The sequence below is a fragment of the Hevea brasiliensis genome, chromosome 17 (genome assembly GCF_030052815.1).
Source record: "Hevea brasiliensis isolate MT/VB/25A 57/8 chromosome 17, ASM3005281v1, whole genome shotgun sequence".
In the NCBI taxonomy this organism is placed as follows: domain Eukaryota; kingdom Viridiplantae; phylum Streptophyta; class Magnoliopsida; order Malpighiales; family Euphorbiaceae; genus Hevea; species Hevea brasiliensis.
The window spans coordinates 20,512,364-20,584,452 of record NC_079509.1 but is presented as its reverse complement, the minus strand read 5'-3'; the positions used below and the strand labels follow the sequence as shown (position 1 = coordinate 20,584,452).

General features: G+C 35.5%; 2 protein-coding genes and 1 long non-coding RNA gene across 4 annotated transcripts; all 3 read left to right on the top strand.

Annotated features, from left to right (window-relative positions):
- Nucleotides 1-34,261: 34,261 nt before the first annotated feature.
- Nucleotides 34,262-36,437, top strand: LOC131175447 (uncharacterized). 2 transcript variants are annotated; one of them, XR_009145657.1, is made up of 3 exons: nt 34,262-34,661; nt 35,852-36,000; nt 36,231-36,437. It is a non-coding gene; the product is annotated as an uncharacterized LOC131175447 (long non-coding RNA). The 2 variants fall into 2 exon arrangements; XR_009145656.1 differs by lacking the exon at nt 36,231-36,437 and having other exon boundaries at nt 35,852-36,101.
- Nucleotides 36,438-39,559: 3,122 nt separating this feature from the next.
- Nucleotides 39,560-46,848, top strand: LOC131175380 (putative clathrin assembly protein At5g35200). The gene is made up of 16 exons (XM_058139480.1): nt 39,560-39,806; nt 40,460-40,584; nt 40,682-40,751; nt 40,895-40,992; nt 42,782-42,923; nt 43,016-43,116; nt 43,763-43,846; nt 44,013-44,063; nt 44,171-44,236; nt 44,327-44,392; nt 44,509-44,589; nt 44,682-44,759; nt 45,191-45,340; nt 45,449-45,524; nt 45,807-45,919; nt 46,077-46,848. Exons 2-16 carry the CDS (start codon nt 40,486-40,488, stop codon nt 46,440-46,442), a joined length of 1,641 nt encoding a protein of 546 aa, XP_057995463.1. The 5' UTR covers nt 39,560-39,806; nt 40,460-40,485; the 3' UTR covers nt 46,443-46,848.
- A 2,742-nt stretch (nt 46,849-49,590) lies between these two features.
- Nucleotides 49,591-53,344, top strand: LOC131175437 (uncharacterized). Its single transcript, XM_058139770.1, has 4 exons — nt 49,591-50,258; nt 50,934-51,118; nt 52,555-52,632; nt 52,667-53,344. Exons 1-4 carry the CDS (start codon nt 49,739-49,741, stop codon nt 53,075-53,077), a joined length of 1,194 nt encoding a protein of 397 aa, XP_057995753.1. The 5' UTR covers nt 49,591-49,738; the 3' UTR covers nt 53,078-53,344.
- Nucleotides 53,345-72,089: the final 18,745 nt, after the last annotated feature.

Genomic DNA, 72,089 nt, shown 5'->3' with positions numbered 1-72,089 from the left:
GTTACATAGTCAATTATAAAATTAATTAATATAAAATTAAATATATAAACCCTTACCTCTTATCTATGTTACATGCCATATAGTCAATTATTAAATTGATCAATTTATAATTAACTATATAAATCTTCACATATAATCTGTGATATGCCACATAGTCAATTATTAAATTGATTAATGTAAAATTAACTATAATAAGTCTTAACCTATGATTTATGTGACATGTCATACTATCCGGAGCACCCATATGGGGAATACCTGAAGAACCCTCTGCTCTGTTTTTCTTTGCTCTTCCGCTGTCATTCACAGCATAGCTAATCTTAATCTGTCTGGCTCGATCAACTACCACATCAAAAGACTAATCCGACATCATGGCCAGGTTTGCATACCTCCTGTCAAGCCCCTTTAGGAATCTCTTCACCTTCATAGTTTTTGTAGCTATTGCTGTAGGGGCATACCGGCTCAATTCCAGAAATTCTGTAGCATATTCATCTACAGACCTATCATTCTGTCTTAAGGCCTCAAAGGCCCATTGCTTTTGATCTCTGAAACTTTTTGGTACAAACCGGTTGATGAACAGTTCCACAAACTGAGTCCACGACAAACCCTCCATCCGAGGTAATATGTAGCCATTCATCCATTGTCTAGGCATAGGCCCCATGACATGCTGTATACACTCTATAAGTCTTCTATCAGTCAACTGCAACTCTGTTCCTGCCTGTCTGCAGGAATCCAAAAATTGATATGCATCGTCTGATACATCATAAGTATCAGGCACCAACTTCTTGAAATTGATGATCTGTTTGTAAGGTTCCCCTCTTGGTGCAGTGGACTGCTGCTGCTGTGGAGGGTGGACCATATACCGCGCCATCATATTGATGGTTCTCTGCAACCCGGCTAGAGTAGCTGCCATTGGGTCCATGGGACCCTGTGCCATAAAAGACTGATCCTGAACTGGTGGCAGCTGCTCTTTTACTTGAGCAGCTCTAGGCCTCCTACCCCGCCTCCTCGGGGCAGGCGCCTCATCTTATGCTGACACCTCGTCAGGCACATCTGGTTCTGGTGCAGTGGCAGCTCTCCTACTTCTACGCATTTTCCTGAAATTCAACAGCATTAGCCCACAATATTCAAAACAACATGTTACACAGCTCTATAGACTCATATTTATACATAATTATATGAAGCAGAAACTAGAAGCAAAGATGACAATGCAAGACGAATATGGACCCTATTTTCCGCATGTGACTCTTAGTAGACTCTTCCCAACACTTTAGACAAACAATCCCTAAGAATCTGAAGCCTAAGCTCTGATACCACATTTGTCACGACCCAACCTATGGGTCGGACCGGCACTAAGACCTGGGCCAGCCTAAAATGGACCTTTCAACGGACAGAGTCCAGCCATAAAATGGACCTTTCAACGGGGAGTTTTTGACTCACCCGACCTGTAAACACAATATATAATCAATTGGGGAGCTCAGCTCACCCTCCACATACTCAAATGTCATAAAAATAAATGGGAGCTTAGCTCCCTCATCTAACCCATCAAACATGCATAAAATAATAAGTTTACAGGTCCAAAATAAAAATTTATATGCGAAAATTCTAAAAGTTAACAGGTTTATACAAATATTAATTAACGACCTGCGAGGGAGAAAAGCAGGTTATCCTCAAAAATATCCTCCTGTGGCCTGAAAAAATATTGAATAGGAGTGAGCGTCGACTCAGAGAGTAAAATATCAATTTTAACCATAATCTCTATAACTATCTAAAACCAATGCACCCTGTAAAGTGAAATGCAACATCAGCAATATTTTCACATCATAACAGCAAAAAGGTAATTTGGAGCACTCACACTCCCAGTAATATCAATCATAAAATATGGGAGCTGATCCCCTATACAGCTCTCTTAAATCCAACCTGTGCTAGCGAAGAACTCAAGCCGGACTTTCGCTTAATAAACCAAATTGGGGTCCCAGCTAAGATCTCAAGCCATGTCTACCCGTCCTATCCATAGTCAACACCACATCACACGCACGCCAACGCATGCACACTGCTCCAAATTACCACAACAACATCCATGGCACTTTAACAGTTATGAATGCAACATAAAACGGGCCTAAAGTTTAACTACATAGATACATACATATAAGTGATGCATGGGCATGCTTAAACATATAATAATATCGAAATTACAATTAAAATTAATATTTTACTCACAGACTTGACAGTCCTTTGTGGCCGGGCGAAGGAAGAAGAAGTTCGGCTCACCTGATAATTACATTACAATTATTTAATGCAATTGACTCAATACAAACCAAGAAAAGACCAAATACGTCCTAAGTCGTGCCGAAAATCCGGCAGAGTCTCCCCTATACCTAAGACCTACCCAACTTGCAAAAGGGCTCAAAATGCACTTCTATATTCACCAACCATATATCCACAACTCAATCACATCACACAGCCCCTCTTGGGCCCATCCAAATAGTCATCAATCACAATATGTAAATTTATAATTTAGTCCTTATAATTGATTATTTTTGCAAAAATTGCCCAAATAAGCTTTAAAAATTCAAAAACTTTACCCCGCGGTCCTTTGCAATATTACTAGGCTGTTGCAAAAAGAATCATAATTTTCTGAGCTACCACGAATATTTTTACGGATTTTTAATCTCATTTAAGCACTAGAAAATTACGAAAAAGTAAGGTTTGGGTTTACCTATGCCGATTCTGACTTTGGCGACACGCTCAGGACATCTGACAATGGTGGGGTAGCCAAAACCTCGATCCAATTCGGAGACTTTTCCGATAATCGGTCTGTCTGGCTGAAAATTCACAGACCCGGACAACTGTCGAATTTCCACAAATTGAAGATACCTACACGAAGCTCACAACATGGGGGTTAGTACATAAATTTTACGAAATTTTCTAAGCTCATTTAATGCTCCGAAAAACACTAAGAAGTTCCGTGGGACCCATCGAAAAATGGTGTCGGAAAAATTTGAAATTTATATCGCCGCGAAGCTCTCGACGAGTGGAGCGCTCTGGTGCTCTCGGTTTTCTCATGGGGTTCACGGTTTGCGAGAAATTTAGCCCAAAAGTCAAAATGGGCTAAAACTTCCCAGATAAAAATTGGACAAACTGCTCAATGGATTTCGGTGTTCTTGGTGTCTATGGAAAGCTCTCGATGAGTAGATGGATTTAGACATAAGACCAGGTCCGATTGGTGGCTGGATCGGCCGGATTTTAGTCGGGAAGACGAAGCGACGCGTTTACGCATTCGCGTCGCCTCCTGCGCCTTTTGCCGGCGTTCCAGGCGGCGACGGCCGGCGAGGGGAGGTGGCTGGGGAGGCGCTCCGACGGGCTGGGGTGCCTGGGGAGGCGGCGACGCGGCAAGGGGAGGAGGGAGGAGAGAGAAAATGGGAGAGAAAGAGAGAGGGGTCGGGACGCGCTCGGGGAGGAAGAAAAAGGAAAAGCCAGTCCGATTCGATCGGTTCGATTCATAATACAAAATTTTGAATTTTTACTCTGCCTCGGAACCAAAAACGAGGTCCAAAAATTCTGAAAAAATTTCAGAAAACTCAGAAAAATTTGTAGACTCCAAATATATTTTTAGTTTTTCCACGTGGTCTTTAAATTAATTTTTAAAAATTATCAAAGTTTATATTTTCAGAAAATCGAAACTGATTTCTAAAATCCGAAAAATTTCAAATAATTTCCTAAAATTCAAATAAAATAAAATATCAATATTTACCCAAAAATAATATATTTAAAAATTAGGGGTGTTACAAACTATCTCACAGATATACAACTCTGCTAGCTTCTCTAGTGAGTAGTTAGTTCTGACTGGCAGAAAATGTGCTGATTTAGTCAATCTATCTACTATCACCCATACTGCACCATGCTTCTTCTAGGTGAGAGGTAGACCACTAATGAAATCCATAATGACCCAATATCATTTCCATTTAGGTATGCTTATAGGCTGTAACAAACCTGATGGGACTTAGTATCCTGCCTTGATTTGCTGACATGTCAAGCATCTAGTTACTTAGTCAGCTATGTCCTTCTTCATACCAGGCCCACCAGTAGTGAGGCTTCAAATCATGGTACATTTTTGTACTTCCTAGATGCATAGCATAAACACTATGATGTGCTTCTTTTAGAATACTGGTATTTAATTCCTCATTATCTGGTATACACATTCATCCTTTATAGTACAAACACCCATCTACTTTCACCTCATATTCTGTCTCCTTCCCTTCTGTGATTCTACCCATAATAGTCATTAGCTTCTCATCTATCTTCTGCCCATCTTGTATCTGCTATAGCAGGTTTGGCTTTACTTGCAACTCAGCTAAAATAGCTTTATTATGAGCTAAAGACAAATGGGCATTCAAGGATCTCAATGCTGCAATGGACTTTCTGCTCAAAGCATCAGCAACCACATTTGTCTTCCCAGGATGGTAATCAATTACACAATCATAGTCTTTCAGGAACACAATCCATCGCCTCTGTCTAAGGTTGAGCTCCTTCTGGGTTGGCAAGTATTTCAGACTTTTATGGTCTGTGTATATGTAGCACTTTTCACCATACAAGTACTGCCTCCCTATCTTCAGTGCAAATATGATCATTGCTAGTTCAAGATTATGGGTGGGGTAGTTCTTTTCATATGGCCTTAGCTATCTGGAAGCATAGGCGACCACCTTTTCCTCTTGCATCAACACACACCTTAGCCCATTATGAGAAGCATCACTGTAGACCACAAAGTCTTTTCCTGACACTGGCTGTATTAACACTGGTGCCTTATCAACATAGCCTTCAACTTTTCAAAACTGGCTTAACACTTGTCATTCTAGTCAAATTTTACATTCTTATGTAGCAACTTGGTTAGTGGGGCAGCTATCAGAGAAAACTCCTTCACAAACCTTCTATAATACCCAACTAGCCCCAAGAAACTTTTGACTTTAGTTGCATTTCTGGGAGGCTTCCATTCTATCACTGCTTCTATCTTCTTGGGATCCACTCTAACCCTATTTGCTGATACAATGTGTCCAAGAAAAGCATTCTCATTCAACCAGAATTCACACTTGGACAACTTAGCATACAACTTCTTCTCTCTCAAGGTTTGCAAACTAATCCTAAAATGCTCATCATGTTCTTCCCTATTCTTGGAATACACCAGTATATCATCAATAAAGACCACTACAAACCGATTTAAGTATGGATGAAAGATACAGTTCATAAGGTCCATGAAAGCTACTGGTGTATTTATCAAACCAAATGGCATTACCATAAATTCATAATGCCCATACTGGGTCCTGAATGCAGTCTTAGGCACATCTGCATCCTTTACCCTCAGCTGATGATACCCTGATCTGGGATCAATCTTGGAAAATACGTCTACTCCCTTCAACTAATCAAATAAATCATCAATTATAGGCAATGGTTACTTGTTCTTCACAATTGCTTTATTTAACTGCTGGTAATCAATGTGTAACCTCAAAGGCCCATCCTTCTTTTTCACAAAAAGTATCGGAGCTCCCCATGGTGACATACTAGGGCGTATAAACCCCTTATCCAGTAACTCCTGCAACTGGATTTTCAACTCCTTCAATTCAGTGGGTGCCATCTTATAAGGAGCAATTGAGATTGGTGTTGTGCCTGGCATTACTTCAATAGCAAATTCTATTTCCCTTTTTGGTGGCAAACCAGGTAATTCTTCAAGGAAGACATCAGGGAAATCACTTACAGTAGGTATGTCACACAGGTCAAGCTTAGCCTGCCTAGTATCAACCACATGTGCCAAATAGTCTTCACAGCCTTTTCTCATCAACTTCCTTGTAGTAGTGGCTGAGATGACATTAGATAGAAAATTTGTCCTTTCCCCCACAATTGTTATCTTGTCATTATTAGAAGTTTTCAGTGTAATCATCTTCAGTTTACAATCAACTATTGCTTTATGATGTGATAGCCAATCCATTCCAAGGATGACATCAAACTCGTGGAAGGGCAGTTCAATTAGGTCTGCCGAGAACTCATACCCCTGAATCCTCAATGGGCAACCTTTGCACACTCTATTTACCATCACACTATGACCTAGTGGGTTAGTGACTAAAATATCTTGGTCACTTTCCTCTACTTGATACCCCTTTCCACTTGTAACTCAATACAAATGTATGAATGTGTGGATCCTGGATCCACCAATGCATGCACAGGTATGTCATAGAGAGAGAACATACCCATGATGACATCTGAAGCATCCTGCTCCTCCTGAGCCCTCATGGCATATGCCCTGGCTGGTGCCCTTGCCTCTGGCCTTTTAGTTGACTCTGAAGCAGGCCTCTGTGAAGTACTAGCTGCCTCAGATTTACCTGGCCTTCTACCCCTTTGAGCTGCAGGGGCAGGTCTGTCTGCTGGTGCTAGAGCAATGTAGCAGTTCTCCTTGGGCAATCTCTAATTTGGTGCTCAGTAGACCCACACCAAAAGTATCCCCTAGTCACTCTCCAACACTTGCCTCTATGCCACTTATGACAGTGTGGACACACTGAAGAGATTGTTGGGGGTGGTTCCCTATACACTGTCCCTGGAGAGCTGCCTACTGATGGTGTGGACTAGCCCCTCCTAGGTGTGAACTGAGATCTGGGCTTCTGGGACTGGCCCTGACCTTGTGTCTGACTCTGGCCCTGAGATTGAGGACCTTTGAACTTCTTACTAGGTGTAAAGGAAGAACTGGTCTGACCCAGACCTCTCTTCTGCTGTCTATCTCTCATGCTCTGTTCACTTACTCTGACCCTCTCCACTTTCAGTGCAGCTTCAACTAACTGAGCAAAGTTCGTGATCCGCAAGACAGTGATGAGTAGCTTGATATTGTCATTCAACCCTTCTTCAAACCTTCTGCACCTTTCAGCTTCTTTTGGAACTATTTCTCTTCCATATCTGCTTAACCTCACAAATTCCCATTCATATTCTAATACTGATAGTTGTCTCTATCTCAGACTGATGAATTCCCTTCTTCTTTCTTTCAGATACACATTACTTATGTACTTCTTTGTAAACTCTATAAGGAAGAATTCCCATGTTATCTGGTCTGGTTGCACCTCCCTGGATACTGTGTCCCACCACTAATAGGCTTCATCCTGAAGTTGTAACACCCTCCCCGTAGCAACTCCGTACATTCTCATCGTTGGTGGCGGTGTCGGTCGGACAGCTAGAAACGTCGGAAAAATATTTAAACTAAAGTCGGGAATCATAATTAACTCAAATATTAATAAGAAAAATTTAGTAAAAATTTTTGAAATAAAATACAACCAAGTTAAGCAGTAGGTGCCCTAGCGATGGGTAATCGGAGGAAGTTGCGGTTCTATAACGAGGAGCCCTAGACTCGGGGGAAAAATTATAAAATAATTTTTGGGACTCCAGAGAAGGGTTATTGAGGTTCCCATGGCATTAGAATGCCAAGAAAATACCTAGAAAAAATTTTCAATCGGTACAGACAATTTTGACCCGTTAAGCTAAACGGAGGGCATTTTGGTCATTTCGCCTTCAGAGACGATTTTTGGCCGACTTGTCCAGTTAAATAAATAATTATTATGATCTAAAATGTGAATAAATATTACTAAAAATTGAATTGAAAATGAGTATAAAAGAAAAGAAAAAAAAATGAATTAAATGGGAATTTATGACATCACATGATGTCATTAGTGTACCTTCACCCAATTATATGGTGACACATGGCTATAACCCATTTAAAATCAATAAAATAGGCAGAAAATGAGAGAAAAATGCAGCTTTCTTCTTCTTCCCAATTTCCATACGTGAACCTTTCTTCCTCCATTAAAATTCATTTCATTTTCTCTCTTCCAAACCTTGAATTCTCACCACTAAACCTTAAATTCTCTTCATTAAAACTTGTCCACTCATCTTGGGAAGGTGTTTGGCAGCTTAGAAAGTGAAGGAAAGGGAAGTTTAAGCTTGGAAAATTCTGCCCTACAAGAGGTTAGTGCTTACTTAAGCTAATATTCCTTTACTTCCATGTTAAGGACTTGAATTTAGTATGAAATTGTAAGTTAAATGGACTAAAACTCATGTGTATGTGTACCATAAATTTTGGCAGCCCTAAGGAAGGAACAATGATGGAGTGTTTTTGATGGTTTTAATGGACTTAAAATGAATTAGAGATTATGTTTAAGGTGCATATACACATATGTGATGAATGAAAGTGTGTATCTAAGGTGTATGTGTGAATCATAATGGGAAACTAGGGTTTGGGAGTGAAAAATTGGACTTGGCTTATGAAATGATTAATGGACATACTAATGGTCAATTAGTGACCATTTAAGGCAAGTTAATCATAATTTGAAGTAAGCTAATGCATGGTAAACTAAAATGGGAAGGCTGCCTAGAGACAGCAGAATTAAGGCTGTGAGTCCAGCCTGTTTGGACTGCCATATCTTTGGCTGTGTAGGTCCAATTGGTGTTTGGCCAATTGGACATGAAACTAGACTTATAATGACACATTTTTGCTGAAGAAACCATGCCCAAAAGACCAAAGCAAGTGGACCAAAAGTTGGCCCCAATCCGGATACCCTACAACAGCACCTGCAGAAATGACCAAATGAATAGTAACTGTTCATTTGACCATAACTCACTGTAGATATGGTCAATTGACCTGAAATTTTTACAGCAACAAGTTAAGACATAGAAAAACAACTTTCATGAAGAAACCTACCCCAAATTATGACCAGAACCTAACCCAAATGGCAGTCATATTTACTGTTCAAACCTGCAACTCTGCAGATTTTGATTTGAGCAGTAATGTTTGGATGGCTATAACTCTCTCTAGAAAACTCGGATTTAGGCGATTCTTGAACCGATGGAAACCTAAGGCATAGTAGAACATTTCATATGAAGAAATTTAGACCAAATTATGAACTTAACTTGGTCAAATTACTGACCAAAATTGGACCAAAATCTGCCAAAACCCAAAAGTGCAGCATGAGCGATTGCACGTGAGCGATAAACTTATTTTGGCCATAACTTGAGCTAAAAAACTCCAAATGGAGTGATTCAAAAAAAGAAATTCAACTAGACAAAATAAGGAACATTTTCTATGAAGGAAGTTTTATCAAATTCCAACAGTAGATTGACCAATAGAACAGTGCAACTTCGGAGCACCAAAACCGAAAATTGGCAATTTTGCCAAAATGACCTAAGCTTTGAGAAAGTGACCAAAACCAACAAGTTTTAAATGTAAAATGTGGTACATTGGGAGTGTTAAAACCAATGCACCTATGATCTATGCAAAAGTCAACTTTTTGTTGACTATTGAAGTGAATAGTGACATAAAAACTTGAAATTCAATAATTGAAGAATTCAAAAGTATCAAATGCCCTAGTAGGCCTAATGTGATTGGTTTGGATAGGTTGGCATGCCAATAGGGTTACGATAGCGATCTGCGTATGATGTATGGCTTCATTGCCATTCTCGTGATGTGATAGCCTATGGCTATTCTGATTATGATGTTTTACTTTGCTTTATACCTTATTGATTATATGGCTTATTAGACATTCTGTTTTCAAACAGGGAGACACATTGTGACCGATGGTGTGACGGCCGAGGTACACAGTACCCGGTGCTAGTTTACCCGTTTATCCATCCGGTCAATTTGTATAGGTTACTTGGGCATGGAAAAGTATAAGCGTAATTGAACTGATTGTTAAAGAAAATACGAAAATTAAATATCAGAAATGATTACGATAGAATACAAAGAAACTCAAGATCATGAAGAAAATAAATAAACAAAATGCATGAAGAAGTTAATATCATAAAACGTAATTAGCCATCGACTAAACATTAAGTTGGTAATTATTCAGTTCTTGTGAACACAATGGCTAAGAAATTATGATTTTTATTTGCATATTATTTCTTTCTATTTTATTATTTGCACCACTAAGCTTTATGCTTAGCGCGTCGCTTTTGCAACGCGTGAGTGCGAAGATCTTGATCAAGAGCCGTAGACCACACAGTTGGGTAAGTCCATCCTGCAGATTACGCATAGTGTCCGTGTCACCTCACAAACTCTGATTGCATTGGTAGGACACTAGGTGTCATTTTGGTATTTTGTAATTGATCTTATTTTCTCATGTGTAAATGAACTTATGAAATGTAATTTGATGCTCATGTAAATAATGAGAATTGTGTTTGTAAATGAAAAAGTGAATGTTTATCTGTGATATATATATGATTATCACATGAAATGAATGATTGAGAAATGAATGTGAACTGAAAAATATTGAGATTTTGATAAATGGAGTTGAGGTGAATGAATAAGAATATAGGAAGTGTTTTTCACAGGTTCCGAAGAACGGTTTTCTCCATTTTTAGCCGGTACTCTGCCGGATTTTCTTTAAAAATTTTCGGAACCTCAAATAAATTACAATTTCAATAAATGAATTATATTTCACAAATTATTTTCAAAACTATGATAAAAATGAATTAAGATAAAATAGAGTGCTCCGGCACACTAAGTGGCATAACTTACTCGGCTACACTGTAGTCGGGTAAGGGGTGTCACATTTAGTGGTATCAGAGCACGGTTTAGGCGTTTCTGGGCCTAGATTGAGTCCATACCATGCATTGCATTTGTAAGAGTCGAGGTGACACTAATGCAGATCTGTTTATCTTTCTTATTTTGAATAGGATATGGACCCTTCATCTCAGAGAGCAGTCGAGGAGGAAGTGAAGAGTCATGCTCCACCGGCCGGTGAGGCGGGGCATGAGAGAATGCCCGCCACTCAAGCGAGCACCTTTCGGCCTCCACAGTCCATGTTTGACAAATGGCGATTTCTTTAGACAAATGGCGGGGTAATGCAGACACCACCACCACCACCACGGCTCCACGCAGAAATCACACGGAAAGACTAAGAAAGTTTGGGGCGGTGGATTTCTATGGCAAGAGAGAAGATGACTCTGTTGCGGTAGAATTGGTTGAGCAGGCAGGCGAGTACTAAAACAACTCCACCGCACTCCAGAGCAAAACACGGAAGCGCCATATCTTTGTTGCAAGATGATGCCTATGAGTGGTGGGACACGGTGTCTAGTGAAGTGCGACGGAAATTTGTAACTTGGGACTTCTTTCTTTCAATTTAAGAAGAAATATGTGGATCTTGTATACCTAGAAGAGAGAAGAAGAGAGTTTATTAACTTTGAGGCGAGAGACGGTTGTCGGTGGCTGAATATGAGAAGGAATTCGTAAGATTGAGCCGCTATGGAAGGGAGATAGTCCCTAATGAAGCGTGCAAGAGATTTGAAGAGGGACTAAATGACAACATCAAGATCCAGCTCACCGCCTTGGGAATCCTGAATTTACCAAGTTAGTGGAAGCGCAATAAAGGTTGAAAAGGTAAGAATCGGTGAGCATACCGGAAGGGAGAGACAACGTAAGAGGGGCCTGGGGCAGTCAAGTATACCAACCGATAGTAAGAAGTTTAAGGGTTATTGTTTAAAAGATCAGACACAGGGCCACAGAGGCCCGATTGGAATATCTATAGCTAGTTCCCGGGCACAATAACAAGGGGATCAACCCCAAAGCCCGAATGTATGCATTGTGGTAGAAGACATAGAGGAGTGTCATTTGTTAGCGGAGAGTGTTTCAAATGTGGGGCTACGGATCATTTCATAAGAGATTGCCCTCAGAGGAGTGGTTCAATAGCTCCGGTACAAGTTGATAGACCTTCCCCTATAGTTCAAAGGGGTAAAAGATTGGGTAGAGCAGAAACGGCTGAAATTACACAGAAGATTGTTTCTGAGACAGTTGAAAAGCCCGAAGTCAGGGTGGCACCACAAGTATATGCTATGGAAGCTCAGGAAGAGCCAAACCTGCATAATCGATGAGGCGATACAAGGAAGTGAAGAAACAAGGAGGTAGCAACTCCTCGATTACTTAAGTCAGGTAAATTTCGAGGACGAAATTTAAATTAGAGGGGAAGAGTTGTAACACCCTCCCCGTAGCAACTCCGTACATTCTACTGTTCCGGTGACCGGTGTCGGTCCGGACAGCTAGAACGTCCGGAAAAATATTTAAACTAAAGTCGGGAATCATAATTAACTCAAATATTAATAAGAAAAATTTAGTAAAAATTTTTGAAATAAAATACAACCAAGTTAAACGAGCCGGTGCCCTAGCGATGGGTAACTAGAGGAAGTTGCGGTTCGCATAACGAGGAGCCCTAGACTCGGGGGAAAAATTATAAAATAATTTTTGGGACTCCAGAGAAGGGTTATTGAGGTTCCCATGGCATTAGAATGCCAAGAAAATACCTAGAAAAATTTTTCAATCGGTACAGACAATTTTGACCCGTTAAGCCAAACGGAGGGCATTTTGGTCATTTCGCCTTCAGAGATGATTTTTGGCCGACTTGTCCAGTTAAGTAAATTATTATTATGATCTAAAATGTGAATAAATATTACTAAAAATTGAATTGAAAATGAGTAGAAAAGAAAAGAAAAAAAAATGAATTAAATGGGAATTTATGACATCACATGATGTCATTAGTGTACCTTCACCCAATTATATGGTGACACATGGCTATAACCCATTTAAAATCAATAAAATAGGCAGAAAATGAGAGAAAAATGCAGCTTTCTTCTTCTTCCCAATTTCCATACGTGAACCTTTCTTCCTCCATTAAAATTCATTTCATTTTCTCTCTTCCAAACCTTGAATTCTCACAACTAAACCTTAAATTCTCTTCATTAAAACTTGTCCACTCATCTTGGGAAGGTGTTTGGCAGCCTAGAAAGTGAAGGAAAGGGAAGTTTAAGCTTGGAAAATTCTGCCCTACAAGAGGTTAGTGCTTACTTATGCTAATATTCCTTTACTTCCATGTTAAGGACTTGAATTTAGTATGAAATTATAAGTTAAATGGACTAAAACTCATGTGTATGTGTACCACAAATTTTGGCAGCCCTAAGGAAGGAACAATGATGGAGTGTTTTTGATGGTTTTAATGGACTTAAAATGAATTAGAGATTATGTTTAAGGTGCATATACACATATGTGATGAATGAAAGTGTGTATCTAAGGTGTATGTGTGAATCATAATGGGAAACTAGGGTTTGGGAGTGAAAAATTGGACTTGGCTTATGAAATGATTAATGGACATACTAATGGTCAATTAGTGACCATTTAAGGCAAGTTAATCATAATTTGAAGTAAGCTAATGCATGGTAAACTAAAATGGGAAGGCTGCCTAGAGACAGCAGAATTAAGGCTGTGAGTCCAGCCTGTTTGGACTGCCATATCTTTGACTGTGTAGGTCCAATTGGTGTTTGGCCAATTGGACATGAAACTAGACTTATAATGACACATTTTTGCTGAAGAAACCATGCCCAAAAGACCAAAGCAAGTGGACCAAAAGTTGGCCCCAATCCGGATACCCTGCAACAGCACCTGCAGAAATGACCAAATGAATAGTAACTGTTCATTTGACCATAACTCACTGTAGATATGGTCAATTGACCTGAAATTTTTACAGCAACAATTTAAGACATAGAAAAACAACTTTCATGAAGAAACCTACCCCAAATTATGACCAGAACCTAACCCAAATGGCAGTCACGATCCTTTGTTCAAACCTGCAACTCTGCAAATTTTGATTTGAGCAGTAATGTTTGGATGGCTATAACTCTCTCTAGAAAACTCGGATTTAGGCGATTCTTGAACTGATGGAAACCTAAGGCATAGTAGAACATTTCATATGAAGAAAGTTAGACCAAATTATGAACTTAACTTGGTCAAATTACTGACCAAAGTTGGACCAAAATCTGCCAAAACCCAAAAGTGCAGCATGAACAGTGCACGTGAACAGTAAAATTATTTTGGCCATAACTTGAGCTACAAAACTCCAAATGGAGTGATTCAAAAAAAGAAATTCAACTAGACAAAATAAGGAACATTTTCTATGAAGGAAGTTTTGTCAAATTCCAATAGTAGATCGACCAATAGAACAGTGCAACTTCGGAGCACCAAAACCGAAAATTGGCAATTTTGCCAAAATGACCTAAGCTTTGAGAAAGTGACCAAAACCAACAAGTTTTAAATGTAAAATGTGGTACATTGGGAGTGTTAAAACCAATGCACCTATGATCTATGCAAAAGTCAACTTTTTGTTGACTATTGAAGTGAATAGTGACATAAAAACTTGAAATTCAATAATTGAAGAATTCAAAAGTATCAAATGCCCTAGTAGGCCTAATGTGATTGGTTTGGATAGGTTGGCATGCCAATAGGGTTACGATAGCGATCTGCGTATGATGTATGGCTTCATTGCCATTCTGTGATGTGATAGCCTATGGCTATACTGATTATGATGTTTTACTTGGCTTTATGCCTTATTGCTTATATGGCTTATTAGCCATTCTGTTTGCACACCGGGAGACACATTGTGACCGATGGTGTGACGGCTCGAGGTACCTGGTACCCAGTGCTAGTTTACCTGTTTATCCAGTCCGGTCAATTTGCATAAGTTACTTGGGCATGGAAAAGTATAACTGTAATTGAACTGATTGTTAAAGAAAATATGAAAATTAAATATCAGAAATGATTACGATAGAATACAAAGAAACTCAAGATCATGAAGAAAATAAATAAACAAAATGCATGAAGAAGTTAATATCATAAAACGTAATTAGCCCTCGACTAAACATTAAGTTGGTAATTATTCAGTTCTTATGAACACAATGGCTAAGAAATTATGATTTTTATTTGCATATTATTTCTTTCTATTTTATTATTTGCACCACTAAGCTTTATGCTTAGCGCGTCGCTTTTGCAACGCGTAGTGCGAAGATACCGATCGAGAGCCGTAGACCACAGATTGGGTAAGTCCATCCTGCGATCGCATAGTGTCCGTGTCACCTCACGACTCTGATTGCATTGGTAGGACACTAGGTGTCATTTTGGTATTTTGTAATTGATCTTATTTTCTCATGTGTAAATGAACTTATGAAATGTAATTTGATGCTCATGTAAATAATGAGAATTGTGTTTGTAAATGAAAAAGTGAATGTTTATCTGTGATATATATATGATTATCACATGAAATGAATGATTGAGAAATGAATGTGAACTGAAAAATATTGAGATTTTGATAAATGGAGTTGAGGTGAATGAATAAGAATATAGGAAGTGTTTTTCACAGGTTCCGAAGAACGGTTTTCTCCATTTTTAGTCGGTACTCTGCCGGATTTTCTTTAAAAATTTTCGGAACCTCAAATAAATTACAATTTCAATAAATGAATTATATTTCACAAATTATTTTCAAAACTATGATAAAAATGAATTAAGATAAAATAGAGTGCTCCGGCACACTGAGTGGCATAACTTGCTCGGCTACACTGTAGTCGGGTAAGGGGTGTCACAGAAGTAGGGACATAACACCCTCTAAGTTCTGCTCTGGGGTACAATGGAGTTGTCTCAGTACTCTTTCCGTTCTTTCTAACCAATTTTCAGCTGCCATGGGATCATCTTCTTTCTTACCCAGGAAATCCACAGCCCCATACTTTCTGAGTTTCTCTAAATGGGACTTCTGTGGTGTTGGTTGTGGTGGCAGGATTGTTGGGATTGCCCCCGTCATTTGTCTGAAAAGGCTATCATTTGCTCAAATGGCGCTTGTTGGGGTTGTGCAAGTCTCTCAGGTATTGGTGGAGCAGGAGCTCCTCTGCCTCCAGCTTCAACCATGGTTGGAGCATGACTCTCCACCTCTTTCTCTACTGCTCTTTGTGAGGTCGGATTCATATCCTAACCAAAATAACCAAAAACAAACAGATCTGTATTAGTGTCACCTCAACTCTTACAAATGCAATGCATGGTATGTATTCTATCCAAACCCAGAAACGCCTAAATCATGCTCTGATACCACTAAATGTGACACCCCTTTCCCATTTATAGTGTAGTCGAGCGAGGCAAGTCACACTCAGTGCCGGAGTGTCTTAACTTGTCTTATAACATTTCCTAATACTCACATTTATTTTTTTTTTAATTATCAATTTGGGTATAATTAATTTGTCGGAGAAACAGACGGAGTTTCCCCTAATTTATTAGTAATTTTGACGATTTTCACCTGTTAGAAATCTCAACATTAAAATTTCAATAATGTAAATTTTTTCTCATTTTTTCTCTCAAGCGGGATAAACTACATAGCCCTATAACTTTCATGAAGAAAACAAATCCAAATTTTGACCATAACCTATCCAAAAACTCACCTGCAATCAACACACAAAAACTGCTAATATCTAGAAAATGTCCAGAATTCTGGGTAACACCAAATCCGGCCAGCCTCATTCAAATAGTCATATCTTGGGCTACAAAACTCTAAATTGAGTGATTCAAAAAGGGAATTAAAGTTAAAACAATAAGGAACAACTTCTATGAAGAAAACTTTGCCAAATTCTAACAGCAACATGACCAATGGAGCAGTACAAAATAGGACACCAAATTTGAAAATTTTGAAATTGTGCCTAGGAAACCTAAAAATCTAAGGAGCAACTAAAACCAATAAAATTGGTAACCAAAATGTGGGATGTTGGTGAAATTGAAATCCCTATACCTATTAAGTATAAGAAAGTCAACAAATTGATTGGAATAGAATCGTGAATAGTAACTTCGAAATGAAGATTTTCAAGAACATTAGTTTAAGCATATTGAGGCTAGAATTAAGTATATATAGATTAATTATTGGATTTATTGTGAAATAAGATACTGAAACACTATAAATTGCGTGTTTCAGCTAAAAAAGACCTGGATAAGGATAGGGCAAACTAAGTCAAGGCCTAAAGGCGACTCACATCAGGTTTGTATCCATTAAATATATTACAAGGGATTTTAAAACAATTTTCTTACTTTTTGAAAGTGGTGAGCTTTTATAGCAAGTATTAAAAATATTTACTTAAAGTTAAAAGATTAGTTAAAATTTTTGTCCATTTTTATTTTTACACAAATTTTGAAAAATTTTCGGCAGAGTGCTGTCTATATTTGGGAAAAATAGTTCTTCAAAACCTGTGAAAAACACTTCCAAATAATTCATTTCAACCCAATTGCAACCACCAAAACTCAAATCATCACAAATCCAACCAATCTCCATAATTTATGACAATTGCAAAACATTTAAGTAAATCCATTCTCATTGCATTGACAATATTTGATTTCATTTACAATATAGTTCACAGAAATAACAAGATAAAAGATAATATTTTTACATATGACTGTACAACTGCTACGAACACAGTGGAAAAGAGAAAATCACAAAAAAGAATTATTAAGCCAGTCAAATAATTAGGTCAGAGATTCGAAAGAAATATTGAATTATTTACAAACCGGGTCAAACCGGGGAGGGGCAATTTGGTCAATTGACCCCTGGAGTTGACTCCTGACCTAACTATCAAATAAAATCAGAGAAAAGAAAATTTCAGAGTCGGGAATTTAGTTAAAGAACTAATGAAAAAATAAATTAAAAAAAAAGGGAAAAAGAAAAAGTGAAAAGTGATGACATCATGCATGATGCAATAAATATTATAATTAAAAAATTAATTTTGGATAATTGTGTTCTGCCTAAAGGTTAAAAGCATAAAAGAAAAAGAAAAAAAAAACAACAAAAAGTCCTTCTTCTTCCACTTTGCTGTGACTCCTCTCTCCCTTTTCAAAACCACCATGAAAGCTCACTTTTGAGCTTGAAGAACACCAAATCCCACCATAAAAAACTTTCCTACCATAACTAAATTTTGTTTGGGCAACTAGAAAAGAAGGTTCAAGGAGGAAGAACGAAGAAAAAATTGAGGGAAGTGAAGATTGAAATTTTGTACTAAGGTTCATAATCCAAACTTGAAACTTTTAGTTTAATTCTTGTATTTTTAGAAACTAGAAATATACTTAAAATGAAATGAAAACAAGTGTTGGGGGACTAGGGTGATTTCGGCCAGCTAGGATTTGATTGGAGAATGTATGAGTTTGATTGAATTAAAAGTGTATCTAAGCTTGATTGAGTTGAGGAAGTATGTTTATATGTGTTGAATTAGTTAAATGTAACAAATATGTGAATTAGGGTTTGGACCTAGGGTTTTGGAGGACAAAAATTGGAGAATTAGTCAAATGGTGTGTTTGACCTTGTTTGAGCTGAAAAATGGTCATTTGTAACCAAGTCTGGTATGTTGGAAGTGTTGGAATTGAATGAAAATTCGGATTGGATGTGGTCAGTTTTTTGGCAGAATGACCAAGGTCCCTTTCAGGGATCAAAACTGAAAATTTACCAACCCAATTGGTGTGAGGCCAATTGAGAATGAAACTAGACACAAAATGACACATTTTTCATTCAGGAATTATGCCCAAAAAGTGACTAAAACCTAGTGAACAAATTGACCAAATCCGGACTTAGGTATTCTGCCCTGTACAAAAATGACCAAATGAACAGTATTTGTTCATTTGGCCATAACTTGGGCTAGGCAAGTCTAAATGACCTGAAATTTTACCAGTAGAAAGCTTAGATATAGACCTAAAACTTTCATGAAGAACACAAACCCAAATTATGCCCTTAACCAAGTCATTTAGCCACCCAAAATTGGTGACCTAAAACTGCCAGAACCAGTTTTGGTGCCCAGAAATCTGGGTTAGGCTAATCCGACAGCCATGATTCAAATGGCTATAACTTGAGCTACAAAACTCCAATTGGAGTGATTCAAAAAGGAAAATAAAGTTAAGACAATAGGGAACATTTTCTATGAAGAAAACTTAGCCAAATTCTAACAGCAACATGATCAGGAATAGTACAACATAAGACACTAAAACTGAAAATTTACAAATTTGCCTAAAAGACTTAAAATTTGAGTAAACAACTAAAACCAACAAATTAGGTAACCAAAATGTGGTATGTGGGTGAAATTGTAATTCCCATACCTATTAAGCTTTAGAAAGTCAACAAATTGACTTAAATAGTATAGTGAATAGTAACCCCAAAACACAAATTTTAAAGAATGTTAATTTTAGCATATTAAAGCTAGGTAAAATTAAATTTGAATTTATTTTTGGATTTATGATAAGTTATGATACTGAAACACTATGAAACTGTGTGTTTCAGTTGAAAAGAATACCGGGAAAGAACCCGAGGGATCGAGTCAAGGCCAAGAGGCAACTCATATAAGATTTGTGTACAATATCAATATTCTTTAAAATTCATTTACAAAGTGCATGAAATGTGTATTATGCTTTTGACTTAAATTATTGAAAGTTTACTTGTATATATTTGAAATGGCATTAAATGTTTAGTAAATTGTTAAGATAATTTTGAAACCACAATGTCATGACCATATATTTGAATACCTCACTAGCATGACTAGTGGGGGAAATTAGTTTCAAATTTTGATTCCTTATCTAGCTGAAGTGTTGAGGTGTGGGATAGTAGAAGAAGAAAAAGAATGGGTTCCCATATAATTGAGCTAGCTAGCCTTGTGATGTGACTTCTCCTTAGCCTCTAGCTATTGAGATGATATTTGTTTCGAATGGCATGATATAACTGTATGTTTTTATGAAATTTGTTTTGAGACTTTCAAAATGAAATTGTTTAGATTAAATGCATATAAATCATGTTTTGTATTTATTTCTCATATTCAGTTTAATTTTTGAATAAGTATGATTTAAATTTTGCATAAATGTTATTTTAGTATGTTGTGCACCACTGAGTCATAGTACTATTGCTGTCGTAGATATAGAGACTAGTGGAGCAGCAGAGTGAGCTGCTAAGGATTGTGGAATCACCTTCCCTAAAATTCCATTGGGTATATTTTATACCCTGATTGTAAAAATTATTTTGATGTATGTAAATGTAGAAAATGGTCATGAGCAGTTGTATAAAACTTGTAATAAATTTTAGTTTGGATTTTTCATAATGTAAATTTTTGTAATGATGTATATAAATCGCTTTATCTTTAATGAAATATGAATGGAAGTATTTTGTTTTAATTGATGAAATTACTTAGTAGTATTTTTTATGATGTTGAATTTTAGAATTTGAGAAATGATGTTGAAATTGGTTGGGATGGATGTTGAATTGATGAAGTTGATGAGATAAATCATTGGAAGTGCTTTTTACAGGTATTTGAAGAACTGTTTTCTCAAAATACAGATGGCACTCTGCTGAAATTTTTATAAAATTTACGAAAAAATAAAATGAGACAAAAATCTTAACTAGTTTTCAAACTCTAATTAAATGTTTTAATACCTATTAGAAAATTCTCACCACTTATAAAAAGTAAGAAAATTGTTTTAAAATCCCTTGTTTGATACTTATTTTAATAAAATAGTTCTTCAAATACCTGAAAAAACACTTCCAATAATTTGTTTCATCAATTTAACAACTACCACAACAAACTTCAATATCATTTCTCAAACTCCAAAATTCAAATCAATAATTCACAACTCAATATTTCCATTCATTTTTCATTAAAGTAAAAATAAATTACATTTATCAACCACTTTACATTAGCAAATCCAAAATGTTATTATTACAACTTTATACAACTGCTCATGACTAGTTTTGACATATAAATACAGTTACATACACAAATATAAATATTACATTCAGGGTATAAATTTATACCCGACAAAACTTCAGGAAAGGTGGCTCCAAGATCCTCAGCAGCTCACTCTGCTGCTCCTCTAGTTTCTATATCTGCGACAGTAATAACAGCGATCGCTGAGTACTAGGACTCAGTGGTGCACAACATACTAAAATAACATTTATGTGTAATTCAAATCAAATTTATTCAAATACAGTACTAAAAATGAAAGACAGATGCAAAACATGATTTATAAACTTTTAGTCCAAACAATTTCATTTAGGAAGTCTCAAAACAATTTCATAAAAACACACAGTTATATCATGCCATTCGAAACATATTCATCTCAATAGCCAGAGGCTTATAAGAAACCACAAGGCTAGCTAGCTCAAACTATGGGTACCCATTCAATTTCTTCCTCTACTGGCACACACCTCAACACTTCAGCTAGAGAGGGAACCAAAATTCGAAACTATTTCTTTCCACTAGTCATGCTAGTGAGGTATTCAAATATATGGTCATGACACTGTAGTTTCAAAACTATCTTAACAATTTACTAAATATTTATTGCCATTTCAAACACATACAAGTAAACTTTCAACAACTTAAGTCAAAAGTATAATAAACATTTTGCAATAAAAGTAATTCATTTCATGCACTTTGCAAATGAATTTTAAAGAATATTAATGTTGTGCACAAAGCTTATATGAGTCGCCTCTGAACCTTGACTCGATGCCTCAGGTTCTTTCTCGGTATTCTTTTCATAAGTCCAAAAATGAATTCAAATCTACTTATACCAAGCTTTAATATGCCAAACTTGACGTTCTTTAAAATTTGTATTTCGGGGTTACTATTCACGATACTATTCAAGTCAATTTGTTGACTTTCTAATGCTTAATAGGTATGGAAATTCTAATTTCACCCACATACCACATTTTAGTTACCTAATTTGTTGGTTTTGGTTGTTTTCTCAAACTTCAAGTCCCTTAGGCACAAATTTCAAATTTTTAGTTTTGGTGTTTAGTTTTGCACTATTCCATTGGTCATGTTGCTGTGATAATTTGGCTAAATTTTCTTCATAGAAATTGTTTCTTATTGTCTTAACTTTATTTTTCTTTTTGAATCACTCTATTTAGAGTTTTGTAGCCTAAGTTATAGCTATTTGAACATGGCTAGCCGGATTTGGTGTTACCTAGAATTCTGGGCAAATTCTGGATTTTGGCAATTTTCATGATTGACTACAGGTGGATTTTCAAACAGGTTATTATCAAAATTTAGGTTTATTTTCTTCATGAAAGTTGTATGCCTATATCTCAGCTTTCTACTGGTAAAAATTCAGGTCATTTGGACCTTCCTAGACCAAGTTATGGTCATTTACGTAACTACTATTCATTTGGTCATTTTTGTACAGGTCAGTGTGCCCAATCCGGATTTAACCTAATTGTTCACTAAGTTATAGTCACTTTTTGGGCATGATTCCTGAATGAAAAATGTGTCATTTTGTGTCTAGTTTCATTTCCAGTTAGCCTCACACTAATTGGGTTAGTAAATTTTCAGTTTTGGTCCCTGAAAGGGACCTAGGTCATGCTACCTGCAGATTGACCCTCACTAATCCAAATTTAAACTTGTTTCCAACAATTCATACATACCACAAACGGTCACAATTGACCATTTCTCAACTCAAATAAGGTTAATAACATCATGTGGCTAATTCTCAAATTTTTCTTCAATTTTTCACATGTTCAAAACCCTAGCTACACACAAAGTTCAATCTAATGCAATTTAAAGTGTGTATTCATGTTCTACACACCTAATTCACCTCAAATAACCATTCAAAACCATCAAACTCATTCATATCAAACCCTAACCCTAGTTGGATGAATTTTCTATTTGGTCCCTCAACAATTATTTTTGTTTGATTTCCCTCAAATCTAAATTAATTCAAGTAGATATGCATGAATATAAAGAGAAATCAAAGAATGGATAACTAACCTCTTTGTGTGGCTTTTCTCTCTTCCCAAATTCCACTTCTTTCCTCTCTTTTTTTGTTGTCAATAGATGAATCAAGGTTCAAGGATAAGATTTACTTAAGAAACCTTAGGGAAATTATGGTTAGATTAGGGTTTGTGAAGCTTGAGTCAAGCTTCCATGGAGATTTCAAGAAAGAAAAATGAGAGAGAGAGGGCCAAGGGAGAGGGACGGCACATTGTGGAGAAGAAGACACAAAAATGATTTTTGTTTTAATTTAATTTCTTTTTTTTTTAATTGGTCACTTAAGTAGATGATTATCCCATTTTTCAAATTTAAAATTATAGTTTTTTTTTGTCATGCATTATGTCATGCATGATGATGTCACTTTATTATTTTTATTTTCTTTTTCCTTTATTTTTTTTATTTCTTTAATTTAATTCCTAATTCTGAAATTTTCTTTTCTCTGATTTTATTGGACAGTTAGGTCAGGTGTCAACTTTATGGATAAACTGACCAAATTGCCCCTCGCTGGTTCGATCCGGTTAGCAAGTAATTCAATATTTCTTCTGGATCCCTGACCTAATTATTTGACCTGCTTAACAATTCTTTTTCGTGATTTTCTCTTTTCCACTGTGTTCACAATAGTCCTAAGGACTGCGGTATCACATTTTACGGTTTGAAATGTGAGTTTAGATTGACCTCGCAATCGTTCCCGAGAAGGTCACCCATCGCTGTGACTCCCAACTCATTTAACTTTTTGTGTTCTGTTTTTCTTATTTATACTTAACTATTTGGCAATTACTAATTATTTGCGTTCAGGGCTTATCTAGGTGTTTTAGATATGGTTATAATCTCTTTAGTTGTTCGGACTAACACCGGTCACTGGAACAGTAAAATATACCAGGTTATGCAAATAGGGGTGTTACAATTCTCTTCTCCTTAAAATAAATTTCGTCTCGATATTTTTACCTGGTAATCAATCTCTGAACAATTATGGGTGTTGTTTCCTCATGTCCTCCTCTCGTTCCCAAGTAGCCTCTTAGCCCGAATGATGGTTCCACAGCACTTTCACTAACGGTATTTGCTTGTTCCGTAGCTACTTCACCTTATAAGCCAGAATCTTTATGGGTTCTTCCTCATATGTGAGGTCTGGATTCACCTCAATCTCTTCTACTAGTAGTACATGAGATGGGTCTAATCTATACCTCCTCAACATAGACACATGGAAGACGTTATGTATCTTTCCCAACTCTGGAGGTAGTGCCAAACGATATGCTAAAGGACCCACTCTTTCCTGAGCCTCATATGGCCCAATGAAACGACGACTCAGTTTCCCCTTTTTGCCGAATCTCGTAATTCTCTTCTAAGGGGAAACCTTGAGGAATACTTTGTCACCCACTGCATACTCAATATCCCTTCTCTTCAGATCAATATAGGACTTCTGACGGTCTGATGCAGTCTTAAGTTGATCTCTAATCAATCTGATTTTCTCTTTAGTTTGCTGAACAATTTCTGGCCCAATCATCTTTCTTTCACCTTCCTCATCCCAACACAATGGGGTTCTACACTTCCTGCCATACAAAGCTTCATATGGAGGCATTCCAATACTTGATTAGTAGCTATTGTTATAAGCAAACTCAATCAAAGGCAAGTGTGTGTCCCAACTGCCCTTAAACTCAATCACACAAGCCCGTAGTATGTCCTCCAATATCTGTATTACTCTCTCAGACTGGTCATCTGTCTGTGGGTGGAATGCCGTGCTAAAGTTCAATCTAGTTCCTAGGGCTCCCTGAAGACTACCCTAGAATCTAGAAGTGAACCTAGGATCTCTGTCAGATATGATGGATACTGGCACTCCATGCAGTCTTACTATCTCATCTATGTACAACTTGGCTAATCTTTCCAAGCTATAATCCATCCGGACAGGCAGAAAATGAGCAGACTTGGTTAGTCTGTCAACTATAACCCATACTGCATCATGACTCTTTTGTGTCCTCGGAAGTCCCATCACAAAATCCATAGTTATTCTCTCCCATTTCCATTCCGGTATAGGTAATGGATGTAACAAACCAGCTGGTACTTGATGCTCTGCCTTTACTTGCTAACAAGTTAGGCATTTAAAAACAAATTCTGCTACATTTCTCTTCATACCCATCCACCAGTAATGTTCTTTTAGCCTTCTATACATTTTTGTACCACCAGGGTACATAGCAAAAGGTGAATCATGTGCTTCCTTCAAAATGATCTGCCTCAAATCAACATCATTAGGAATGCACATTCTGCCCTAGTGAAGCAGTAAGCCGTCATCTCTCACTGAGAACTCAAGTTTCTTGCCCTGTCTGACTTCTTCTAACAGCTTCTGATATTTCTGATCATTCTGTTCAGCCATTCTAATCTAATCAATCAACACTGGCTGTACATGCCATGCAACTACTGTCTGCCTGTCATCATTAATTTCTAAGCTGGCATATAATACTCTCAACTCATGTACCATAGATAAAGGAGTAACCCGTAGACTTGCCATAGTTTTGCGACTTAAGGTGTCAGCCACCACATTAGCTTTCCCTGGCTGATAGTCTATCAGACAATCATAGTCTTTTATCAACTCTAACCATCTCCTCTGTCTCAAATTCAACTCCTTCTGAGTTCCTAGATACTTTAAACTCTTATGATCTGTGTAGATGTAGCACTTCTCCCCATACAAAAAAGTATCTCCAGATCTTAAGAGCGAACACAATAGCTGCTAGCTCCAGGTCATGTGTCGGATAGTTCCTCTCATGCGGTTTCAGCTGGCGTGATGCATGGGCAATGACATTCCTCTCTTGCATCAATACACAGCCTAACCCATTGTGAGAAGCATCACTGTAAACTGTGTATTCTTTACCCGGAGTAGGTAAAGTCAGGACTGGAGCCTCAGTCAAACATTTCTTCAATTCATCAAAACTCTATTGGTATTTATCCGTCCACTGAAATTTCACATCTTTTCGAAGTAGCTTAGTCAATGGAGATGCCAACATGGAGAACCCTTTCACAAATCGGTGGTAGTATCTAGCTAAACCCAAAAAACTGCGAATCTCCGTGATATTTATGGGTGGTCTCCAATTAAGGACAGCTTCTATCTTACTTGGATCTACCTTGATTCCCTCTACCGATACTACGTGTCCCAAGAAGGATATTTCGTTCATCCAAAACTCACACTTTGATAATTTGGCGTATAGGTGTTTCTCCCTCAAAGTCTGTAGTACAATCTGCAGATGTTTATCATGCTCTTTTGCACTCCTCGAATAAACCAATATATCATCTATGAATACCACAACAAACTGGTCGAGGTATGGTCTGAAGATAGTGTTCATCAGATTTATAAAAGCAACTGGAGCATTAGTTAACCCGAATGGCATGACCAAGAACTCATAATGGCCATAGCAGGTTCTAAAGGCAGTTTTAGGAATACTCTGCTCTTGTACTTTCAGCTGATAATAACCTGATCTCAGGTTAATTTTGGAGAACACAGCTGCACCTCTCAACTGATCAAACAAGTCATTAATGTGGGGCAATGGGTATCTATTTTTTATTGTCACCTTATTCAACTGCCAGTAGTCAATACATAAGCGGAGAGTGCCATCCTTCTTCTTAACAAATAACACTGGCACTCTCCAAGGTGACACACTAGGGCGGATAAAGCCCTTGTCAAGCTAGTCTTGCAACTGCACTTTCAATTCTTTTTAATTCTGCTGGTGCCATTCTATATGGTGTTATAGAGATTGGGTCCACACCAGGCATAACATCAATCTCAAACTGCACTTATCTTTCTGGAGGTAATCTTAGCAATTCATCAGGAATCACATTCGAAAAGTCACATACTGTAGGGATGTCCATCAGTGCTGGGCTCCCCACTTGGGTGTCTATCACATGTGCCAAGTATGCTTCACATCCCTTTATGATCATCCTTCTGGCTAGTGCAGCCGAAATGATGTTTGATGGCAGTAACTACCACTCCCCATGTATTACCACATCACCGTATAGAGGGAGATCAAAAGTGACTGTCTTCAGTTTACAGTCAATCATGGCGTGATGCCTGGTTAACCAATCCATGCCCAAAATGATATCATAATCTTTGAAGGGCATTTCAATCAAATTTGACAGGAAAGTGTGTCCTTGGATCACTAAAGGACAATCTCTATAGATTTTATTGACCCGAACGTCTTGTCCTAACAGACTAGTTAGTAGCATTCAAAATCCATTTTGGCACACGGAACAGCAAGAGAACTAACTATGCTAGCACTAACATGCAAATGAGTAGAGCCCGGATCAAACAGTACAAATACATCTTGATCAGAGATAGAGAATGTACTAGCTACAACATCAGAAGTCTCAGCCTCTTCCCACTGTCTCATCATGTAAACCCTAGCTGGAGCACTCCCTTGTGCTAATTGGCTAACAGTACCCTGACTGCCAGAAGTATTGCCTTTACCTCTGCTAACTGGTTGTGAACCTCTAGTAGCAAGACTCTGAATGGATCCTTCTGCAGTAGTAGCAGCTGGACCAAATCTAGGGGCACTGGTACAGTCCTTAGCAATATGGCCTTTGCCTCCACAGTTAAAGCAAGCTCCTGTTGCTCAATAACATTCTCCCCCATGAATCTTGCCACAAGTCTCACAGGGGCAAGGAGGATGTGAACCCCTGGTCGACTGCTGACCAGATCTAGGAGGTCTCTGTCCAGAGAATTTGCCCCTTCCAAACCTTTCACCTCTACCTCTACTTGGTCCCCCAAATTTCTTCTTCTTTCCAGATGTAACATTGGGACTTTGCTCTACTAATTTTTCTCCATTATCTTTCTCTGATTTTTCAGTCTTCTCAGATTTTTCTTTCGCTGGGGTTGCTTCTAATTCAATCATTTCCAACTCAAATGCCTGAGAGATGAGCTTAGAGAAGTTACTGTGTCTGAATCCCACTACTTGCATCCTCAAACTGGGCTTCAAACCGGTCTCAAATCTCTTGCACCTTTCCTTGCTGGTAAACAGGAGAATCCCAGCATAGTGGCTTAAGCGGGAGAACTCCCTCTCATTCTCTGCCACTGATCTGTTACTTTGCTTCAGACTCAGAAATTCTTGTAGTTTCTGATCCACATATGTATCTGGGACATATTTCTATCTAAACTCTTTGATAAAGTTGTCCCAGGTAAATACTGGCGATTCAGCCAAGCTATGGGGGATGGTTTTCCACTAGTCATACGCATCCCCTTGCAACAAGGACACTGAGTATTCAAATTTTAGTTCATCTGGGCAGTGCAGCTTCTTAAACACTCTATCCATTCTTTCCAACCATTGCTCTGCCTCTAAAGGGTCCACTGTACCCTTAAACTCTGTAGCCCTATACTTAAGTAGCTTGTCATACTACCTGGCTGGAGGCTGTGGTTGCACCACAGGTGTCTGAAGTGGAGCTTAGGTAGGCATGCTTCCAGCCATTTGTTGGAATATCGCAGCCATGCTAGGCGAATTGTGCAGGAAACTGTGGCATTTGTGGGGTTGGTGCCACTGACCCACTGATATTTTGGAGAGTTGGGGCTTCCCCTTGGGCCTCAGCCTCTATTAACTGCTCGACAGAGTGATCCCTTTCTTCGATTTCAGTCTGGAGTTAGGATATCTCCTGAACAAATAACATAAGGAAATTTCCCTCTGTTAGTTCATATTTATGATGCAATGCACTGTATGTAACAAATAAGGACATTGAACAGTTGTACTTATCAAAGAAAAGACACAAATTTACAAGTTAAAACATACTTTAAAAATTCACTCTGATACCACTAAAACAAGTCACAGCTTACCCCTCTGTAAGACATAACATGATCCCGTAGAATACCTAATGAAATACCGAACTTTACACCGATAACTCATTAAGTACCCTACAAGGGATTTTAAAAATAATTTTCTTACTTTTTAGAAGTGGTGAGCATTTTCTAATAGGTATTAAAAATATTTAATTAGAGTTTGAAAACTAATTAAAATTTTTGTCCATTTTTATTTGTCCGCAAATTTTAGAAAAATTTCGGCAGAATGTCGTCTGTATTTTAATAAAATAGTTCTTCAAATACCTGAAAAAACACTTCCAATAATTGGTTTCATCAATTCAACAACTACCACAACAAACTTCAATATCATTTCTCAAACTCCAAAATTCAAATCAATAATTCACAACTCAATATTTCCATTCATTTTTCATTAAAGTAAAAACAAATTACATTTGTCAACCACTTTACATTAGCAAATCCAAAATGATATTATTACAACTTTATACAACTGCTCATGACCAGTTTTTATATATACATACAGTTACATACACAAATATAAATATTATATTCAGGGTATAAATTTATACCCGACAAAACTTTAGGAAAGGTGGCTCCAAGATCCTCAGCAGCTCACTCTGCTGCTCCTCTAGTCTCTATATCTGTGATAGCAATAACAATCATCGCTGAGTACTAGGACTCAGTGGTGCACAACATACTAAAATAACATTTATGCATAATTCAAATCACATTTATTCAAATACAATACTGAAAATGAAAGACAGATGCAAAACATGATTTATAAACTTTTAGTCCAAACAATTTCATTTAGGAAGTCTCAAAATAATTTCATAAAAATACACAGTTATATCATGCCATTCGAAACATATTCATCTCAATAGCTAGAGGCTTATGAGAAACCACAAGGCTAGCTAGCTCAAACTATAGGTACCCATTCAATTTCTTCCTCTACTAGCACACACCTCAACACTTCAGCCAGAGAGGGAATCAAAATTCGAAACTATTTCTTCCCACTAGTCATGCTAGTGAGGTATTTAAATATATGGTCATGACACTATGGTTTCAAAACTAGCTTAATAATTTACTAAACATTTATTGCCATTTCAAACACATACAAGTAAACTTTCAACAACTTAAGTCAAAAGTATAATACACATTTTGCAATATAAATAATTCATTTCATGCACTTTGCAAATGAATTTTAAAGAATATTAATGTTGTGCACAAACCTTATACGAGTCGCCTCTTAGCCTTGACTCGATGCCTCGGGTTCTTTTCCAGTATTCTTTTCAAGTGAAACACACAGTTTCACAGTGTTTCAGTATCACAATTTATCATAAGTCCAAAAATGAAGTCAAATCTACTTATACCAAGCTTTAATATGCCAAACTTGACGTTCTTTAAAATTTGTATTTCGGGGTTATTATTTAGGATACTATTCAAGTCAATTTATTGACTTTCTAATGCTTAATAGGTATGGGAATTCTAATTTCACCCACATACCACATTTTGGTTACCTAATTTGTTGGTTTTGGTTGTTTTCTCAAACTTCAAGTCCCTTAGGCACAAATTTCAAATTTTCAGTTTTGGTGTTTAGTTTTGCACTGTTCCATTGGTCATGTTGCTGTGATAATTTGGCTAAGTTTTCTTCATAGAAATTGTTCCTTATTGTCTTAAATTTATTTCCCTTTTTGAATTACTCCATTTGGAGTTTTTTAGCCTAAGTTATAGCTATTTAAACATGCATGACCGGATTTGGTGTTACCCAGAATTCTGGGCAAATTCTGGATTTTGGCAATTTTTTTGGTTGACTGCAGGTGGATTTTCAAATAGGTTATGATCAAAATTTGGGTTTTTTTTCTTCATAAAAGTTATAGGGCTATGTCTCAGCTTTCTACTGGTAAAAATTTAGGTCATTTGGACCTTCCTAGACTAAGTTATGGTTATTTACGTAACTACTGTTTATTTAGTCATTTTTGTACAGGTCAGTGTGCCCAATCCGGATTTAACCTAATTGTTCACTAAGTTATGGTCACTTTCTGGGCATGATTCCTAAATGAAAAATATGTCATTTTGTGTCTAATTTCATTCCCAATTAGCGTTACAGCAATTGGATAGGTAAATTTTCAATTTTGGTCCCTGAAAGGGACCTAGGTCATGCTGCCTGCAGATTGACCCTAACCAATCCGAATTTAAACTTGTTTCCAACAATTCATACATACCACAAATGGTCACAATTAACCATTTCTCATCTCAAATAAGGTCAATAACATCATTTGGCCAATTCGCAAATTTTTCTTTAATTTTTCACATGTTCAAAACCATTGCTACACACAAAGTTCAATTTAATGCAATTTAAAGTGTGTATTCATGTTCTACACACCTAATTCATCTCCAATAACCATTCAAAACCATCAAACTCATTCATATCAAACCCTAACCCTAGCTGGATGAATTTTTTATTTGATTCCTCAACAATTATTTTTGTTTGATTTCCCTCAAATCTAAATTAATTCAAGTAGATATGCATGAATATAAAGAGAAATCAAAGAATGGATAACTAACCTCTTTGTGTGGCTTTTCTCTCTTCCCAAATTCCACTTCTTTCCTCTCTTTTTTTATTGTCAATAGATGAATTAAGGTTCAAGGACAAGATTTACTTAAGAAACCTTAGGGAAATTATGGCTAGATAAGGGTTTGTGAAGCTTGAGTCAAGCTTCCATGGAGATTTCAAGAAAGAAAAATGAGAGAGAGAGGGCCAAGGGAAAGGGATGGCACATTATGGAGAAGAAGATACAAAAATGATTTTTGATTTAATTTAATTTCTTTTTTTTTAATTGGTCACTTAAGTAGATGATTATACCATTTTTCAAATTTAAAATTATAGTTTTATTTTGTCATGCATTATGTCATGCATGATGATGTCACTTTATTATTTTTATTTTCTTTTTCCTTTATTTTTTTTTTTTGTTTCTTTAATTTAATTCCCAATTCTGAAATTTTCTTTTCTCTGATTTTATTGGATAGTTAGGTCAGGTGTCAGCTCTAGGGGTGAATTGACTAAATTGCCCCTCACTGGTTCGATCCGGTTTGCAAGTAATTCAATATTTCTTCTGGATCCCTGACCTAATTATTTGACCAGCTTAACAATTCTTTTTCATGATTTTCTCTTTTCCACTGTGTTCACAATAGTCCTAAGGACCGCGTCATCACATTTTACGGTTCGAAATTTGAGTTTAGATTGACCTCATAGTTGTTCCCGAGAAGGTCACCCATCGCCGTGACTCCCGGCTCATTTAACTTTTTGTGTTCTGTTTTTCTTATTTATACTTAACTATTTGGCAATTACTAATTATTTACATTCAGGGCTTATCTAGGTGTCTTAGATGTGATTCTAATCCCCTTAATTGTCCGGACCGACACCAGTCACCGAAATAGTAAAATATACTAGGCTATGCAAATAAGGGTGTTACAAAAGTAAAATTTATGGCATGTTTTCAATTTATAATTAATGCATTATGGATGGATGCGAAATTTTATCTCAGGACTTGAGGTAGTCGATACCATTAGCAAGCCGCTGAGAATTCATTATGATAATTCTATAATAGTATTTCTCCATAAATGACAAATATGCCAAAGATACCAAGCATATGGAATTAAAGTGTTTTGTAGTTAAGGAGAAAATTCAGAAATGAAGAGTGTCTATTGAGCATAATAATATTGATCTCATGATAGCAGATCCGTTAATTAAGTATTCATAACCTAAGACATTTAAAGAATATCTTGGTTGTATTAATGTATAACGTATTAGTTTTGACACTCTCAGCTCATTGATGTATTTCTAATATACATTAAAGTATTTTTTATTTCTTATGATTGTATACATATAATATTTTGAGTAAATGATAACAAGAAAAGTTTTTTCAAGACATTATTGTGGACCATGATGTGATACAAATATATCAATTATAAACCTGCTATACTAAGTTGCTAGCGTTGTGGCATATGGAAGGGAGTATGTGATTAAATAATATACAACCACCATAACCCACACTTGATAATTTGTTAGAAGAAGGTAATTATAAAATGCATTAGAGAAATGATTTGTTTATTCCATGCGTGCCTAATGTTTATATTATTAAAGCTTATATCACTTAATTATCATGCCAAGTGGAGAATGTATGATTTTTGCCTGGTAATTAATATTACCATATGGGCAAAAATCAATTCCTTTAATGTGTTCCGATATTAATTGATATTTACTTTAATTAATACAAATCCTAATAATACAAGGATTACTTTAATAAAAGTAAATTTCAATTCTAATTGTATAAGGATACTTGATAGACATATCAGATTAAGTCTTGGATATAATATATAAGCTGGTCCTCTCTCTACCCATAAGGTCACATATAATCTTTTTCATAAAGTTAGAGACATTAGGATCATCTCAAGAAAGTCTTTCATCACTAAAGTTTTGTGTGTGAATCGAGAATAGTAAAGAATAGAAATCAGTTTATTGAATCAAATGGTCTCTCTCAATTATTATCATAGTTCAATTAAACTTTGTATCAGGCACGTTTTTTTAGATCTATGAGAATTTATTTATTCAGTATCCATTACTAGGGTAATAGTTGAATCTTATGTTTATAATTTATATTTTGTTTATGATTGTTACGATTTATTAAGAATTATTTTATAGTTAGGAGTTAAAATGAAATTTAAAAAAGAAAAAAACATTGCAAGTTTCTGAATCACTTCTTTGCTGGTTTATCCTGAGGATGGAAATTTGGAGGGGTTAAAGAGAAAAAAGAAATGTTCAGAGAAAGCTTTCTCACCCAATGAGTGTATGCATTAATATGATGCTTTCTCATTGTAAGCCAGGAACTCAGTTCACACAAATCCTGAGATAGATTCATGCCAAAGGGATTTGAATCCTTGGTCAGTTCCTTTGTAATTGAACTCTGTGTTGGAAAAATAACAAATTGCAATTAATATGCATGTGATATTTTCTATACTTTTAGCATTCTGTTTCCACCAAAATCAAATTGTTTCATTTATTTACATCCAGCTAAACTAAAGGGAAAGAAGAGAAAGGATTCTCCAAAGGATCTGTTAAGGGAAAGTAGGATCCTGCCTGCAGTCTTATTTTCAGAGCCAGATATGCCTTGCTGAAGGGCTCACACTGGTAATTGTGCCATCACCCCTTCACACAACCCAACCCCTGAGTTTGTGTCTGATGAGCTATGATAAATGCATAATTAGAATGCTGTGGGCATAATTTGCACACCAGCTACTTCACATGCTTTGGGATTGTGGTTGGCTTAAATCTACATTTGCAGGTCTCTAAATAAAGCTTTCCAAATTTTTATTGATGTGAATATTCCTACATGGTGAACGTGAGAAACAGATGCTGCCCATTCTCCACATTATGTTTTTTACTTCATCATTGTCATTTCAAATGCTCTAACGAATTTTTCAATCTTTCTAGCTGCTTGCTACTTTGAGGAATGAGCAGATGATTTTACAGAGTCCATGCCCATTTAATTCTGATCATGAGGTAGAATGCATACTGCCCGCACATACATTTTATTTTTCTCTTGTAGATTAAAGTTTGAATCTGATGAATAACATGATATGGGATTCATTTCGTAGAAAACTGATCCCTTTGAAATTAGTTGATATATCTCTGCTGTGAATGAGTCATTTACTTGCAGAGGCAAAACAATTAGCCTAATTCGTCTTTGACAAAATCTAACCATTTCCTTTGTGGAAGCTACCATGCTATATCTCAGTTTTGTATCTTTTTTCTAACGGCATACACCATTTTCTCCAGAGGTTCACGCAACATTTTGAGCTTCTACAAAAAGTTTGCATCCCTGACCATGTTTCATATACATCATTTAAAGAATCTACACTCTATGCTCGTCTCTCTGTGCGTAGTCTTTTGACATTCAACTTTTTATTGTTTCATGATCCTATGTGCAAAGCCTAATTGATCTATCTGTCTCTAGACCCGAGTCGCGTATAATTATTTCAAGGATGCTCAGAATATCGCTAAGGAGATCAAATTAGTTTTCCAATGACCCAAAAAGAATAGCTGAGCTTCGCAGATTGGAGATGGTCACGGAGCACAATAGAGTTGCGCTAATCATCATTTGCCAGATAGGAGCCTTGACCCATCACTGAAGGTTTCGAGTTCATCCGCCATCCTTGCTTTGCTACTGCTGTAAAGAGATCTTGAAGGTTTATTTCAAAGATTACCATCAATTTTGGATCACAGGTTGGCATCTTAGTCAGAATATCGACTGTAACATTTGTAATTGTTTTTCAATTAATTTTCTCAATGATTGTTTGTATGAATTCCATAATCTGCAATGAAAAATAAAAATAAAAAATGAAAAGCATTGTTTATTGATTGTTAATTCTCGCGTCCCATTGAGCCCTTTTCATAGGTGGGGTGGGTAGGAAAGGGAGCTGATAAACCTAACAAGTTAACCTATGCAATTCAAGCTTTAAGCATTAAATTTATCTCTTTATTCTCTGTGTATGCTTTTTTGGCTTGATGTCCCTGGGATCCATACACCAAGTTTGATATAGTGAGCTGTTCTATTGGCATCTCTTATTTTTGGATAGAGTGCATGGAAGTTTTCTTTAGAGTATGATAAGGTATTAAAATTTTCTCAACTTGTTAATTTAGTGAGTTGAAAAAGTTGGAGTCTTGAAGAATTTAAAATATTTAAAAATCTTAACCTCCTTTTAAATAAAAAAGACCTTTCTACAATTTAAGATACACATGTGCCTGTTACTTTAAAAATTCATAACTTATCTTCAAATAGATTCAGTCATTTGTTGGTTCGAACCATGAACTATATCAGGTCAACAGTTTCAATTCATGAACCGGTTCGAAATCAAGATATAGCCTAGTTGCAATTTCTTCTTTCTTGAATCTGAAACAGAATTGGCCCGATTCAAAAATTGAACCGAAACTGGGCCATTGTCAAGTGTGCCTTCAAAAAGGTGCTCCTAAACATAATGTAAAAGTCTCCGAGTCTTGGCCTTGTGCACCATGAGACGTACACTAAACTATTAAACTAACAATTAGTTAAATGGCGGTTTTCTTATATTCCAAAATTTGTCCAGATATATTAACCAGTTCCACTTGACAACAAAAGTTCAGACTAAGTTTGAATTGGCTTCTAGCCAGAAACAGAATCAATCTTTAGCCTGAAACACTTGCTGATTGTTAGATTCCAGAACATGGAAAATTATTCCACCATATGAGATATTATCTTATGAACACATTTTCTTGAGAATTTTACCACTTTTCTGTATTTCAACGATATTAAATAATTTATTTATATATATTTTATAGTGAATTATAAAATTTTAACATGTTTTATTTACAATTGTTATTTTATTTATTTTCTGTATTTATTTATTGATTAACATTTTTTATGCGGTAAACGACAGAGGTTGGCGTGACAGGTATCTCTTGCTTCAAAATTGAACAAACAGACAAGTCAAGAAGAAGATTCAACCATCAGTTATTCCACTGTATGTTTTTAGGCTGTAATCGTCCAACTCGGTGATATCAGCAATGATTTTCATCTCTCTATGGGGTAGGTAATAGAAATTTGTGGTTACATTTGGGCGGTTTAATTATTCTACGTTTTATATAGCTGTAGCTATTTGACTCATTATTTTATAATTTTTTATTATTAATAGACACCATATTCAAGTAATATATATTTTTGCTATTTACTTTTGCTCCTCTCTTATTCCATTTAAAAATATATATATTATTTAACTTTTTATTTTATAAAATTAATTATTAGTCTATACGATGCAGATTCCGATGATAACATATTTATAATAAAGAAATTAAGTATTCATAAGAGAAAGCCAAGCCGTGACTAACAAGCCTCAAGATTATCCAAATAACTTCAAAATGCAAGTGAGTATCTTTGATAAAAGGGGCCGAATCTCAAGAGTGATATACTGCTCTGCTGTAGTAAAGCACAGGACACATAAATTTAGATAAAAAGTCTGTGTATATTCTTTCGTGATAAATCTTGAAGAAATGATAGATTTGATACTTTGTGTGGGAAAGAAATTATTGTTAAATAAATTGATTCACCGTAATAAAATAGTCTATAACTCTTAAAATTTATACTCCTTTTATTTTATAATGAAAAAGGTAAGAATATTTTCACCTGTAATTTAAAACTGTACAAGAACTCAATGATATTCAAACTAATTCTCAAAATGATTTAAGAGATTAGAGGTTAATAAAAATATTAAAATTAATTAATATTTTTTGAAATAAAGTAGTTAAACAATTAGCACTAAACAATTTTTTTTAAAAAAAAAAACAAAGTTCTATCCAGTGTAATAATGCTGCCAATTTTGCACTGAAGACAACGGAAACAAATCTTGTACGTCCAAAAAGTGATCCAACGGTAATGTAAGAACATCAGTGGAGCCCACAATCAGCACTCCAACTTGAGTTATCATTCCGTGAATCACAGTTCCGGCGACGCCACGTGATCCCCAGTTTGGAAGTGGGTGGCGCATATCAGCCCACTTTGCCTCTTACTGTGGGACCCACATAAATGTAGTATGAAATTGCAAAAATTATCATTGAACAAATAACATGGCAGCTGTCTGTTTTCTTTTATTCCTCTTTATTTTATGTCAAGGGTATGATCGTCTTTTAGTTAGTAGTTTTGGTGTATTGCTGGCACACATGTGGGCTAATTTAGAATCACATCTGGAAGGTGAAGCTGTCTTCCACGTGGCACCTACTATGATGTGACCATGTCACACCGTTGCCTCTTGATCTAAGCTATATTACTAACTTATGTTATCCGCTATTTTTTTAATTTAATAAAAATTCAATAAATCAAATAATAATTAATAAATTATGTAATTTTATCATAAGGTAAATTACTCCTCCGTTTTCTATTAATTTATTAGTAAAGTGTTTTATGTATAATAAAAAAAAATTAAATAATTAATCGTATATTTTATAAAGTAAAGGAAATTAAATATTTAAATTTTTTACTGTTTAAAAAATGCAACGAATATAAAAATTTTAAATTTAAATCTTTTTATTTATAAATAATAATATTTATCATCTTTAATATAAAATTATTAAAATAAAATAATAATCGTTATAAGTTTTGAATATTAAAACAGACTAATAAAGTTAATGAAAAAAAAATATTCATATTATTATTGTATTTATGGCTAAATTTATTTTCAAGCCCCTTAATTTTACAAATTTTTGTTATTATTTCTTGATAAATTATAATTAAACCCTTCAATTTTTATTTCTCTTCACATCATATCCTATTTTATTAAAATTAATAAAAATATTAAAAATAATTAGAAATGTTAAAAAAAATAATAAAAATAAAAATCCATTTTCATTCTCTCTTTGTGCAAAATTAACTAGATTCCATATTCTCTTTCTCTATATTTTCAATAAAATTACTAAGTGTCTGTTTACTTCTAAAAAATTTAACTAATTTTTTGAAAATAAATTTAAAAAATAAAAAATAGAATTTCATATTCATGTGTACAAAATTTTCAAATGTAAAATTAAAAAGAAAGACTTGTTTATTTATGAAAAATAATTCTTTATTTTTTTAAATTAATTTTTATTTTTCATTAAAAATAATTAAAAATATAGAAAATTTTTCATTTGTAAATAATAAAAAATAATTACCCCCAAAGCCAGTTCGGCCGTGAGTTGTACCGAAACTGGTCCATATAAACTTGTCAATTGATCGGTCAACAGTTTCGAACCTTAAATTAACTAGAAATCAGAGTTTACGATCAATTATAAACTGGACAGTTTAAACCAGCAATTCTGAATCAAAACCAATCCGATTTAAAACTTTTTTTTTTTCTTAAAATTCGTATTGAGTTCATATTTAGAGTTTTAGACTGATTAAACCGGCAATTTCGACTCGAATTTAAGCACAGACTAGGACCTTCAAATCATGATAGCTGTACGTGGATGATGACAATCATTAAAGTGGGTCCAATTGATTTCTTTAGGAAAAAAAAAAAGTGAAAACTTCAGGTTGCTTTGGTAATATTGTAGAAAACCAGGGGTATAATGCAATAAAAGATATTCAAAATTGGCGTCTTTCACCGTTAGCTGGCAGTGCCGGTCTCTCCGGTTTCTAAACGACTAGCCCTTTCTATTGTTGCTCAAGATTTCATACAAACATCGACGTCGAGCAGCCTTAACATTTCCAATCCCACCAAAAAGCGTGGTGGCTCAGTAGTAATTCTCGAGAGTTGAAGGTGCTTAATCCCAGTTTAACTTCTTGTATGGACATTAAAAATTAAAAATTAAAAATTAAAAATTATTTTTATTTATAATAAATAAATAAATTAATAATAAATAATTTATTTTTATTAATTTTTAAAGACTCATTATGAGCCGGTGATAGAACTTTTCTATGAGAGATTAATCATAAATTTATAAAATCATTTAACAGCAGACCTTATTCTAGGAGACAATGACCATCAGAGATTTTTTTTTTTTACAATTCAAAAAAAAAAATTTCTTTTCTCTCTCTCCATCAATCACCCTTTATACCGTTACAAATTTACTTTTAACTCGTTAAGATGCCATTGTCATTTCAAATTTTTACTTTTTTTTAATTTTTATATTATAATAAATTTAATTAAAATTTAATAATCATTAAAAATATTTAATTATAAATTTACACACCAATTTTATATATTTAAATTAATTTTATATACATTTCAATAAATTAATTATATAAAAAATTAAACATTTATCTTAAAATGTAAAAAATAATAATTTAAATTTTAAAAATTATATTTTAAAAAATGTTTTTAAAATATTAAAATAAAAATATATAAAAGCATAATAATCTTCAAATAGAAAAAGAACGTAACAATTTTTAATTGATATTTCCCCGTATAATTAAGTATAAATTTTATGAAAAGATTTTTTTTAAAATTAAAATTTAAGAAAAGTTAAATTATTTAAAATTTACACTTTTTGAAGAAAACAGAAAAATGACGTGGCAAAAGAAGAAGACAGGAGGAGTACAAGTGTAAAATAGGAGAGAATGTAGAGAAGCAAAATTCCATCATTTTCGCCCATCGCCACTTAGGGGAGGCAGTACCGCTTCTTACAGAGCCGTATTCTGACACAAAATTAAGAAACCAAAAAAATATTTATATTATTTAAATAAAAAACAATAAAGAAAAGAATATAATTGCCTACGACGCCGACGACCCAACCGAACCGGAGTCTCTCAACTCATTTGGTCGACTTTTCTCCTTCACTTCCACCGGCCACCTCCTCTTCATCATCGTCATCATCATCATCTTCTTCTTCTTCTTCTTCTTCTCTCTCTCTTCAATCCACCCTCCGGTAATATCAGCTCTCTGATCTCTATCTTTGTTTATATGAGTGTGCTGGTGTGTTCCTTAATGCAATCCTTCAATTGCTTAGGTTCTTCTTCTCGTTCTTTTTTCTGTTTTTAATTTTTTTTTTTATATGTGGGTCGTTTTGGTTAGATCTTTTGGTGATTTGTGAAAGGTTTTCTATATGTTAGATGGAATTTTGGTGTTGCTTAGTTATGGAATTTTTTACGTGCTTGTTAATGTTGTTTGTTTTGATATTTAATTTCGTGGTTTTTATGTTTTTTTCGATAGGATGATTTTGTGTGCTTCTTCTCTGCTTTATTTCATTTCACTTTGCTGGAAATTGGTCAAGCTCAGAGCTCATATAATGACTTGATCTTTATTTTTTAAAAAAATAGAAAGAAATTAATCAACCCTCTTAATCTCTTGATAATTTGGGGTTTGTTTTTCTAAGTTTGTTTTTCTAAGTGTTGATGTTAATGAGTTCGTTGATGAATGGCTATGCCATTGGATCTAAATTCATGTTATGCAAAAACCCAATGGTAAGCTTAAAGTCAAAGGGTCTAAACCATGGTGTTTTGTTGTGAAGAGTGAATTGTGTTTTGGGGGACTGGAAGATTTTTTTAAAACTGATGTAGATTATTTGGTGGTTGTTTGCAGAATTTTGTGATTGGGAGGGAGAGAGAATGTCAGGAGGTGGTACGCAGAAAAGCTTAAGGAAAGCACTTGGGGCCCTTAAGGACACAACCACTGTTTCATTGGCCAAAGTAAATAGTGATTACAAGGTAGGCTTAGTTATGAGTGATTATGTACTTGTGCCTAAGGTCAGTACAAGTTTGATTTTATGTTTTTCATCATTTTGGTTGGTTTTTAATTTTTCAGGAATTGGACATTGCCATAGTTAAGGCCACAAATCATGTTGAGCGACCTGCAAAGGAAAAACACATTAGAGGTGGATGCTCTCTTCCCCTCGATTGCTCCTATCAAAGATAAAACCTGCACATTTACTGAGCCTGTAATAAGTTTGGTGCACTGTATATTAAACAATTGATGAATGGGGGAGCTTACGTGTTTGTTTTATATTTCCTTTTGCAGCTGTTTTTGCCGCTGTTTCAGCTACTAGGCCTCGAGCTGATGTTGCTTATTGCATTCATGCTCTTGCTAGAAGGTTATCAAAAACACATAACTGGGCGGTATGTGCATCACATTGATAATATTCTGTGATGGAATAGCTATTTATAGAATCACGAAAAGCAAATGAAAGCTATGTTGCTGCTTTCTCATTCTTTTGTCTTGGAAATTAGGCTCCCATGAATCTGTATTAGTGCTCTTTTCATGTTCAAAGTACTCTACTATTTATCAGAATTGCTCTTTATGCTGGAATAACATCAGGTATAGTGAATGGATAAATGCTGGCAAGTGGTTTGACTTTCTCTTATCCTTAAACTTGACCTGGACAATCATGGGAAATTAGAATTCTAAAGGAGCCTCTGGGTAATAATTTGAGTGACTTTATTGCATACCTGGCTAGAGAGATTGATGTAAACAAGCCAAAATACCCATCAAATTTTGTATGAAATTTTATATTCTCCTTGCTAGGAATGAATGGAAATAGTTTTTCCTTTTTCAAATGATCAAACAAATGAAGAATTTGGTGATATGTTATATCATATTTGTACATGAAATTGATTGATATTTCTTTCATATGTCATCATGTCCATCTTGCTCTAAAACAGAGCATTTTAAATTTTTAATAGAGGATTATAGTTGTTATGGGTCAAAAAATCACGATTAGGATCTCGCCATGTGTGACCCTACAAGCTAGAAGGAAGCGGTGCGTGGTCCTCCCTGTCACAGGACCTTTGATGATTATGTTAGTAAATAAATATAAAATAATAGAAACTTAATATAAAATTAGAAATAAACATAAAATAAGTGGGATAGAAAAATGGGCATGTTCCTTCAAGAGTGGCATGTAGTAGTTGTCTTTGTGGATGGATTGAAGCAAAGGACCTCTGATGGTGTAGGGATGTTTGAACTCTTATAAGATGACCGCTTGAGGGGCCTTTGATGTGGAGCCTCCGATAGTTAAGTTAGTAATTGACTGAGTAAGAGCTCTTGATTTTGTATTAGGCTTAATGTAAATGAGAATGTTATTCTTACTTTAGGACTTTCTGTACCTTGTTAGACTGCTCGGAGAAGAATTTATATATGCTTAGAAGTATGGTGATTGAGACAGGTGGCACTCTCTAGCTAGGAGTAGGTGTAATCATGGAGATGTCGAGTGGTTAGCATGATATGGTTTGCTAGGTGCCTCTGGAGTGTCCGAGTGACTTGTGTTAGACTCCATGTTTGAGATATCTTCTTGCATACTTTGGTGCATGTTTCATTTATTTGCAGAATGTTTTATGTTAAATCAGTGGTCAACATGCTGCCAATCTCCTACCTTAGTGTGAGTTGCTCTTTGTGGTTGATCACCTTTTAAGAACTGACATGAGGTAGGTTTTGATGAGCTTGATGTTTGGTCTGTCATGATTGGCCAATGTCCTTTAAGGATGCAAGAATCCAAGTCAGGAATGCCGATCCAAGTCTAGAGAGTTGGAGTAGGGGACCAAATCAACTCGAGTCCTTCCCATCCTTTGTTGTAGAACTCTCAAGTCAAACATCAATGTCCTGCAGGGGAGCTAGCGGTGCCACTTATCATCATCTTGTGAGGCGCATATTAGTCCATATCAATAGTTGTGAAGCTTTGAACACTTTAGATCATGTCAGCAGTGGTTTATTTTCTTTTATTTTTAAGTCATGTGGTTAATTAATCAAAACCTGTGTATCATTGGTTTGGTTGCTCATTATTTGTTATTCTTAGAGATTGATGCTTCAATGGGTCTCATGTTCGTATAATCTTGTCATGTGTGCACATTGTCAATGTATCTCTGTGCATTTCACTATAATATGTGTGCCTGACTGTTGGTTGGTTCTTAGGTTGCATTGAAAACTTTTATTGTTATTCACCGTGCTTTAAGAGAAGTGGACCCCACATTTCATGAGGAACTCATTAATTATGGACGAAGCAGGAGTCATATGCTTAGCATGTCTCATTTCAAAGATGATTCCAGTCCAAATGGTATCTTTTTTCTTTTACAATTTTTTCTGTTCTTTTTGAATGGATTATTTTGTTAAATGATTGTTTAACATCTAGTGTTGCATCCTGGGCAGCATGGGATTATTCTGCCTGGGTTCGCACCTATGCCTTATTTTTGGAGGAAAGGCTGGAATGCTTCCGTGTTCTGAAGTATGATGTTGAGACGGATCGACCTGTAAGAACTTTAATTTATTTTCACTGGCACCTCTATTATCATTGTTTTCAATTTATTTTTATTTTCAGGGAGAATTAATTGCGTTTCCATCTCATAATTTGATGATTTGATATGAGCTATATGGATTTTCAATCTCCTGGATATTAGTTTATGATCTAGGAAAAAAGAGAGGACCCCATGCTGGAGAGAAGTCAATTTGAAGTGAACTCTATGCATGAATTTGTTTAAAATTTGCTTTTAGTTAGATTGTTACTTGGACTCATTTTTGTGAAATAAATTGCCTTGTTTTTAAAGCAGCCACTACAATATCTGTCTCTGGCATGTGCTGGGTTTAGTTTTATATCATAGCATCATATACCATTAAAAATTTGTTCGGAAGACAAGCCTGTAACCTCACATTTGCTACAGTTGCATATTTCAATAATTTTTTTCTTTCCTTTTTGAATATTATCACATTTACTTATTTACATACAAAAGTGCACATTTGTAAGTCGGGAAATTTTGGTTTACTGAGTCGAGATGTAATTCTTGCAACTTTATTTCAGTTCCTGTCATCCTCAGATAACATATTTGTTTGCTTGCTAGCCTTAAATTTTTGGTGAATACAAACTGTTTCTGGATATATATTGATAAAACTTTGATGCAGAGGACTAAAGATCTGGATACTGCTGAGTTGCTGGAGCAGCTGCCTGCTTTGCAACAACTTCTTTTCCGTGTTCTTGGTTGTCAGGTAATTATTGAATATGTACAAATCTTTTTGGTGGATTTATGCAATAGAATGGCATCTCATTGTTAAATGCAAATAGTGAGCCTCACAAGGCCTAAATTTAATCTTCAGTTTTCCATCAGTTTTTTTTTTTTAACTGAAATGAGGAATTCTCATATCTTTGGTGCAGCCACAAGGGGCAGCAGTTAATAACTTTGTCATTCAGTTAGCACTTTCATTGGTAAGTGGAATTTGTAAATCTTGCTTGTCCTTTGTGCTAGCTGGATTGATGTGGGGATGTCATTCAATTGTTATATAATTTGTCCTCTCATTATCTGTCAACAATAGGTTGCTTCTGAAAGTGTTAAAATCTATCAAGCTATAAGCGATGGTACTGCCAATTTGGTTGACAAGGTAATCACTAACCAATGAACTTGGTTTTTAAGAGCAGAATCTAGGACCATTCAGAAAATCATCTACTTACTGTAATATTACTGATGGCAGTTCTTTGAGATGCAACGGCATGATTCCTTGAGGGCTTTGGATATATATTGGAGAGCTTGTCAGCAGGTAATTTTTTGGGATTCTGTGCAACAAGCCAATGACAGTTAGATCATATGTTATTGTTGGTGAGAAAAAAAAAAACTATTTTGATGGGCATGCTTTTGAACTATCTATGCATTCAGGCAGAGAGACTTTCAGAATTTTATGAGATATGTAAAAGTATGGATATTGGGCGTGGAGAAAGATTTATTAAGATTGAGCAGGTTCATATTCTCGCTCTTGGTGTCTTCTGGAATAATGCTTCTTTGTTATTCTACAAAAAACTTCTTAATTAATTTTATTGTTGCTAATAAAGCCTCCTGCATCATTCCTACAAACCATGGAAGAGTATGTGCGAGAAGCTCCACGGATGTCCACGGTTCGCAAAGATCAGGTACAGAGAAACTATGTTTAATGGGTTTTTGTTGATGGGAAGATCAGAGCAGCAAAATAACATCAGATATCATTGATCATTGGATACTATATAAACTGATCAAAATAGCTTGTGGTCATATACAGAAAAAGCCTTGTCTATGGTAGGATATCTTAAAAGATTAAGATACCATTTTTGTTTGTTCATATTGCACAAGGCATTCGAGCATTGTCAGTAATGTGATGTTATTGACTTCACTTTCTAACTTTCATGAATCAGAGATTGGTAGAAGTGTTGTTAATGTCATGTGATGTTGTGCATATGTGCCATTCCTTGTAATAATTTGTGAAGCTCTTATTTCCTAGTAGATGTCCACCTGCCCATATTTGTTAGCAGTTCTGCCCAGATCTCACAATAATCATTCCTTGACAATATAATCATTACTCGAGCAGGTTTCTGACAATAAAATTGCTGCCCCAAAAGAAATCTTAGCTATAGAGTACAAAAAGGAACCAGAGGTGAAGGAGGAACGTCCACCATCGCCACCTCCACCTGAACCAGTAAAAGTTGAAGAGCCAGTTGTTGAACAACCTGATTTGTTGGTAAGTTTATGAACTGTTTCCTTGAAGAGTGTATTCCTCTTGTGAGAGCATCCTGAACATTTTGTAGTTTCCTTACATGCTGCTCTTTCCTCTCTTTTTGACTGCTAGGCCTTGGATGATCCTGTTCCAGCTGCTTCAGAACTGGATGAGAAGAATGCCCTGGCTCTAGCTATTGTTCCAGTTTGTAAGTTTTTCTAGCTGTCCGTCTTAATTTACATGCTGAAGTATGACCTAAAATTCAATATTTCACCTTAGTTTTGGAATTCAACGAGATAAAAGCAGCAAATGTAATTTTTGTTATGAGTAATATTTTGAAAGTTAATGTTAGGAGGAACAAATCTTCAAAACATCAAGAAACAAAAATAAACTAAGAGCATGTAATAAGATTTGATTGGACAAACTATATTAATAGTTTGTTTACAGGTGTAAAAAGTTCTAATGTTTTTGCGTGGTTCTGCTATTGCAGCTGACCAAACAAGTACAACCATCCCAAGTCATGCAAATGGTACCACAGGATGGGAACTGGCACTTGTTACAGCTCCAAGTTCGAATGATAGTGCTGCAACTGCTAGCAAACTGGTACTGCTGCTATTAGTTATCCTATTTCTTAATATCTTAGTAGAACAGTATCAGTTGGATGTTGACTATTTTAAATAAATGCTCATATGCACAAAAGATGTGGTTGTGTTGTTGTGGTTATGTTGACTAACCCGACTCATTCATTTCCATTAACAAGGCGGGAGGGCTAGATAAACTCACATTAGACAGCTTATACGATGATGCAATTAGACGAAACAATCAGCCTGTGAGCTACAATCCTTGGGAGCCAGCCCCAATGGTTAATCCCATGATGCAAACAACTGCACATGATCCTTTCTTTGCCTCCAATGCAGTAGCTGCACCACATTCAGTGCAGATGGCTGCAATGACCAATCAACAGCAGGCTTTCATGTTGCAGCAGCGGCAGCAGATGATGATGATGATGGGCCCACAACAGCCGCCTTCAAATCCCTTCGGCAATCCTTACGGAGCTAGTGTCCATCCATATGGCTCAGGTGTGCCACCTGTTCAAGCCTATAATCCATATTCAGGCTTTAGATAGAAGCTTTGCAAGCCAGACACATTCTTTATCTGGAAACATGAGGAAGAAAGATGTGCGAATTGATCAACTTTTAGATTTTGAGATTGGGGAAGAGTCGACAGTTGTGTACAATATGTTTGTGTATGTGTTCAGTAGTCAGTTAGAATGAGATTCTTCTTCTTTCAATAATGAGCGGGAGGAAAGCTTTGAATTAGTGATTAGTAATAATGCTTTGCTTTTCAAACTACTTAAGTTTCATCAACCTGCTTTGTTGTTGATTAAACATAAGCAGGAATTATATCTTGTTATTCTTTTCGCTGTTAAATTTTACTCATAGATGATAGAAATGATTTGTAATCTTTGTGATTATTACCACATTAATGTAATGTAATGAAGAGACAACAGGTTTGATTTGTGGCTCTCGGAATCTCTTTGTTTTCTAATCACATTATTACGTGGATGAAGGCATTTAGCCACCAGAAAGAAATTATTAAGGGTAAATTATCAAGGGTAAATTATCATTAAGTCTTTTTAGTTTGTGAAAATTAACTATTTAATTGCTATTTTTTAAAAATCTAATTATTATATCCTTGCTTTAGCCTTAAATACTTATACTGCATAGTCTATAAAATTTTAACTATTCATACTGATTAATCCCTGTAATTTTAACCATTCATCCTATTTAATTCCTTTGATTAAGGCTTAAACAAGTTAACTAACATTTCCCTTGATAGAAATTTAATGGAGGAATTAAGGAGTTTGATTTTTCAAAGTATAAGGGTTATAAAAGAATAACTATAAGTGATGCTATATGAGGAGAATTCTATTTGGTTGTTTTTGAATTTAAAATTTAAATTTGATTTAAAATTTAGAATTTTAAATTCATAAATGTGAATATCTTTTATTTGACTAGTAAAATAAATTTTCATTTAAATACCTGATATTCTAAAAATAGTTATTTTAAATCTAAATTTGTATTATGAATATATGAAATTTGAACTAAATTCAAACCTAGAATATTTAAACAATATATTTCGTTCAAATTCAAATTTATAAGATCAAATCAGTTCGATGCAAACATAATATTTAGAAATTTTAATTATTATAAAATTAATAAAGTTTAAAAATTTTTATTATATAAGAATTATATTAATATTTTAATTATTATAGATTTCTCTTCTGCATCACTTAGTAGTTAATTTTGACTTTACCCAATTATTTATATATTATACTCTGTAAAATTTTACTTTCTAACAATATGTAAAACTTTTTTTTCTTTTTTTTTTAAATTTATTTTTGAAGAAATAAGCTGTGGAGAGAATGGCTTGTCCTGGAGCACTGAACAGTGAATTGGATGAAAAGAGCAGCGATGTTGATACGTCATCGCATTTACCAAAATAAATTAATTTAATCCTTTTTTTCAATCACAAGTAACTTAAAAAAACAATTTAATAATTGCCTCATTTTGAGAATAATTTACTCAATATTAATTTGCACAATTGAGATAAAAAGAAATTTTATTTTTTATTTTTTAAATTTGCTTTAATGCATGGTTCGGGTTCTATTCATTTTTTTTTCTTTTTATTTTTAAAAAATTGTCTTTGTAATCTATAATAAGTAAATAAGGATTAATTCTTAAAATATCCATTATTTTATTATTTCAAAATTTATATTTTTAAGTTCTATATTATCACTGTGAAAAAGGTACAAAATTAAAAAAAGTAAAATATTTCGTAATATAATAATATTATATTTTAAAATTACTAATTTTGATTAATACATAAAAATAAATTTACTAGATCAATAATAATAATAATAATAGTATTATTATTATTATTATTATTATTATTATTATTATTATTATTATTATTATTATTATTATTATTATAAAGTTTAAATGATAAAAAAAATTAATTTAAATTCTTCAATTTTTATTTTCAGATTTAGTCAAATCTAAAGATTTTATCAGTTTCATCTTATATCTTTTATATTATTTTTAATTTTAATAATAAATTTAATTGAAATAATTAAATTTATTAATTGATAAGAATAATTCAAATGTTTTCACTATTATTAGTTTTAATCAATTCTTTTAATTTTATTAATTTATTTAATTATTTTTCATATTTACAATAATTTAATAATTTTTTTAATGGATAAAAAATATTTAATAAATAAATAATATATTTAATTATTTTCCCTTAATATTTTTAAAATTTTTTTCTCTATTTATATTTTTAATTCTCATATTTATCACTATTTCATTTTAAATTTAATATCTAATAAAATAAGTGTATATAATGTAACCGAAGTGATATGTAATTTTAATATATATATATATATATATATATATATATATATATATATATATATATATATATATATATATGAAGGGAAATTAATCAAAATAAAAATTTTATTTAATTTAATAAAATAATATTTTTATTTATTTAAAAATAATTTTAAAATTAAAAAAAAATTACTAATACAGATATTACAATCAATACGTTAATAATAATTCTCAACCATACAACTAATCCTAAATCTCAACGATACCCAAATATTTTATTTATTTTCAGAACATATATAATTATTTTATTATATTTATTTCAGAAAATATATAATAATATTCACTTATATATTCAATAAAATTAATATTGTACATAGTACTTATTTTTTATGTTTGAAAAGCTTGTCATTGAATTTAAAATAAAGAATATATATATAATTTTTTTTTGGGGGTGTATTTATATATGAACTATTTTAATTATATAAATATATTTTATTAATAAATTAAAATCTTTATATTTATTTATATAGCTAATTATTTATTAATTAATAATTTGGTGTGAAAAATCTACCAACATTAAGATCTAAACTATAAATTCTATCTTATTTTCTATTTCTCTTAAATAAAAATTATTATTGTTCCAAAATTAGTATTCTTTTCTTTACATTATTAATATATAATTATTGATAAAAATACAATTCAAAAAATAATTTTTAAGTGAGTAAAATTTTTATTTATTAAATGAATTGAATTATTTGATAGATTATTTAGCAGCAAAATCGCAAATTACATGGCTGATGACGTGGCAGGATCAAGCCACACTGGCAAGATAAATACTAAATAAATTATTAAAAAAGAAAAAAAGAAGAGAAAACAATGATTGTTGAAAGAGAATTAAAAAGAAAATATCAAAGCAAAGTAAGAAACCCAAAAGCTACCTAAAAATCCAAAACAGGAAGGGCTTCGCGCAATCAATCTCTCTCTGATGTCCTCTCCCACAAATCCCTAATTCAATTCCACCTAAAATATGTATTGGTTCTTCAAGTCTCTCCAATCCGACGATCCAGATTCTTCATCTTCTTCTCCATCATCTTCACACCCACATGATAGCCCCACGATTCGTGGCGGAGGAGTTAAACAGGACTTTTCCGTCATCGGGGAGTCCGTTGGCCGCCAATTGCGTGGCGTCGCCAACTTTCTGGCTCCGCCTCCGTCACCGCCGTCGTCCTCTTCTCTAGATAAGTCACTGCCATCGGATGATTCTTCTTCTCTATCGTCACAGTCGCAAGCTCTCCTTGGGATCCGAAATGATCTTGCTGAAATAGGAGGTAGCTTAAGGAGTGGTCTGTCTTTACTCTCCAGCAATAAAGCTGTTAGCGAGATCTCCAAATTTACCTCCAGCTTTTTGCAATTCCAAAGTGATAATAATGAGGAAAAAGATGAAGATGATTATGTGCCGGGGATTACAGAGGACGTTATTGGTTTTGTTCAGGAGATTTCGATGAGACCTGAATGCTGGACTGATTTTCCATTGTCACTAGAAAATGGTAATTTTTTTTTTAATTTAATTCACCTACATGTTTATAGAATCATTTAAACTTATTGCTCCTTGAAATTTGAACTTAACAATTCTCCAGGTTTGGCAATAAAAGAATTCATTAATGCGTGTGGGTAGTGTATTGCAGTTACATAGTATAATAAGTAGTACAATAAGACTTTTTTGGGGGGGGGTTGGTGGGGGTCGAAGGGGGAATGGTTGAGAAGATATGGAGCTTTCCTGTATGTTTGCCAGTGCTGCTGGTTCATCTACTATATTTGGAAGGACATCTGAAAAATCTATTAATAGTATGTATTGATTTTTGGTTATTTATCCCATATTGGCCTTTTGTGTATGTTGTGTATTATTGTGATTGAGTTAGTAGGATACCATATATACATTGTTTCAGTTGGATACCATATATACATTGTTTCTATGGCTATATATATGGGCATTTATGCCTTCTGTAAAACGAAAAAGAGAATGAATTAAATGTAGCCATTGAGGTTTTGTGGGTTTTGTGTATGTGGATGTAAGTTATCTGGCCAAATTACATAGTTTATCTTTTTTCTTTTCTAATTGGAAGAGATACATGGATACTGATACCTTTGATCATTGTAAAAAAAAAAAAAAAAAAAAGGTAGAAGAGTTGAATGACATTGAATCTTGGTCTGTTGTATTGCAGATTTTAAAATGTCTGATGCTCAGAGAGAACATGCTTCAACTGTTGAGCAAATGGTTCCTGGTCTTACAGCTCTTAGAGTTAACATTCATAGTTATATGGAGGATGAACAATTTTGGATGATATATTTTATATTGTTACTGCCAAGACTGAATGAACATGACTTTGAGATTCTATCAACTCCCCAGGCAAGAGTTTTATTTTCATATTTTTTTCCTCTCTTTATTTATTTACTGTTTACTTTAATGCATTCATTGCGTTCTTCTTGTTCCTCTAAAATTGTTGTGTGTGTATAGTAAAGGCCTACAAACAATCTGCTTTTGGCCTCACACTTTATCACATGAATTTGATCAATTATCATTTTATCTGAGTAAAAATAACAGCGTCTTATGAAGCTTCTCTGGCCATAATATGAATGAGACAATTATGGATGCTTGTTATAATTGAATTGTAGAATATGATAATATCCTACGTGAATTATTATTACAACCCGATGATTTTACATTTTATTATTCATTTGTTTTTAAACTTGCTACATGTGTTATGTTCTACCAAGCATCAAGAAATACTATATTAGTTACATGCAGTCTTAGCTGCAGTCAGCCAAGAGCAACTTATATGGAGGTTAAATGGTTTCTGACTGTTATGTGTTTGTATGATCACATATTTGGATGTCTGAGCTATCAAATTCAAGCATTATGATGTTGATCTCCTTGAGGCCTGGACTGATGATTGAAGGTTAGATCAGGATATGCTTAATCAGTTATCACCCTTTTGGGTGCAATACGGCTTTATTTCCTTCAGTCGCATATTTTCCTGTCTGTGCGTTGATTAGTCTTCTTTGTGGCACTTACTAACTTACAGTGATAATTAGAACTTGAAATCCAGTTCTATTGTAATGGGACTAGTTTCAATCTCAGCATTGGGTATCATAAGTCATAACTGAAGATCTTATGGTTCAGACTGGATGTTAAAAGAAATTAAAAAAAAAAAAAAGCGAAGAATAAAAAGAAAGAGAGAAAAAGAAGAGGGGAGATCAAGGGAAGGTTAGGTAGGAGAATTCTGAGCACAAACATTTGGGTGGTTTGGTCAATTGGGTATCATGGCTTGGTTACTTCTTAACTCAGCCCTGGGAAAGTGAAAGGCTAGGTTTCCATATTTAAATTATAGAAGTTTACTTTCTTTTGAGGGTCTTTCTTTTGGTATTCTCCATTCTTCATGATGGAATTGATGTTTACTGTTTGCTCTGTGTTTCCTCAAAAATTGGAAAATGGTAATTTACTTTGTCTCCGACTCCAACTTCGTAATAATAATTTGTTGAAAGAATCTAGGTAAGCTAGTCTGACCGTTATACTTAATTGCGGTGAAATGCTGGTTTTTTAGGCATTTCCTTTTCATTTTTACAAACAGGTTTGAAAGATTTGGAAGTTCTAAAATCTGAATATCTGTTACTGTCAATCAGTGGAATGTTGATTGGATTCTTCATTTGATTATGTATTATGGAACTTGAGATTCATTTAGATGTCACATGAGAAATTTGTATTCCACTTGGTTCCTTTGTGCAGTGCTACTACTATCTGATTAATGTGGACTAAAGTCTTTTGATTACAACGCTGGCTTGCAGATAGTTGAAACAAGAAGCGTACTTCTGCGGCAGCTACAGAACAAGAGAAATGTGAAGGTGGAGAGCTCTGAGAATTCTGCTACACATAATACATCACAAGAGGGCATCTCAGTCCATGAGAGAAGAAGAGAATATCTCATCTAGGGAAAAGGAGGTCACTGACATTGCAAATGCAACTGGAAGGTTAGAAATTGACAATTACGAGAATGCGGATCAATGGTTGAAAGAGACACAGATTGATACTGGCACAATCCTGGATAGACAGAAAAGGCTGGAACATGAAATTGAAGAGGATGTGTCCTTCAGTGATTTGGAGGATGATGATAATGGTCTATCAAGTAGACTATCCGGTTCTAGGCAAGCACAGGACATTATCAGGGCTCCTTCACCCACTGATTGGGTCCAGCTGAATGAAAGTTCTGGTGCTGGGGGTGGTCCGCAAAAAGCAAGGCAGTCTATTTCCCGTGAAAAGGATTCTGATGGTGAGTCCAATGATTGGCTTAAAGTTGATGATTTTGATTAGGGAATCCAGCGACTTTTTATTACCGATTCATTGTAAAGTTTTCTCCTTTTTTTTTTTTCAACGTTTGGTTCCTGTATTTATGGAATTCAACCTTTTAATAAACATGTTTAAACTGAGAATTCTGTCTTCATGAAGTCACTCTTACTGAATGATTATATGTCGGAGTTCGCATGCACGCGTAAGAGGCATTCTTGAATTGTCAGAACTCAGAAGTTAAAAACAGATGTTGCAAACTTATAAGCTCGAGTAAGAGGAAGTCTCTCTCAATCCTTGTAAATATTGAAAATTTTATTTTACTTAGTAAGTATTTGAATAAAAAATTTATTTTGAGCAAAGTGTAATCATAAGTTGTTTACCTTCTGCAAATTGCTAATGTATTCATAATCAATATCAATATGCTTCTTGTCGACAGGAATTTTTGTTAGAGCAATTGCTTCAGTTAATATTGTAGAAAGTTTTTGTAGTCCTGTGTCAGCATAATTATTACTCTACTTGGAAGCCAAAATGAATATCACGGAAGAAGCACTCTTGAGAGATTTTTGCTCAAAACTTAGATTCACTTCATACTTTATTCTTGGCTTGCCTATATGATTATATATAGCCTATTGTTCATTGTAGCAAATGACCATGACTTCTACCTAGTTAACTAAAGAAAGGATTGGTCGCAAATCTCAAGATTCTTGATTTCAAATTATGGCAATACAAAATTAAACTGTAGTTTGCAGAAACCTGGAAAATCAATAGTATCATAATTGAATTACATTATTTTTTATGTCTAATTTTTCTGTACTCATCTGGATTCTGGAAAGAGAGATCCTCGTTCTTTCATCGTTGGGATGCTTCGTTTTCTTCTTGATGCAATTTGATAATTTTCAGTTAAAAAAAAAAAAAAGTAAGGCTGCATGATATTATGTGTATGAACAATTATTCATCTATCAAAAAGTAAATAGACATGGGACCAGAAGGAATTCCGAAACTTGTGTTTCACAGGTCAGCCTGAAGGAACACAGCCAACGAGTGTTATTGTGCATTATTTATATTCGTTAAATAATTATTAGTGAATTAATTTTTTTATACAAAATTTTAAATAAATTTTTATATTAATTAATTAATAAACCTTAAAATCAAGAAAATTAAAATAAGGATATAAATTGAAACTATGCAAATATTTAAAAATACATTTTTCTTATATTATGTTATATATATTTAAGTAAATAAGATGTATTCTTATTTACTAATAACATCTTTTATTTTATCTAAATAGAATTCGAAATATTTGTATTAGGTATATATACTATTTTCTACTTCCAATTTTTTTATTATTTACAATTTTTAAACAATTTAAATCAATCCCAATAATAAAAAAATTATTTTTTTTAACTTTTTGTTAATATACTTGATTCTTTAATTTTTGAAAAATTAGTTAGATTTTAAATATTTAATGAAAGATAATATAATATGTCAATTGATTGGACTAGAATATACTAGTTGAATTAAATTAATTTTGACCATGGCTTAAAAAGTTTTTAAAATTAAGTTAAAATGGTAAAAAAAAAAAACTAACCAAGCTAAAAATTCCAAAAAAAAAAAATCTAACACTATTTCTTTAAATTACATAATATTATTTATTATTAATAAAATTATTTATGAATTAGGATATTTATAATAAAATGATTAATTATTATTTATTATAAATTAAAAAATACAAAAATAATTTGATTAGTTTATAAATTCTCTCATTCATCGTTAATTAAGTTTTAGGATGACCCAATGAAAATTAAATGATAGTTTTTTAATATAAATAAATGATTATAATAATTATATAATGATAGTAAAATTGATAAGAAAAAATAATTAAAAATAAATGATAATTATAATATAACATTTAAAAAATAATAAAATTATTGAAAGAGTTAAAATTCAGACTTTAAAATTATATCTTATTAGAAAATATTTTGTTGATAGTAAATTTTATTTTTATGTTATGAGTATTTGAGTATAATAATTAAAAATTACATAATTTTTTAAAACACATTAATTAAATTTAAATTAACATATAATCAAAACAATCAATTAAATTTTGAAGTGACTTACGGCTATAGGTGAAGAAAATGAAAATCAATGGTGTTGCCTCAGTTTTCTTTCTTGTTTTCTGGTGTTCATTGATGTCCTTTGTGCTTAAATGATGGATTCGTTAAAATTAGTTTTTAAAAAATGAAATTGGATCTAAATAATTGCCTTACTAATGCTTGAGTCTAAATATGCAATGACTTTAAGATATTGAGGTTTTTTATTTTTATTTTTTTTCCATCCTATAATATTTTTCTAATTGAATTGTATCAAGAATGGTGCATACACAAAAAATAAAATATGAAAATATATAGTATAATTTAAGAGATTTCATCCCTATTATTAATTGATTGTCATCATAAATAAATTTTAATATTGTTTACAAGAATTATCTTTAGAAAATATACACAGACATCTTACTTAAAAAAAATGAATGCAAGTCATCTCCTTAAAATACTTACACTTCTTCTCTTATTTATAACTTCTCTAATATGATGTATATTTCTAAATAAATAAATGTATAAAAAAATTAAGTAATTTTAAATTATTTAAGTGAGAGTAATAAAATTCTATACTTTTTGACTCAAAAGCAAAATACATAAATTTATTGGGTTAGCTTCAAATCCATATTTTCCAGAGAGAGATGTAAGATACTCATAACCCATGGTTGTTTTCTGAAATTAGGCTCATGGCTTACCCTTTGAACAAGGTGTCAAGGTCTCACTTTCTTGAAACATGCATGATCAATGATGGATTCCGGGAAGATGATTTTAGGAAGGGTTGGCGTTCATTAACTTACCCTAACTCAAAGCCATGATTGATTTTTTTTTTTCAACATTTTAATTATTTCAGCTACTAATATTACATGGACGTGATTTATGCCAAACACAGAACATGATTATCTACATCAGCTATGAAGTTTCATTATTAATGGAATCCTTGTCTAATCTTTTACAAACATAGCCAGTTAATCAAACGCAAAACTAAATTCACCATAGAAGAGTTGGCAACTTTTGACCCTGCCAACTCGAGCCAAGCTTCCGCGACTGGAGGCTACTTATACATACAGTGTTGGGCCGTTAGCTCTGCGATCCGTTTGACATTGTGATTGAATTGAGATGTTTTTATTATTTTAGTATTTTTAATATGGTTAAAATTTATTAAATTTATTTTTAAATTATTTTTTAATATTTTATGATTAATATATTTTAAAAAAATAAGATACAATAGCAATATTAAACGGATGTTACCTACTGAATGCGAAATAATCAGTAATTAATAATTATATCGGGTAATCGATATATTTTTGGTGTTTTATAATTTTATTTGTTATTGTTTTAATTTTACTTGTTAAATATAATTTAATCAATAATTATTAACTATATTAAGTAGTCGATATTTTCTTAAGCATTTTAAAATTTTATTTATTATTTTTTATTTAATTTTACCAACTGAAAATATTATAGTAAATAATTATCATCCAAATATTTTTATTATTCATCATTAATTTTGCCAGTATTTATTGGCACCACTTTTATATATTAAATAATGTACTCCATAAAATATTTGTCAATAATTGATCAGTCAAATTAATTTAAATTTTAATTCTCTTAAAATCTCTTTTTGTTAGTAAATAGTAGGTAATTACTAAATAAAATTTTTTAATGAATAATTTTTCTAATTATTTTTTAAAATTCTTTGTAATGGCCCATTTAATATTCTAAACTTCATTTGGAATTTTGTATATTGAGATGGAAAGTTTCCTTTAGCTCCTGTGTATATACATAACTTTTAATTTTTCTTTTAAAGAAAATATATTATTCAGCTTAAGAAATACAATGTATTTAGGTAATTTCATCACTGAGTGTTATATAAATTTACAAATTCATATGACAAATTGAAAAGTGCACTCTTTCTTATTTTCCAAAAATTTGTTGATAAGCAAACACTACAACAAACCCCTGAAAAATTTGCAATAAATCGAAGATTTAACAACACTATTTTATTTAAATCTTTCTTCATCTTTTTCTTCTTTTTCTTCATTTTCTCTTTAAAATTGTTTTTTTAAGAAATCACTGATGAATTTTTCACTAGTAAATACCCTAAATTATTTTTTTTTTTTAATATTTGGTTTTAGTTTTTTTTTTATTAAACTTCCAAACATATATGAATTTATATTTTTAGATATATATCCATTAGAAATAAATTTAAGATTCTCTACTCAATATCGAGATCCTATTCTCTTATTATTGAGAGTCTTATTTTCCCTTAGTAGGATTTCATTTTGTTTTTATTTTTTTAGGAGTATTTGATGATTTTTTTGAAAATTCAAAATGCAATGTGGATCATGGACTTATTTTGACTGAAGACATTGGATATTCAAATATTAGTAATAATCTTCTATCAATAAAACATAATAATATGACCTATTCCTTCATTAAAATTTGGTAATTTAAATTTTTTTGTGGGTCATAAAGATAATAATTAAATTTTAAAAAAGATATGTCACGACCTAACCTGTGGGCCAGACCGGCACTAGGACCTGGGCCAGCATAAAGCCCCTGAGGCCCGTAGTAAGCCTAACTATTCCTCAACCCAAATCTAAGGCCCATTTGGGCCCAATTTCAAGTATTCAACCGGACATAGTCCGACCATAAAATGGACCTTTTAAAGGGGAGTTTTTGACTCTCCCGGCCTGTAAACACAATATATAATCAATTGGGGAGCTCAGCTCACCCTCCACATACTCATAATAACATAAAGTCGAATGGGAGCTCAGCTCCCTTATCCAGTCCAACATACATGCATATAATAAGTTTACAAGTCCAACATGGTAAATTATATTACAGACCCAAATCAAATAAATATTTCTAACATATGCAGAAATTCTAGGAATTAACAGAATTATACAAATATTACAAACATTAATAGACGACCTGCGAGAGAGAGGCAGGTTAGAACTCAACAAGAAATCTTCTGTAGCCTGGAAAAATAATGAACATGAGTGAATGTTCGACTCAGAGAGTAAAATATCAATTTTAACCATAATCTCTATAACTATCTAAAGCAAATGCACCATGTAGAGTGAAATGCAACATTGTTAATATTTTCACGTCATAACAGCAAAAAGGTAATCTGGAGCACTCATACACCCGATAAGGTCAAACAATACATATATGGGAGCTGATCCCCTATACAGCCCTCTTAATCCAACCTGTGCTAACGAAGAACTCAAGCCGGACTTTCACTTGATAAACCAAATCGGGGTCCCAGCAAAGAACTCAAGCCGTGTCTACCCCAAAGGACCGAGTCCCAGCAAAGATCTCAAGCCATGTATACCCGTCCTGTCCATAGCCAACACCATAACACACGCACGCCAACTCACGCACACTGCTCCAAATTACCACAACAACATCTATGGCACTTTAACAGTTGTGAATGCAACATAAAACGTGCCTATAGTATAACTACATAGATACATATTTATAAGTGATGCATGGGCATGCTTGAACATATAATAATATCAAAATTACAATTAAAATTAATATTTTACTCACAGATTCAACCGAAGTCACTGTGGCGGCTGGGCGGAGGAGGAAGTCTGTCCCAGATCACCTGACAATTTTATTATAATTATTTAATAAATTTGACTCAATACAAACTAAGAAAAAGACCAAAGATGTCCTAAGTCGTGCCGAAAATCCGGCAGAGTCTCCTCTATACCTAAGACCTACCCAGCCTGTAAAAGGGCTTAAAACGCACTTCTATATCCACAAACCATACACCCATAACTCAATCATATCACACAACCCCTCCTGGGCCCATCCAAATAGTCATCAATCACAATATGTAAAATTACAGTTTAGTCCTTATAATTGACCATTTTCACAAAAACTATCCAAATAAACTTTAAAATTCTAAAACTTTGCCCCGCGGTCCTTAACAATATTACTAAGCTAATGCAAAAAGAATCATAATTTTCTGAGCTACCATGAATATTTTATGGATTTTTTAATCCCATTTAAGCACTAGAAAATTAAGAAAAAGTAAGACTCGGGTTTACCTATGCCGATTCCGATCTCGGGAATGCGTTCAAAAAGTCTGACAACGATGGGGTAGCCAAAATCTAGACCCAATTCCGAGACTTTTTGGGTAGCCTGTCTGTCTGGCCGGAAATTCACAGACCGGGGCAACTGTCGAATTTTCGTGAATTGAAGGTACCTCCACGAAGCCCACAACATGGGGGTTAATATAATTTTTATGAAATTTTCTAAGCTCATTTAATGCTCGGAAAAACACTACGAAGTTTCATGGGACCCGCTGAAAAACGGCGTCAAAAAATTTTAAAATTTATATTGCCGCGAAGCTCTCGATGAGTGGAGCGCTCTAGTGCTCTCGGTTTTCTCGTGGGGTTCACGATTTGCGAGAAATTTAGCCCAAAAATCGAAATAGGCTAAAATTTCCCGGACAAAAATTGGGGAAACCGCTCAATAGATTTTGGTGTTCTTGGTGTCTATGGAAAGCTCTCGAGGTGTAGATGGTGTTTGATATAAGACCCGGCTTAATCAGTGGCCGGATCAGCTGAATTTCAGTCGGGAAGCCGAAACGGCGCGTGCGCGCAGGTGGGTCTTTGCGGACGTTGTTCGGCCTCCTGGAGAGTCGGCCGGCCGTGGGGAGGCACTTAGGCGGTGCGCCAGCGAGGTGGGGAAGGCTGGGTGGTGGAGGCGCGGCCTGGGGAGGAGGGAGGAGAGAGAAAATGGGAGGGGAAGGTTGGACGTCGGGCGCACATGAGGGAGAAAGAAGAAGAAAAAGAAAAGGCCGGTCCGATCTGGTCCAGTTCGATTTGACCGGTCCGATTCAAGATACAAAATTTTGAATTTTTACTCTGCCTTGGGACCAAAAATGAGGCACAAAAATTTCGAAAAAATTCTAAAAAACTCAGAAAAATTCGTAGAGTCCAAATAAATTTTTAGTTTTTCCACGTGGTCTTTAAATTAATTTTTAAAAATCATCAAAGTTTTATATTTTCAGAAAATCGAACCCGATTTCTAAAATCTGAAAAATTTCAAATAATTTCCTAAAATTCAAATAAAATAAAATATTAATATTTACTCATAAAATAATAAATTTAAAATTAGGAGTGTTATATTCTTCCCCCCTTACAGAAAATTCGTCCTCGAATTTTACACAGGGTAGAATAAAGTACAGAATTATACATTGAATAGATAAGGGTACTTGCTACGTATGTCCCGCTCTGACTACCTGGTGCCCTCTTCCACTGACTGACTCCTCCACAAAACCTTAACCATAGGGATCTTTTTTTATCTTAGCTGCCTCACTTGGTAATCCACTATGGCTACAGGTTGCTCCTCAAACGTTAGGTTTTCTTTCAGCTCTACTACATTCAGCTGTAGCACATGAGAAGGATCAGGTATGTATTTCTTGAGCATGGAGATGTGAAATACAGGATGAACATGAGAAAGGTTAGGTGGTAACTCCAACTGGTAGGCAACTGCTCCAACTCTATCAGTAACCTCAAAAGGTCCAATATACCTAGGTGCCAACTTGCCCTTCTTTCCAAATCTCATGACTCTCTTTATCGGAGAAACCTTCAGGAATACATAGTCGCCTACTGCAGACTTTATATCCCTCCGTCTAGGGTCTGCATAACTCTTCTGCCTACTGAAAACTGTCTTCAGTCATTCCCTGATTAAAGGAACTATCTCTGAAGTGTACTGCACTAGGTCTACATCATGCACCTTCGTTTCTCCCATTTCCGTCCAACATAGAGGAGACCTACACTTTCTGCCATATAATGCCTCATAGGGTGCCATCCCTATGCTGGAATGATAACTGTTGTTATAGGCAAACTCCACCAAGGTTAACTGATCATCCCATTGACCTCCAAAATCTAAAACACACATGCAAAGCATGTCTTCTAGTGTTTGGATTGTCCTTTCGGACTACCCGTCTGTCTGAGGGTGGAAAGTGGTACTAAAGTTCAACTGTGTGCCAAGTGCCTCCTGCAACTTCCTCCAAAATTGAGAAGTGAATTGGGGCCCTCTGTCAGATATTATGGAAGCAGAAACTCCATGCAATCTGATGATTTCTCGAATATAGAGCCAGGCGTACTGTGCCACAGAATATATAGTCTTCACAGGCAAGAAATGAGCTGATTTAGTCAGACGGTCTATAATTACCCATATCGAATCATATCCCCGCGTGGTACGAGGTAACCCAGTCACAAAATCCACAGTAATCATTTCCCACTTCCATTCTGGGATAGGGAGCTCTTGCAGCTTCCCTGACAGCCTCTGATGTTCAAATTTTACCTTTTGACAAGTCAAGCACTTAGACACAAAGTCCGCTATGTCTCTCTTCATACCATTCCATCAATAACTATCTTTCACATCATGGTACATCTTGGTGGAGCCTGGGTGGATATTGTACAGTGTATAGTGTGCCTCTCGCATGATTTTATTTCTGAGATTGTCCACATCGGGCACACATATCCTGGAACCTTGTATAAGGGCACCATCATTGGCAAATCTAAACTTACCACCTTCACTCTGCTGTACTCTTTCTATGTTCTTCATCAATTGCTGGTCTTTGTGCTGGGAAACTCTAACTCTGTTTCACAGGTCTGGCCTCACTGAAAAATGAGCCAACAATACCCCCTCATCTGAAAGATCTAAGATCAGACCTTGATCCATCAACTCATGCACTTCTTGAATCAATGGTCTCTTCTCTGCTAATGTGTGCGCCAAGCTACTAGAAGATTTTCTGCTCAAAGCGTCTGCTACTACATTGGCCTTCCCAGGTTGGTATTGGATGGTACAATCATAGTCCTTCAGAAGCTCCATCCAACTCTTCTGTCTCAAATTTAAATTCTTCTATTGGAAGATGTACTTCAAACTCTTGTGGTCGATGTATATCTCGCACACTTCACCATACAGGTAATGTCTCCAAATCTTTAGTGCAAAAACTACAGCTGCCATTTCCAAATCATGGATGGGGTAGTTCTGCTCATGCCTCTTTAGCTGTCTTGAAGCATAAGCCACTACTTTTCCATTCTGCATCAAAACACACCCTAAGCCAACTCAGGAGGTGTCACAGTACATGGTATATCCTTCACCACTCATCAGTAGTGTCAACACAGGGACGGTGGTTAGACACTCTTTAAGCTTCTGAAACCTCTCCTCACAATCATCTGTCCAAATGAATGGAACATTCTTCTGAGTCAACTTAGTTAGGGGAGCTGCTATCCTAGAAAAATCTTGCACAAAACGCCTATAGTAACCAGCTAGGCCCAGAAAACTTCGCACCTCAGTGACTGTTGTAGGCCTAAGCCAATCAGTTACAGGCTCAATTTTCTTGGGATCCACTTGAATGCCTTCACTAGAAACCACGTGTCCCAAGAATGAGATGCCTTCTATCCAAAATTCATATTTTGAAAATTTGGCATATAGATGGTGCTCCCTCAAAGTCTACAACACCATCTTCAAATACCACACTTGTTCTTCCTCAGTCCGAGAGTATACCAAAATGTCATCTATAAATACGATGATAAAATGGTCTAAGAATGGTCTAAATACCTTGTTCATCAAGTCCATGAAGGCTGCTGGTGCATTAGTGAGTCCAAAAGACATCACCAAGAACTCATAATAACCATATCTTGTCCTGAATGCTATTTTGGACACATCCTCATTCCTGATTCTCAACTGATGGTAGCCTGCTCGCAGGTCTATCTTGGAAAAAAATCTAGCTCCTTAGAGCTGATCAAACAGATCATCGATCTAAGGAAGTGGATACTTGTTCTTCACAGTCACCCTGTTTAGCTGTCTACAGTCAATGTACAACCTCAATGACCCATCTTTCTTTCTCACAAATAGAACAGGAATGCCCCAAGGTGAAGTGCTCAGACGTATGAAACCCTTATCCAAAAGCTCCTGTAGTTGCTCCTTTAGCTCTTTCAATTCTGCTGGTGCCATCCTATAAGGTGGCATTGATATGGGGTTTGTACCTGGAACAACATCAATGCAGAACTCTATTTTCCTTCCTGGTGGCAACCCTAGAAGCTCCTCAGGGAAGACATCCATGAATTTTCTGACAACAGGAATATTTTCCATGTTGACACCTTCTACAGATGTATCTCTCACCAATGCCAAATACCCTTGACATCTACGCCTCAACATTTTTCTAGCACTAATTGCTGACACCAAATTATATGGAGCCACACTCCTGTCACCCTCAAAGCTAAACTCTTCCACACCAGGTATGTGGAAATACACCTTTTTGTTCCTGTAGTCTAAAGTGGCATATTGAGTTGCCAACCAATCCATTCTCAAGATTACATCGAAATCCATTAGTGGTAGAGGAACTAAGTCTGCTGGGAGGATCTTTCCATCCACTACTACTGGGCTACCCAGAAAAACCATGTCTATATCTATGTTATAACTAAGCGGGTAGCTACAGACAAAGGGCATTCTAAAGTTGTAGGGTTCTTACCCAATCTCATGGCAAACACTGGGGAGACAAAGGAGTGCGTAGCACCCGGATCTATCAAAACACGAGCCTCATAGGAACAGACTAGAAGAATACCTGCCACAACTGCATTGGAAGCCTGAGCATCCTAGTGGGTCAGGATGAAAACCCGAGCTTGACCCCTACCCTGCATTGTAGAACCCTGATATTGACTTCTACCTCATAATCTGCCTCCAAATCTATGTCCCCCTTGTCCTCGGCCCTGTTGGCCACTGAAGTGACTGCCTGCCATGTTGGAAGCATCAGGATACAACTAACGAGGAATATTTGCAATAAAACCCTGTGACCCCATATGTGGCTCGCTAAACACGGGGCATTCCCTAGCAAAGTGACTTGGTTGGCCACACCTGAAACATACACCTGTACCCATCAGACAAGGTCCTGAATGTTCTCTTCCACACAGTGCGCAAGGTGCCAAGGAGGATCTTGAACCAGACCCAGAACTGCTGTATCCCGAACTGTGACCACTGCTGGATATGTACCCTAGTCTGAATCCTCGAGATTTGTGTCTTAAACCACTCCTCTTGTTCGTACTTTTTTCTCTATAATTACTTTGGCCTCTGCTATCTGGAGAACCCATGTGGGGAACACTTGAAGAACCCTCTGCTCTATTTCTTTTTGCTCTTCCACTGTCATCTCTAATGTAGCTAATCTCAATCTGTCAGGCTCGATCAACTACCACATCAAAGGACTGATCAGACATCATGGCCAGGTTTGCATACCTCCTGTCCAGCCCCTTTAGGAACCTTTTCACCTTCATACTTTCTGTAGCCACTGCTGTAGGGGCATATCTGCTCAATTCCAGAAATTCTGTAGCATATTCATCTACAGACCTGCCATTCTGCCTTAAGGCCTCAAAGGCCCACTGCTTTTGATCTCTGAAACTTTCTGGTACAAACTGGTTGATAAATAGTTCCACAAACTAGGTCCATGACAAACTTTCCATTTGAGGTAATATGTAGTCATTCATCTATTGTCTAGGCATAGGCCCCATGACATGCTGCACACACTCTATGAGCCTCCTATTAGTCAACTACAACCCCATCCCTGCCTATTTGTAGGAATCCAAAAATCGTTAAGCATCATCTGACACATTATAAGTACCCGACACCAATTTTTTGAAATTAATTATCTGTTTGTAAGGTTTCCCCCTTGGTGCGGTGGACTGCTGCTGTTGGGGAGGGTGGACCATATACTGTGCCATCATATCGATGGTTCTCTACAAACCAGCTAGAGTAGCTGCTATTGGGTCCATGGGACCCGAAGCCATAAAAGACTGTTCTTGAACTGGTGGTGGCTGCTCCTTTACTTGAGTAGCTCTAGGCCTCCTACCTTGCCTCCTCGGGGCAGGCGCCTCATCCTGTGCTGACACCTCGACAGGCACATCTGGTTCTAGTACAGTGGCAGCTCTCCTGCTTCTACGCATTTTCCTGAAATTCAGCAGCATTAGCCCACAAAATTTCAAAACTGCATATTACACAGCTTTATACACTCATATTTACGCACAATATATGAAGCAGAAACTAGAAGCAAAGATGATAATGCAAGATGAATGTGGACCCTATTTTCCGCATGTGACTCCTATTAGACTCTTCCCAAAACTTTAGACATATATTCCCTATGAATCTGGAGCCTAAGCTCTGATACCACATTTGTCACGACCCAACCTATCGACCGGACAGGCACTAGGACCTGGGCCAGCCCAAGCCCCCGAGGCCCATAGTAAGTCTAACTATTCCTCAACCCAAATCTAAGGCCCATTTAGGCCCAATTTCAAGAATTCAACCGGACAGAGTCCGGCCATAAAATAGACCTTTTAACGGGGAGTTTTTGACTCTCCCGACCTATAAACATAGTATATAATCAATTGAGGAGCTCAGCTCACCCTCCACATACTCATAATAACATAAAGTCGAATGGGAGCTCAGCTCCCTCATCCAGTCCAACATACATGCATATAATAAGTTTATAGGTCCAAAATGGCAAATTATATTACAGACCCAAATCAAATAAATATTTCTAACATATGCGAATATTTTAGGAGTTAACAGAATTATACAAATATTACAGACATTAATAGATGACCTGCGAGAGAGAGGCAAGTTAGAACTCAACAAGAAATCTCCTGTAGCCTAGAAAAATAATGAACAGGAGTGAGCGTTCGACTCAGAGAGTAAAATATCAATTTTAACCATAATCTCTATAACTATTTAAAGCTAATGCACCCTGTAGAGTGAAATGCAACATCGTCAATATTTTCACTTCATAACAGCAAAAAGGTAATCTAGAGCACTCACACACCCGATAAGGTCAAACAATACATATATGGGAGCTGATCCCCTATACAGCTCTCTTAATCCAACCTGTGCCAGCGAAGAACTCAAGCCAGACTTTCACTTAATAAACCAAACCAGGGTCCCAGCGAAGAACTCAAGCCGTGTCTACCCCGAAGGACCGGGTCCCAGCGAAGATCTCAAGCCGTGTCTACCCATCCTGTCCATAGCCAACACCATACCACACGCACGCCAACTCACGCACACTGCTCCAAATTATCACAACAATATCCATGGAACTTTAACAGCTGTGAATGCAATATAAAACGTGCCTAGAGTTAACTACATATGTAACACCCTCCCTGTAGCAACTCCGCACATTCTACTGTTCCGGTGGCCAGTGTCGGTCCGGACAGCTAGAACGTCTGGAAAAATATTTAAACTAAAGTGAGGAACCATAATTAACTCAAATATTAATAAGAAAAATTTAGGAAAAATTTTAGAAATAAAATATAACCACGTTAAATGAGCCGGTGCCCTAGCGCTGGGTAACCTAGTGAGAAGTTGCGGTTCTCGCAACTAGGAGCCCTAGACCCGTGGAAAAATTCATAAAATAATTTTTGGGACTCCAGAGAAGGGTCATTGAGGTTCCTATGGCATTAGAATGCCAAGAAAATATTTAGAAAAATTTTTCAACCGGTACAGACAATTTTGACCCGTTAAGCCAAACGGAGGGCATTTTGGTCATTTCGCCTTTAGAGGCGATTTTTGGCCGACTTGTCCAGTTAAGTAAATAATTATTATAACATAAAATATGAATAAATATTGCTAAAAATTGAATTGAAAATGAGTAGAAAAGAAAAGAAAAGAAAAATGAAAGAAATTAAGAATAATGACATCACATGATGTCATTAACATCCCCCCCCCAACCAATCAAAATTTAACAAGCCTTCTTAAAACACTTAAAAGAGTCAAAATGGACCAAAAAAATTCTGGTGTTCTCCTTCTTCTTCAGCCAGCCGAAATTTCTTTTCCTCTTCCTCCATAACTCTCATTCTCTCATACCTTCAAATCCTTTGATTTCTCACCCTAAATTCTATAAAGTCCTTCACTAAAATTTGTCACCCAACCTTGCTAGAGTGTTTGGCAGCTAAGGAAACAAAAGAAAGTGAAGGATTTGCAAGAGAAAATTCTGCCCTACTAAGGTTAGTGCCATCTTTCTTTTTTTTCTTTAGATAACCATGCTAAGACACTAGGTTAGGATAGGAATTTGTAATAATTGAAGAGAGTTATGCATGCTAGGGTATATGGTCAATTTCGGTAGCCTATAGGGGGTGGTGATTTTGATTGTTTTGATGGGTTTAGAGTGGACTAGAGATGGTGTTTAAATTGTATATATATGTTGATAATGAATTAGTGTGTTTAACTAAGGTATGTTGTGAGAATTGGAATGGAGAATTAGGGTTTTGGAGAGAAATTTGGACTTTGCTTATGTAATGGTGAATGAACATTCTAATGGTCAATTAGTGACCATTTGAGGTAAATTGACCACAACTTGGAGTGAATTATAGCATTAAAAAACTGATTTGGTATGCTGCCTAGTGAGAGCAGCAGGTTTGGATGTAAATCTAGCCTGTTTGGACAGCCATAACTTGGGCTGTGTAGGTTCAATTGGTGTTTGGCCAATTGGACATGAAACTAGACACATAATGGCACAACTTTGGTGAAGAAACCATGCCCAAAAGACCAAACCAAGTGGACCAAAAACTTGCCCCAATCCGGATGTCCTGCAACCTGTTTCTGCAGAATGACCAAATGAACAGTGACCATAACTCAGTGTAGGATGGCCCAATTGAGCTGAAATTTTACCAGCCACAAGCTAAGATATAGACCAACAACTTTAATGAAGAAACCCACCCCAAATTATGACCAAAACCTATCCAACAAGGTAGTTGCAGTCACTGTTCACTGCACTGTAGATATGGTCAGTCCAGAAAAATTCTAATCCGGCCAGTTGTGGTTTTTGGACCATAACTTGAGCTACAAAACTCCAAATGGAGTGATTCAAAAAAAGAAATTCAACTAGACAAAATAAGGAACAACTTTCATATTTATTATTTTCCCAAATTCCCACTGCAACAACAACTAATGGAACAGTAAAAATTGGGTATGAAAACTGAAAATTCTGCTCCATTAATTTTAAGCTTAGAAATGGTATTGTTAACCAATACCAACAAATTTTGAATGCAAAATGTGGTATGTTGGGAGTGTTAAAACCAATGTACCTATTTTCTATGCAAAAGTCAACATTTTTGTTGACTAATGAAGGGAATAGTGACACCAAAACTTGAAATTCAAAAATTGTAAAATTCAAAAGTATCAAATGCCCTAGTATACCTAACAAGATTGGTTTGGATAGTTTGGCATGCCAATAGGGTTCAGTTAGCAGTACTGCACATGGCATTATGCCATTCTGTGATTTTATGGCTTTTAGCCATTCTGACATTGTGTTGAGATTTGGCCTTGTGCCTGATGTTATTACAGCTTGTTAGCTGTTCTGTTGCACACTGGGAGATACATATGTAACCGATGGTGTGACGGCCCGAGGTACTTGATACCCAGTGTCAGTTTACCCATTTATCCAGTCCAGTCGTCCAGTATAGGTTACTTGGGCAACAAAAAAATGAAAGTGGATAAATGTAATGAAATAAGGAATATAACCAGTACAAAATAAGTACGACTACAAATACTCAAAGAAAATTTATTTACAATGAGATATTAATACATTCACTACATATTTATTTTATGTTATTTCTTTTTATTATATTATTGGCACCACTAAGCATTATTGCTTAGCGCGTTGCTTTTGCCACGCGTAGGTTCTGGAGATCCTGACCGAGAGCCCGGTAGACCACAGACTGGGTGAGACCTCCTGCAGCTCTGCATAGTGTCCGTGTCACCTCACCATCTTCAGTGCATTTGTAGGACACTAGGTTTCATTTTGGTATTTTGTAACTAACTTTTATTTTCTTTTGTATAAATGATACTTATGTAATGTATTTTGATGTTCATGTAAATAATGAAAATTGTGATTATGAATGGAAAATTTTGAGTATTTACTTAATGCTTATATATGAGTACCATGAGAAATGAATGATTGAGAAATGGAGATGTTGTTGAAAATAAAATTTATATTGAGATTTTGATATTGGAGTTTGAGAATGATTGAATATGATTATTGGAAGTGTTTTTTACAGGTTCCGAAGAACTGTTTTCTCCATTTTTAGCCGGTACTCTGCCGGATTTTCTATAAAATTTTCGGAACCTCAAATAAATTATAATTTCAATAAATGACTTAAATGAATTATATTTCACAAGTTATATTCAAAACTATGATAAAAATTAATTAAGGAAGAATAAAAATAATTAAGATAAAATGGAGTGTTCCGGTACACCGTGTGACATAGCTTACTCGGATATACTGTAGACGGGTAAGGGGTGTCACATTTAGTGGTATCAGAGCACGGTTTAGGCGTTTCTGGGCCTAGATTGAGTCCATACCATGCATTGCATTTGTAAGAGTCGAGGTGACACTAATGCAGATCTGTTTATCTTTGTTATTTTGAATAGGATATGGACCCTACATCTCAGAGAGCAGTTGAGGAAGAAGTGGAGAGTCATGCTCCACCTGCAGCAGCTGAGACTGGGGGTAGGGGAGAACCTACTCCGCCAGCTCAAGCAGAGCCTGCTCAGCCTCCACAGGCCATGTTCCAGCAAATGGCCGAATTCTTCAAACAAATGGCTGGGGTAATGCCAGCACCACCACCACCACCACCTCCACAGCAGAAATCACACCTGGAAAGACTAAGAAAATTTGGAGCAGTGGACTTCTTTGGCAAGAGAGAAGATGATTCTGTTGCAGCCGAAAATTGGTTGAACAGAACAGGCAGGGTTTTAAAACAACTCCACTGCACTCCAGAGCAAAATCTAGAAGCTGCTGTATCTCTGTTGCAAGATGATGCATATGAATGGTGGGATACAGTGTCCAGTGAAGTACAGCCAGAAGTAATAACTTGGGACTTCTTCCTCTCTGAATTCAAGAAGAAATACGTGGGTAGTGTATACCTGGAAGAGAGAATAAGAGAGTTCATTAACTTGAGGCAGAGACAACTAACAGTGGCCGAGTATGAAAAGGAATTCGTCAGATTGAGCCGCCACGGAAGGGAGATAGTCCCTAATGAGGCCGAAAGGTGTAAGAGATTTGAAGAGAGATTAAATGATAACATAAAGATCATGATCACTGCCTTGGGAATCACCGACTTCAGCAAGTTAGTGGAAGCTGCAATAAAAGTTGAAAAAGTAAGAATAAGTGAGCAGACCAGAAGAGAGAGACAGCAAAAGAGGGGCCCAGGTCAGTCTAGTTCATCTCCTGCATCTGGGAAAAAGTTCAAGGGTCCACCCGCACAGAGTTCAGGTCAATCACAAGGTCAGGGTTAGTCTCAGGGGCCCAAGCCACAGTTTACCCCTAGGAGAGGTCAGTCCACACCATCAGTGGGCAGCTCTCCAGGGATGGGGCTCAGGGGACCAGCCCCAGCATCTTCTGCATGTCCACATTGCCTGAAGTGGCATAAGGGGGAGTGTTGGAGAGTGACTGGTGCCTGCTTAAGGTGTGGGTCTACAGAGCATCAGCTAAGGAATTGTCCACGCAGAACTACTACAGCTGCTCCAACACAAACAGACAGACCTACTCCTGCACCACAAAGGGGAAGGAAATCTGGCAAATCTGAGGCAGTGGGACCATCACAGAGGCCTGCATCTGAGCCAGCAGAGAGGCCTGAGGGTAGACCACCTGCCAGAGCATATGCTATGAGAGCTCAGGAGGAGCAAGATGCCCCAGACGTCATCAGGGGTACGTTCTCCCTCTACAATACATCTGTGCATGCATTGGTGGATCCAGGATCCACTCATTCATACATCTGCATCAACCTACCCGTAGAAAGGGGGATACTAGTAGGGGAGAGTGACCAAGACATTCTGGTCACTAATCCGTTGGGCCACAGTGTAGTGGTGAACAAAGTGTACAAGGGTTGCCCGTTAAGGATTCAGGGGTATAAATTCTCCGTAGATCTAATTGAGTTGCCCTTCCACGAGTTTGACGTGATTTTGGGAATGGACTGGTTGTCACGTCATCAGGCAATAGTTGATTGTAAACTGAAGAAGATTTCTTTGAAAACTCCTGAAGGTAATGAGATCACTATTGTGGGTGAAAGGACAGATTTCCTGTCCAATGTTATCTCAGCCACAGCTATAAGAAAACTGATGAGAAAAGGTTGTGAAGCCTACCTAGCACATGTGGTGGATACTAGGCAGGCTAAGCCAAACCTGAGTGATATACCCACAGTAAGAGACTTCCCAGAGGTATTTCCTAAAGAGTTGCCAGGTTTGCCACCAGAAAGGGAAGTTGAATTTGCTATTGAGACACTGCCGGCACAAAGACCCATTTCCATTGCTCCTTATAGGATGGCACCCATCGAATTGAGGGAGTTGAAAACTTCGGTTGCAAGAATTGCTTGATAAGGGGTTCATACGCCCCAAAGGTGTCACCATGGGGAGCTCGGTCGCTTTGTAAAGAAGAAAGATGGGACTTTGAGGTTATGCATTGATTACCGGCAGTTGAATAAAGTGACAGTGAAGAATAAGTATCCGTTGCCTAGAATTGATGATCTGTTTGATCAGTTGAAGGAAGCAGGAGTATTTTCTAAAATTGATCTCAGATCAGGGTATCATCAGTTGAGGGTGAAGGATGCAGATGTGCCAAAGACTGCATTCAGGACCCGGTATGGACATTATGAGTTCCTGGTAATGCCCTTTGGCCTAACAAATGCACCAGCGGCATTCATGGACCTTATGAACCATATCTTCCATCCATACCTAGATCGGTTCGTAGTGGTCTTTATTGATGATATTTTGGTGTATTCCAAGACCAGGGAAGAACATGATGAACATTTGAGGATTGTTCTGCAAACCCTGAGAGAAAAAAAGCTGTATGCTAAGTTGTCCAAGTGTGACTTTTGGTTGAATGAGATTGCATTCCTTGGACACATAGTGTCAGCTGATGGGATTAG

Excerpts from the sequence above, each read along its gene's own strand:
- LOC131175380 (XM_058139480.1), top strand. The coding sequence starts at position 40,486 with ATGTCAGGAGGTGGTACGCAGAAAAGCTTAAGGAAAGCACTTGGGGCC. Across the intron at positions 42,924-43,015 it reads AGATGATTCCAGTCCAAATG|CATGGGATTATTCTGCCTGG; the intron begins GTATCTTTTTTC and ends CATCCTGGGCAG. Across the intron at positions 44,590-44,681 it reads GATTTATTAAGATTGAGCAG|CCTCCTGCATCATTCCTACA; the intron begins GTTCATATTCTC and ends TTGCTAATAAAG.
- LOC131175437 (XM_058139770.1), top strand. The coding sequence starts at position 49,739 with ATGTATTGGTTCTTCAAGTCTCTCCAATCCGACGATCCAGATTCTTCA. Across the intron at positions 51,119-52,554 it reads AGATTCTATCAACTCCCCAG|ATAGTTGAAACAAGAAGCGT; the intron begins GCAAGAGTTTTA and ends GCTGGCTTGCAG. Across the intron at positions 52,633-52,666 it reads TGGAGAGCTCTGAGAATTCT|TCCATGAGAGAAGAAGAGAA; the intron begins GCTACACATAAT and ends AGGGCATCTCAG.